At 44.0% G+C, this 60948-nt stretch overlaps 3 protein-coding genes and 1 long non-coding RNA gene across 12 annotated transcripts; 3 read left to right on the plus strand and 1 right to left on the minus strand.

The window, feature by feature from the left end:
- Positions 1–10245: 10245 nt before the first annotated feature.
- SRSF1 (serine and arginine rich splicing factor 1) lies at positions 10246–28713 on the plus strand. 6 transcript variants are annotated; one of them, XR_007720372.1, is made up of 5 exons: positions 10246–10798; positions 11207–11391; positions 11759–11931; positions 12132–12810; positions 13732–14241. XR_007720372.1 is itself a non-coding variant. In XM_050764763.1 (5 exons), exons 1-5 carry the CDS (start codon positions 10605–10607, stop codon positions 28503–28505), a joined length of 723 nt encoding a protein of 240 aa, XP_050620720.1. In that variant the 5' UTR covers positions 10246–10604; the 3' UTR covers positions 28506–28713. The 6 variants fall into 6 exon arrangements, 4 of the variants coding, with proteins under 4 accessions (XP_050620720.1, XP_050620721.1, XP_050620718.1 ...); XR_007720373.1 differs by having other exon boundaries at positions 12692–12810; XM_050764763.1 differs by lacking the exons at positions 12132–12810; positions 13732–14241 and adding exons at positions 27961–28102; positions 28477–28713.
- LOC126939447 (uncharacterized) lies at positions 23969–26878 on the plus strand. Its single transcript, XR_007720388.1, has 3 exons — positions 23969–24252; positions 25408–25479; positions 26814–26878. It is a non-coding gene; the product is annotated as an uncharacterized LOC126939447 (long non-coding RNA).
- An 82-nt stretch (positions 28714–28795) lies between the features above and the next one.
- LOC126938292 (uncharacterized) lies at positions 28796–29641 on the minus strand. The gene has a single exon (XM_050762354.1). It carries the CDS (start codon positions 29639–29641, stop codon positions 28967–28969), a length of 675 nt encoding a protein of 224 aa, XP_050618311.1. The 3' UTR covers positions 28796–28966.
- Positions 29482–46453, plus strand: VEZF1 (vascular endothelial zinc finger 1). 4 transcript variants are annotated; one of them, XM_050764706.1, is made up of 6 exons: positions 29482–29672; positions 34372–35066; positions 35831–35894; positions 36955–37156; positions 38407–38568; positions 43087–46453. In XM_050764706.1, the coding sequence occupies exons 1-6, from the start codon at positions 29640–29642 to the stop codon at positions 43512–43514; spliced, it is 1584 nt and encodes a 527-aa protein (XP_050620663.1). In that variant the 5' UTR covers positions 29482–29639; the 3' UTR covers positions 43515–46453. The 4 variants fall into 4 exon arrangements, with proteins under 4 accessions (XP_050620663.1, XP_050620664.1, XP_050620665.1 ...); XM_050764707.1 differs by having other exon boundaries at positions 36973–37156; XM_050764708.1 differs by lacking the exon at positions 29482–29672 and adding an exon at positions 31615–32505.
- Positions 46454–60948: the final 14495 nt, after the last annotated feature.

Raw genomic sequence — 60948 nt, forward strand, 5'->3', positions numbered from 1 at the left:
AGAGGAAGAAACTGTCACATACTCAAAACTTCAAACTAAAAAATTTATCAAAATTAATTTTCTAACATACTTGATAGTAGTAGTAGCATAGAATACCACCATCACTATTAATAAAGAAAGCTAACATTTATATAGGACTCACATATTTGTGATTTGTATAAGAATCACAAAAACGGCGAGGCATGGTGGCTTACGCCTGTAATCCCAGCACTTTGGGGGGCCGAGGTGGGTGGATCACCTGAGGTCAGGAGTTCAAGACCAGCCTGGCCAACATGGCGAAACCCCGTCTCTACTAAAAATACAAAATTAGCTGGGCGCAGTGGTGTGTGCCTGTAATCCCCGCTACTTGGGAGGCTGAGGCAGGGGAATTGCTTGAGTCCAGGAGGTGGAGGTTGCGGTTAGCCAAGACTGCACCATCGCACTCCAGCCTGGGTGACAGAGCGAGACTCCATCTCGGAAAAAAAAAAAAAAATTACAAAAACAAAGGTAGCATTTTTAGCAAATAAAGTATGCCTGCAATATGTTTTTATAGGATCTTAAACAGCCACTTACTCTAATTAGGAAATGTACAATTTGAACTGGAGTCTGATTTTAAAAAGAAAGAACTAGGTAGAAAGAGGAGACGTAAAGTTATAGTAGTAATAGGAAAAGAAAAACATCGTGAAAATACATCTTTTCATAATCTTTTTTTTTTTTTTTTTGAGACAGAGTCTTGCTCTGTCACCTAGGCTGGAGTGCAGTGGCACGACATTAGCTCACTGCAACCTCTACCCCTCAGGTTCAAGTGATTCTCCTGCCTCAGCCTCCTCAGTAGCTGGGATTACAGGCACTTGCCACCACTCCAGGCTAATTTTTTGTATTTTTCTAGAGATGGGGTTTTGCCATGTTGGCCAGGTTGCTCTTGAACTCCTGATCTCAAGTGATCCATCTGCCTCAGCATCCCAAAGTGCTAGGATTATAGACATGAGCCACTGCACCTGGCCCATAATAGATCATTTTAAGAGCTGTTTCCTGTCAAAATCATATTCTATTATTATCAATAATGGGACAATAAAGATGGAAAGAATTAGCCAAAGATGAAACAAAATGAATGAAAGAATGAGGTGGGCAAGTCATGAAATAAGATTACTAAGACTGTATTATTAGATGAGTTATTTGGGCTTAAAAGGTCGCCATCTTTTTTATACCATGAAATAAAGAAACAGGCTGGGTGCAGTGGCTCACGCCCGTAATCCCAGCACTTTGGGAGGCTGAGGCAGGTGGATCACGAGGTCAGGAGTTCGAGACCAGCCTGGTCAGCATGGTGAGACTCCCATCTCTACTACAAAAATAAAAAATTAGCCAGATGTGGTGGCGCACACCTGTAATCTCAGCTACTCAGGAGGCTGAGGCAGGAGAATTGCTTGAATTCGGGATGTGGAGGTTGCCGTGAGCTGAGATTGCACCATCGCACTCCAGCCTGGGCAACAGACTCCGTCCCAAAAAAAGAAATAAAAAACAATCCTTATACCCATTGTGTGTATTCACTGACAGCAACATGATGAAGTTTCCATGGAAACAACATTCTGCTCACCTAACTTCCCACCTTTTTCAAAGAGCAGTCAGTAAACAGTCAATAATATTCATTTTAACAGATAACATACTGGTAATAAAGGGAGTTACAGCAGAAATCTGTCCTCAATATAATTTACTAGGGAAGATGAGACAAATACAAATGAAAAATTAAAAGACATGGTTTCTTTCCTTTTCAGGGAATATTTATCCCTGAATCAAGTGGAGTAAGGGAACAGAGAATCTTGCAACTGAATTGTTTCTGGAAGTAAACTCCTGTACACAGTGGAATCGAGTGGTAAGCCTAGCCTTTCTAAGTGTCTTTTTACCTAGTAGTAAAAATAAGAATTATCTGCTCAGAAGACAGTAGGGATTGGCACAACAAATGTTGGAAACAGAGTTTCCAGATTAGGAAAGCCATATTTCAGTACAAATTACTCTTGGACTTCCCCCACTCCCAATAATGCCTTTCGAGGACTGGTACTGAAGAGAGATTTTTCTGACTGTGGAGATACAGAGGTATTTTTTCCCCCAGTCATTTGAAAAAAAAAAAAAAAGTTACTGAGTTATAATTTACATACCATACAATTCATCTGCTTTAAGTAGACAATGCCATGATTTTACATATATGCACAGTTCTGTAACTATCACCACAGGTGGAGTTTTGAGTAGTAAGCAAATCACTGAAAAATTGTGTCTCGTGATTTCAGCTCTTACAGCAGTTAACTCTTTGAATTTCTTTCTTCTCTCACCCCCCAAGTAATCATTTCCAGGATAAAGTATGATGCTGACACTAATATGAGGGAACTTCAAGAAGTTTATGGAAAAAAATGGTATTAAAAAATAAAAATAAAAACTTTATTTCTCCATATAAGCTCCATCAAGCTCAAGACATTTCCGTAAGTAGAGATACCAGCCATTTAGTCCACCCCTAAAGAACTCCAGGTCCTGGGAATTTAACCATGTCAGCGTACTCTTTCACTTAAAAAAAAATTTTTTTTTTTTTTAGATGGAGTCTCACTCCGTCGCCCAGGCTGGAGTGCAGCGGCGCGATCTCGGCTCACTGCAACCTCTACCTCCCGGGTTCAAGCGATTCTCCTGTATCAGCCCCCCGAGTAGCTGATTCCAGGCGTGCACCACCACGCCTGGCTAATTTTTTGTATTTTTTGTAGAGACGGGGTTTCACCATGTTGGCCAGGCTGGTCTTGAACTCCTGACCTCAAGTGATCCTCAAGTGATCTGCCTCAGCCTCCCAAAGTGCTAAGATTACAGGCATGAGCCACTGCGCCAGCCCCTTTTCACATTATTATTATTATTTTTAAAGGGTGCCATTTACACATTTTTAAAGATTAAGAAACAAAAAGATATCAGAAGGGGTCAAATAAAGACTGCAAGGTGAATGCCTAATCATTTCCCATCAAACCTCTTGCAAAATTGCCTTTGCTTGATGAGAGGAATAAGCAGGAGCATTGTCATGGTGGGGAACTCTCCAGTGACGCTTTCCTGGGCAGTTTGTTGTTATTGTTGTTTTGCTAAAGTTTTGGCTAACTTTCTCATAATAAGCCTATCTGCTTATTTTTGTAATAAGCACAAATTATCATTCTTTGGCCCTCCAGAAAGTCAACAAGCAAAATGCCTTGAGCAGCCAAAAAACTGCTGCCATGACCTTTGCTCTGGGACTGGTCCATTTTTGCTTTGACTGGACCACTTCCACCTCCTGGTATCCATTGTTTTGATTGTGCTTTGCCTTCAGGATTGTACTGGTAAAACCATGTTTCATGTCCTGTTACAATTCTTCAAAAAAAATGCTTCAGGGTCTTGATCGCACTTGTTTAAAACCTCCATGGAAAGCTCTGCTCTTGTGTGCAGCTGATCTGGGTGTGCAGTTTTAGTAACCTTTGAGTGGAAATTTTGCTAAGCTTAAATTTTTCAGTTAGAATTGTGTGAGCCAAACCAATTGCAATGTCTATGGTACTGGCTTTGGTTTCTGCTATTGTTGGTCATCTTCTATGAGAGTATGTGAGAAACAAACTTACCCATCCAAACCCAAAGAATGGACTCAGAGACCCAGAGAACTGTGAAAGTGAGACTTTTAATGACACTCTTGCAAGATTGGGTGTCTGATAGACAGGCACACCCAGCACAGTTTTTTAAATTTTATTTTATTTTTTTGAGATGGAGTTTTGCTCTTGTCGCCCAGGCTGGGGTACAGTGGCACGATCTTGGCTCACTGCAACCTCCACCTCCCAGGTTCAAGTGATTTTCCTGCCTCAGCCTCCCAAGTAGCTGGGATTATAGGTGCCTGCCACCATGCCCAGATAATGTTTATATTTTTAGTAGAGATGGAGTTTTGCCATGTTGGCTAGGCTGGTCTCAAACTCCTGACATATGCTGATCCACCCGCCTCAGCCTTCCATGGTGCTGGGATTACAGGTGTGAGCCACCACGGCTAGGCCCCAGCATAGCTGGTTTTTTTGAGACGGAGTCTCACTCTGTCAACCAGGCTGGAGTGCAATGGTGTGATCTCAGCTCACTGCAACCTCCACCTCCCAGGTTCAAATGATTCTCCTGCCTCAGCCTCCTGAGCAGCTGGGACTACAGGTGCCCGCCACCACGCCCAGCTAATTTTTGTATTTTTAGTAGAGATGGGGTTTCACCATATTGGCCAGGATGGTCTCTTGACCTCATGATCTACCTGCCTCAGCCTCCCAAAGTTCTGGGATTACAGGCGTGAGCCACCACACCAGCACAGTTTTAACAAGCAATTTATCCCCTAGTATGCAGGTCCCTCCCCCGGTTTCTCATAGGCTGAGTACTATGGGGTCACAATCTTCCCAGACATTGCCTATTAATTGTTGGGTAGGGGCTTTAGGTGTTTTTTGTTTTTTTTTTTGGCGGGGGGCGGGAGGTGTCTTGCTGCATTTTATTGCAGCCCACAATGCACTGCAATCCTAGTTAGCTCAGGGGCTTTTCAAGTATTTAACTTATGACCTAAGTAGCTAGGCAGGTTGATAAGAGAAGACAAAGTGAGCTATTTTGCAGACTAGTAAACTTTCATCTTAGACTAAACTTTTTCGGTTTGGATGAAGGCAACTAAAGGGGGAAGGAGAAGTGTTGGGGAAGAGGGAGGGCGACAAGCAGGCATCAGCTATCCAAGCAGCAGCCCAGTATGTCCTGTTTCTTCTGTAGTTTGCTGACCTACGCCCATGTAAGGCATTTTGTCTTGAAAACGGGCCACTGTATACGTTATTGCCTTCAAGCATGAAAAGATTATTTTTTTCCTTGCAAATTGATGTGGGTAGTCTACCACTGCAGGCTTCCTCTTCAACACTGTCTCATCCCTTCTTAAAATTAACTCTCTAATTATAAAATACTGATATCTTTGAGGCATTGTGCCCATAAACTTTTTGTAAAGAATTAGTGATTTCACCATTCTTTCACCCAAGTTTCATCATGAATTTGATGTTTATCCTTGCTTCAATTTTAACAGAATACATGTTGCTCTGATAGGGGCTCTTTTCAAACATATGTCTTATTCTTTTTAGTACATCAAACTAGAGGCTGTTCATACATGTTATAACAAGTTAGTACGAGTTTATTTTGGTGTAAAAAATTTTTCAAATCCATGCATGATTTGTTCATGACACATTTTCCATGAACTTTTAAAAGTCTCCTCCTGAGATTACTGGATTGAATCAAAAGTATTTAAAAAGTTTCTCTTGGTCGGGTGCGGTGGCTCATGCCTGTAATCCCAGCACTTTGGGAGGCCGAGGCAGGCGGATCACGAGGTCAAGAGATCGAGACCATCCTGGCTAACACAGTGAAACCCCATCTCTAGTAAAAATTTAAAAAATTAGCCAGGCATGTTGGCGGGTGCCTGTAGTCCCAGCTACTTAGGAGGCTGAGGCAGTAGAATGGCGTGAACCCGGGAGGCAGAGCTGGCAGTGAGCCGAGACCACACCACTGCACTCCAGCCTGGGTGACAGAGTGAGACTCCGTCTCAAAAAAAAAAAAAAAAAAAAAAAAAAACAGTTTCTCTTGGAGGAAGTAACTTTTACTAAACAGCAATAATGTTAAAAATTAGGTTGCGGCTGGGCGCGGTGGCTCAAGCCTGTAATCCCAGCACTTTGGGAGGCTGAGACGGGCGGATCACGAGGTCAGGAGATCGAGACCATCCTGGCTAACACAGTGAAACCCTGTCTCTACTAAAAAATACAAAAAACTAGCCGGGCGAGGTGGCGGGCGCCTGTAGTCCCAGCTACTCCAGAGGCTGAGGCAGGAGAATGGCGTAAACCCGGGAGGCGGAGCTTGCAGTGAGCTGAGATCTGGCCACTGCACTCCAGCCTGGGCGACTCTCAAAAAAAAAAAAAAAAAAAAAAAAAAAATTAGGTTGCTTCCGACAATGAAGTTGGTAAAGTTCATGCTTAATAAATCCGCTGGTTGTGGGAGCAATTCATAAAACTGACAGTGAATGTATAACTAAGGAGTTTAGAAAACCCTCAAACTCCAATTAAGATGAGGATGTAATCTCAGGAGGCAAAACTGGAAGTGGTTGTAATTTGCTCAGCACAAAAGGAATCAACCATCTAGTATATTGTTTAGAGAATTGTGTGAAGATTAGTCTGTAGAAAGATAATTGCCAGTCTTTACCCAGCACTGTCCAGGGTACAGAGACACAGAATTCAGGTGCTGTGAATTTATCTGTCTTGGAGAGAAATACTTTGTTATGGGGGCAGGGATCATTTATCAGGTCTCAGGATCTGAATGAAATATCCCTCAAAATGATTCACCTTGTTTTGTTCTTATTTCCAAATAAGTTGTTGATTTGCTTTTTTGATGTTTTACTCTTGTGGACTGAAATATGTTAACTCTGGTTAACTGGTAATATCCTTAATTGTAATCATCACCAAGCTAACGCCATCCTGGGAGACCTGATAAAACAGCCGTCAAGACTCTTCCTGCCATATACTGACTTCATCATCAACTCCAGAACAGTTGGTTACATTCAAATACAAAAAAAGATGCCAGTGGAGAAATAAGAACGTCCTATTCACTCTCAATTAAGTTCTACTTTGTATTGTGCTGAAATGAACAAAATCAGAAATTACTGCATTAAATTAGACAGACAAGAATAAATCAAAGCAAATTCAGGTTGGGTGTGGTGGCTCACGCCTGTAATCCCAGCACTTTGGGAAGCCAAGATGGGCAGATAATTTGAGGTCAGGAGTTCGAGACCAGCCTGGCTAACATGGTGAAACCCCATCTCTACTAAAAATACAAAAATTAGCCAGGCGTGGTGGCATATGCCTGTAGTCCCAGCTACTTGGGAGGCTGAGGCACGAGAATCGCTCGAACCTGGGTGGAGGAGGTTGCAGTGAGCCGAGATCCTGCCACTGTACTCCAGCCTGGGTGACAGAGTGAGACTCCATCTCAAACAAACAAACAAAGCAAATTCAGTTATATTTTTCTGGAATGAAAATACCTTGAAATTAAAAGTACCTATGTATTGTCTCATCCCTTCTTAAAATGAACTATTCAATTATAAACTATGGATTTCAGTTATTACTTCAGTTATCATTGACTTATCATTAATTAACAGAAACTTTGCCTGCATAAATTTAAATTGATGGATAAAAGAACATAAATGTGTTCAGCAAATAACTGTTGAAAGAATCAACAGGCTGCAAGTTTTTAAAAACTCTCCTCTTTTCTGCCACTCACTTAATGAAACAATGCTAGAAACAGTAGATTTGTTGAAATAGTATCTTTTTTGGTCACTTTCTCATTTAAAAACATATCAGGCTCTGGCCAGGCACAGTGACTCATGCCTGTAATCCCCCCGCTTTGGGAGGCCGAGATGGAAGGATCGCTTGACTTCAGGAATTCAAAAGCAGCCTGGGCAACATGGCGAGACCCCATTGCTACAAAAAATACAAACATCAGTCTGAAGTGGTGGTGCATACATGTAGTCTCAGCTACGTAGGAGACTGAGGTGGGAGGATGGCTTGGGTCCAGGAGGTCGAGGCTGCAGTGAGCTGTGATTGCACCACTGCACTCCAGCCTGAGTGACAGAGCAAGACCCTGTCTCAAAGAAAAAAATTGGCCGGGTGCGGGAGCTCATGCCTGTAATCCCACTACTTTGGGAGGCCAAGGCCAAAGGATCACTTGAGGCCAGGAGTTCGAGACCAGCATGGCCAACATGACGAAACCCCATCTCTACTAAAAATACAAAAATTAGCTAGGCATGGTGGCATATGTCTGTAATTCCAGCTACGCAGAAGGCCAAGGCACAAGAATGGCTTGAGTCAGGGAAGCAGAGGTTGCACTGAGCTGAGATCACGCCATTGCACTCCAGCCTGGGTGACAGAGGGCAACTCTGTCTCAAAAAAAAAAAAAAAAAAATAAAAAATATATATATATATACACACACACACACACACACACACACACACACCCCCTATATATATACTTGAAGGATGGTCTGAAGGATAGGCAATCTATCCCTTCCTTGACAATTTTCAGAAGTTCTTTTCCCTTTTGGGATCTATGGACTCCTTTAAGAAGTTGATTAAAATTTCAAATCCTCTTCCCAGAAAAAAGTACGCACATGCATATAATTTTGTACATGCATACATGCATATAATTTTGGAAAACATTACAGAAAGCTCAAGGATTACCAAAGGTCATCTGTGGATATACTGAGGATCTTCAGGCACAAGACCAAGCATCCCTGCTCATTTCAAATTGAATATGTATTTTGGGGTCACCGAGAGACATTTGTAAAATACATTTCATCAGCTTTTAGAATTAAGAAAACTTGTCCTTCTCCTGAATGACCTATTTATTTTTATCCCAAAGGCACTTTGGATTTTGAATACGCAATACTGGTGTACCCTTCTTTACCGCGACTTCTGCGAAGACTAAAGTAAAATTTGCAGTCTATCTCAACAAATTCAACAGGCTTTCACTGCAGGCATTTTGTATAGTAATTTATGCTTATTTCATTTAATCCACCCCTTATTTTCCCATTCCTCTAGTTTTTTTGTGTGTGTGTGTGAGATGGAGTCTTGTTCTGTCACCCAGGCTGGAGTACAGTGGCATGATCTCCGCTCACTACAGCCTCCACCACCTAAGGGTTCAAGAGATTGTCCTGTCTCACCCTCCCGAGTAGCTGGGATTACAGGCATGGGCCACCATGCCCGGCTAATGTTTTGTATTTTTAGAAGAGACGGGTTTCGACATGTTGGTCTCAAATTCCTTACCTCAGGTGATCCGCCCGCCTCGGCCTCCCAAAGTGCTGGGATTACAGGAGTGAGCCACCACGCCCAGCCTCATCTACTTTTAATAATGTTTTATGGTATCTCTGTAAGTTGCCTCACATCCTTGCGGAGAGGGACTGCTGTAAATAACATGAAGAACATTATCCCTGAAATTCAGGGTGTAGATCTGTTATCGCAAATTTATGACTGCAGGATTTGATTTTGTTGTTGTTTCCCCCTCCTTTTTTTTTTTTTTTTTTTTTTTTTAGGAGGAGTCTTACTCTGTAGCCCAGGCTGCAGAGCAATGGCGCGATCTCGGCTCACTGCAACCTCCACCTCCAGGGTTCTAGCGATTCTCCTGCCTCAGCCTCCCGAGTAGGCTGGATTACAGGCGCCCGCCACCAAGCCCGGCTAATTTTTTTTTTTCAGTAGAGACGGGATTTCACCATGTTGGCCAGGCTGGTCTCGAACTCCTGACCTCAAGTGATCTGCCGCCTCTACCTCCCAAAGTGCTGGCTTGAGCCACCGCGCCCAGCCTGATTTTAATTTGAATTCATTAGCGACGTTTAAAAATCCCAGGATTTCACATAAAAATCCAGATTGCAGACGTCGAAAAAAAATGTAAAATGTTATCTCCCAATGTCGCAGGCAAATAAGATCACAGTCCTGAATAGCAACCGCGGTCTCTAGTGGATACGGCTCTCATCCATTTCGGTCCATTTTATTACCTGGGAGGACCGGTATTTTCAATTTCAGTAACTTTTAGAGGAAACTTTTGAAAAAAGGACTGCACACACGCACCTTTTCTTCCTTCTCGTTCTTTAAAAGGAAACATCAGAAACAATTCATTCTGCAGGCAATCTGCGCTAGTCCCACGGATAGGCGATTAACAAGAGATAAAGAGGTGTGGGTACCAGAAGCAGTACTGTTACCCCTTCTGGTTGGCGGGTACCACGTTGAAAGGTCGGGGTACGGGCCCACTGCGACTAGCACAAGGAGTGCTGAACTGAGCTATGCAAAGTTCTGACGAGAAGGTGGAATGGTTCTTAATGAAAAGGATTAAGGAATCTAAACCGGTTTCGCTAAATTAGACACATCTGTCTAAGCAGCCACAGCTTGTTCGCAGCAGGGGCGGGAAGACAAACCAACGCCCCAGCTCTCCATTCAGTCACCGGCAACTCAGCTCTGGACTAGACGCACTCTACGAAGATACCCGGGTTTCCGGAGCAACGGCCCGAGCCCTCCCCCTTTAGCCCCGCCTCCGAGTCTCTTTCCCGCCAAAGGCCGTTATCGCCGCAGAGCATGGTGGGACAAAGCTTTAGGCTAGGTTTCACCAAGTCCTTTGAAGGCGCCGAGTTGCTTTCAAAGCTCCTCATTCCTGGGGAAATTGACTATCCTTCAAGACTCGACCTGGATGACTAGCTCCTTTAACGAGAGTTCTTTATTTAACTTTTACCAAACGGCTGCTCACTCTATTCGCAAACCACCCCAAGCGGGGAACGCGGGGGACTTTTTTTCCCCCTTCGTGCGGAGGGTGACGTCGCGCGTGCGTGCGCGTGCGTTGCGCGTATCCCTCGCAGCACCCGTTGCGCTCCCGCGCGTGCGTGTTGGGATCGAATCGCTGTTTCCTTCCGCTTCTCTTCCTCTGTCTCCCCCCCATATCCGTGCGCCGAGCTGATAAAGGCGCCATTTTGGAGGGGCCGCGGGAGACGTGGTGCCGCTGCGGGCTCGCTCTGCGGTGCGCTAGGCTTGGTGGGAAGGCCTGTTCTCGAGTCCGCGCTTTTCGTCACCGCCATGTCGGGAGGTGGTGTGATTCGTGGCCCCGCAGGGAACAACGATTGCCGCATCTACGTGGGTAACTTACCTCCAGACATCCGAACCAAGGACATTGAGGACGTGTTCTACAAATACGGCGCTATCCGCGACATCGACCTCAAGAATCGCCGCGGGGGACCGCCCTTCGCCTTCGTTGAGTTCGAGGACCCGCGGTGAGGCGGCATGGGGCTTGCAGCCTTGAGGAAATAGGTCCGAGTAGTCGGGGAAGGCTCCAAGGCCTTAACATAGAGAACGGGGAAGCGGGGGCTCTTAGAGAGGTTGGGGCGAGACTGTATCGCCCATGCAGGAGTCGAGTAAGGAGCTGAGTTGGTGTGGCTTCTCTGGCGCCTCGCCTTGGACGTCCCCGGAGCCCATTCGCAGGCTGGAGCGGGAAACTGAGGCGCTGAGGGCTGGTGTAGTGGTTGGGAGCCTGGCGTGTTTCTGGGTGGGGGAGGGGCCATTCCTATTATGCGGCGCATGTGGGCTCTTCCACGTTGGGTGCGCATGTGCGGGGGGTTCCCGACTGAGCGAGCTTCTCCTCCTGGTCTTTCTCATGCCTTTTACTTTCTGCGATCCCGCAGAGACGCGGAAGACGCGGTGTATGGTCGCGACGGCTATGATTACGATGGGTACCGTCTGCGGGTGGAGTTTCCTCGAAGCGGCCGTGGAACAGGCCGAGGCGGCGGCGGGGGTGGAGGTGGCGGAGCTCCCCGAGGTCGCTATGGCCCCCCATCCAGGCGGTCTGAAAACAGAGTGGTTGTCTCTGGTGAGTGTACTTGGTTGTGTGGATTGATGTGAAGGGACGGAAGCTACCTAAAATTTTTGTCTTGCATGATCGGTTTAACAATTGCAAATTTTTCATGCTAGGTCTTAAATTGCTTTAGTTTTTGGGTGAATTTAATAAACGAGGATTGCTGCTGTGGTGATTTACCAAATTAGGTTGCGGTACTAGATACGAAGATCCGTTACAAATAATTTTGGACTCTGGATCCCAGAATCTTACCAGCTCTTTACCTGGTATCACTTAAGTACACCTATTAAGTATTTTAAAGTACTCTTTGTTCTAATGTACCTTACCAGCTTAACGTGAAATTTAAGATAATTGATACTAAGAAAAAAAATCACTTTTTCAGGACTGCCTCCAAGTGGAAGTTGGCAGGATTTAAAGGATCACATGCGTGAAGCAGGTGATGTATGTTATGCTGATGTTTACCGAGATGGCACTGGTGTCGTGGAGTTTGTACGGAAAGAAGATATGACCTATGCAGTTCGAAAACTGGATAACACTAAGTTTAGATCTCATGAGGTAGGTTATACGCTTATTCTTTTCTTTGACCAGAATTGGATACAGTGGTCTTAACAGTGGAATTTGAAGGTAAGAATTCAGGCAAGGGTGTCCAAGTAAATTGCCAGATTTCTGGTTGTAGTTACATTGTATGCATTCAGCATGCCTGAAGATAGATGAAAGCTTAGATCTTTCAATGGAAAGTTCTGTCTATCCAATAGGGAGAAACTGCCTACATCCGGGTTAAAGTTGATGGGCCCAGAAGTCCAAGTTATGGAAGATCTCGATCTCGAAGCCGTAGTCGTAGCAGAAGCCGTAGCAGAAGCAACAGCAGGAGTCGCAGTTACTCCCCAAGGAGAAGCAGAGGATCACCACGCTATTCTCCCCGTCATAGCAGATCTCGCTCTCGTACATAAGATGATTGGTGACACTTTTTGTAGAACCCATGTTGTATACAGTTTTCCTTTATTCAGTACAATCTTTTCATTTTTTAATTCAAACTGTTTTGTTCAGAATGGGCTAAAGTGTTGAATTGCATTCTTGTAATATCCCCTTGCTCCTAACATCTACATTCCCCTCGTGTCTTCGATAAATTGTATTTTAAGTGATGTCATAGACAGGATTGTTTAAATTTAGTTAACTCCATACTCTTCAGACTGTGATATTGTGTAAATGTCTATTCTGCCCTGGTTTGTGTGAACTGGGATGTTGGGGGTGTTTGTGGTTATCTTACCTGGGGAAGTTCTTATGTTTATCTTGCTTTTCATGTGTCTTTCTGTAGACATATCTGAAGAGATGGATTAAGAATGCTTTGGATTAAGGATTGTGGAGCACATTTCAATCATTTTAGGATTGTCAAAAGGAGGATTGAGGAGGATCAGATCAATAATGGAGGCAATGGTATGACTCCAAGTGCTATTGTCACAGATGAAATTGGCAGTATTGACCTTATACTAAAAGGCAGGGGTTAAAAATGATTATATACGTTTTCCTTAAAACACTTGCAAACATTTTATTCAGTTATCTTTAGCTACAATTGCTTTGCTCTTTAAACCTTGGCAATTGTGGCAAAATTATATTGCCCATTTTGTAGCAACTTATTTTGCTCCCTTCCCCCCATTTTTGTTTTAATAGGGACTAATGTGGGAAGAACTGGCTAATTTGTCACAGTGCTTAGTTACAACTGTTAATGTGTGACCTGCTGTTGGTGTACATGTGGGTACAGGGTGTCTTTAAATCCAACAAGATAGAGTATAATATCAATACTGCTAAATCTGCATGTCCTCTGTGTGACTGATAGAGCGTTGCTATTTCATTTTTTTAAGACAAAATGAAAGCAAAATATAGAGTTCCAATGTATTGGTGTAGATAATCTAGTTGGGAATACTTTTAAGTCTCACCTTCCCCTTTAAACTAATATTCATAATTGATTCATATGTTTAAAAGACTTTAATTTACAAATTAAATTGCAAATGGGAGCATTAGATATAGTTTTAGACTTAGGTGGGTAGCAATGCCAGTAAACTTAAATTACGTAACTTCTTGCAACCACGAAACCTGTAATACGCTGTACAGTAACAAGTGTTGGCATTATCAGTTGAACTGTAAATACAAAATGCTTCTTCCAATTAGTCTCTATGATGATTAAGTTTCTAAAATTTATCTGAACACCATTCAGAAACTTGTTTTGGGGAATTTGATAGTTATTGATGTGCATCTGTTAAACTGATGACAGACATAACTCATCATTCCCCAGAAACCTTTTTTGATTACAGTATCTAACATTTTGCCTCCTCTTTTTTGGTTTTGCTGGTTATAAAGGTTTGGATTGGAGAGGGCTCACTGGATCCCAATCCTTGGAGCTGGATCATTGGATTCAAATCATAATGTGGATAGGATAGGGAGGATGAATTACCAGGATTCATGGAGCGGGATCAGATTACCAGGAACATAGGAGTGGATTCCTGCCCCAACCAAACCGCATTCGTGTGGATTTTTTTATTCAACTTAATTGGCTATTCCAAAGATTTTTTTTTTCCTATTTTTGACGATTGGAGCCCTTAAGATGCACGATGGAATTGTGTTTTGCGTTTTTTGGTAAAAGGAGCAAAGCGAGGACCTGGAGATAAACGCTGGAGCAATCTCCTTGGAAGGATTCAGCACGAGTAGATGGTAAACATTTAAAGGGGAAAGGGGGGGTTTGTTTAAAATAGTAAATCAGTAAGTCACTTCTAAATTTAAAGAAAACAAAATTGGAGTTGAAGAATAAGTAGGTTTCCAATTGGCTATTGCCGTTTTTCTTTGAAAAAATAAACATTTTTTAAAAAACTATGCATGGTTGTCCTTTTTCCTCTTCATGTAAGATTCTAACTGGGTCTATCAGTTAATCTTTAAATTGTTAAGTAAGATAAGATTTTGACTCTTGTATTAATGTGTTAGCAAATTAAAAGTTCTTAAAAGGCACTATAATGGTATTAGCCATCTTTTATTGTTAATTGTAAAAGTCTTCAGGGGAAGGCAAAAGGGGAGAATAAGGCATTTGTGTATGTAACTTGGTAAATGACGGTGGGGGGTTGGATCTAGCATCTGAAAGATAAGCTTCTCTACTTTGTTATAAATTGGTTAAAAAACTGTAGATGCTGCTTATTTTCTGGTGGTCATAGACAACATAGGCTTTTGTGCAAAGTTGGTTGATGGCTAGTAAATTAATGTTCACTTGGAGATAGCTTTTGATATTTTCAATGAAACCCATCTCAAAAAAAGGTAAGTATTAAATGTTAACATCAGCACAGAGGTATTAGAACTGTTTTTTGTTTTTGAGACAGAGTCTCGCTTTATTCCCCAGACTGGAGTGCAGTGGTGTAATCTGGGCTCACTGCAACCTCCACCTCCTGGATTCGAGTGATTCTCGTGCCTCAGTCTCCCGAGTAGCTGGGATTACAAGTGTGTGCCACACTTGCCTGGCTAATTTTGTATTTTTAGTAGAGGTGCAGTTTCTCTGTGTTACCCAGGCTGGTCCCAAAACTCCTGGCCTCAAGTGATCTGCCTGCCTTGGCCTCCCAAAGTGTTAGGATTACAGGTGTGAGCCACCATGCTCGGCCTGTAGAACTTTTAACACGAGTCACATTTCGTTTTTGAAAGGGAAAGTGTGTATAAGATTAACTGCTTCTTTGGATGAATCGTTGCTAATAAAAAGCTGGGCATTTAGAATTTTGCCTTATAAGCCCTTCTCAACCATAAGATTATTTTGTACCTAAAACTTTGGTGTTCTCTACCAAAGCAGTCGTTAAAAACTTGTAGTCTGCTACTTTTTGTATTTGTCTACTGACAGCCCCCGATACTATTTAGGTTGGGGGAGGGGACCTAAAATAAGTAACTAGACTTTAACGTTTCCCTCGGGTGCTAATCATAGTTGGAAGTTGAATTTAAGGTGATTATTCGGGTGACAATTAAAAACCTAGGGAAAACCAGAAATCTTAGTAGTGGAAGAAATGTGTAAGGTTACCCCAATCAGATTTTAATGAACGTTGTGGAATGTTGGGAAGAGGGGATGTTGAATGCAGAATTTCACTAAGTACAGTACTTAGTTTAAATTTATTAAGGATGTAGCTCTTTTTATGTAAGAACTTAATATAATGGCCAAAAGGCAGATTTACTGTTTAAAATTTGAATAATTTTACATGACATTCTTGAAGTTCTAAATTCTGTTTTATGTGTAGAACATTTTTAAAATTCAGATTATTAAGGGGAAAATAAATGATTAATGATCATTTTGTAAGGTTAATGTGAGCTAGACTTAAGCAAACTTTGGTTCATTTGTGTTCATTGAATGTTTTGGAAACCACCAAAAAATGTAAATGGCCTTCACTCAAGTTTGAGTGTTTAAAGTTGAAAGATGTGCTCTACTAAAAGTTACAGTAATTCTAACTTCACATTGAAATGAGACAGCATTCCTTGTTATACAGGCTGAATTTGAAGATTAGAGAGGACCTCATGTTTACTTATGAAAGGTAAAGGGGCATAGATTTTGTAGTTAAGATGACCAGACAGCTAAAAGCTGTGATGGGAAGTATGGACTGCTCCTATTTATAGTTTCAGAAAATGGACCTTTAGGTCTCTATCCATATTGGCAATTATTAAAGTCACACTCTTTTGAAACTACAAAAGCTGTCTTGGAATTTCCCCTTCTCCCCATTTATGTCCCCTTAGAATGTTTTAGGGAGCCTATAATTATTTTCTAACCAAGGAAAAACTTAAGTCTCTTTAAGAAGCAATTATTTTTCATAACATCAGATTGAATAACCCACCTTGCTGTTCAGCCCACATCCTACTGGAAACAAAAGGTAAGAAACCCATTTTCTGGTTCCTGATTGTTTGGGTCTGAATTTTGTTTTTAAAACGAAGCTAAGTTTAATATTTTCAAAAATGCTGTTTGGAATATGTGAATAGATTCCCCATAAAATGGTTTTTCCTGTTTTATGCTTTAGAAAATATTCAGTGCTCACGTCTGCTCATCATAGTGCTTGCATTTAATATGATTTATTGTAGAATCTCAACTTTTCTTGGTGTTGCCTTTGAAACATTGTCTTGGTCATTAGGGCTGGTGTTTTCACATTTCTGTGGTCAAGGTGAATTTCTTATGTGTGCCTTTTTGCTTACTTTGTATATGAATTTTGTAATTTAAATTGCAAGTAAGTTATATATATGTATTTACCATAAATAGTATTAAAAGATGAGAAACTGTTAGACTGAAGTTCTGTTGTAACATAACCACTCTTATTTCCATCACAGTATGAAGAGTGCAAACGCAGAAAACAGATTACAGTCTCTTATCCATTTTTTGAAATCCAAAAACTATATGAAAACGAAAGATTTTCTGTTGTTGAGCTAATTAAATGTGAAACCTGACCAGAATTGCTGCCTTCATTTTGCACTTAGTGTGACTAAACTTTCCTGTTGAACTTCATTATTCATTGCACAGTTGCCACAGACTTTGCTGAGGGTTTTATGTAATACAGGGTATATATGTACCTTATAAAGTGCATACAGCTCTGAATCCCAGATATGTCTGTCTCCAAAGAGTTCATATAAGGGAGTGTACTAGCCTACACAGGCCTAGTGCTTTTGTCTGTAACTGGGGTGTCTTGACTGAAAAACCTATTATTGTGAATCCTTTATTGATTGAATTTTAAGTTCCCCCATCTTTTTAGGCTGAAGCAGCCACAAGAAAAAAAGGTACGGCCCACATTTCTTTACATTCTGTTGTATTAGTGGACTCAACAATTATATCCCATTGAAGCAAATACTCAGGCATCCTAGAGTGTACAATACAACATTCTTTTGAGTTATTGTTTCTGTATCAGTACTTACAGGAACACTGACCAGTTAGATCCTATAGGAAAAGCTGGGATTGGCATGAAGTAAAGAGATTATAAGGAAACATCTGTTCATTGTGTGTATTGTGATTGTCTATTGAATAAATAGTAATGCTACCAAGGTAACTTTTGCTTTAAACATGGACCCCAAGAGATTATAGTATACTTAAACCAGTACTTATTCCTGTTATTGAGACCTTTGGAATGCTTCTTGGTAGCTTTGAAAGCTAATGCCTAACAATCCTGAGGGTGGTTGTGAGCTTGTAGTGATTAAAGGAAGGATTTTTTATTATTATAAAAATCACTCTGTGCTTCATTAATGCACAGAATAAAAATTGAATAAATGACTCTGTCACATATAAGTTAACTTAGGCAGATACAACATTTGTAGTTAACATTTTAATAGGTGCTAGGCTGGGATTTCAGGGGGTGAAAAGTCATATATGACTTTTCATAAGAAGTTTAATACTTAGGTAAGCAAAACAGAACACTTAGTTCAGCTTGACACTCAAGCATCGGGTTAAAAAGCATCAAACTTCTGTCACCAACTTCTAAGTGCCAACTATTGGTAGAACTGTGGACATGAAGATAGTGGAAACAGCTTTTCTAGGATACTATACTCATCTCCACCAAATGCACTTTGAACAAAACTTGTAGAAATATGTCTTTTTTTTTTTTTTTTTTTAACAACATGCTGTACTGCTCTCCATTGGAGTAAGTGCTAGGGAAAATCACTTAGCCACTAGAGGGAGCTATAACACAAAATTAAGCAGGAAATAATCCCCATTGTAGATAGGTACAACAAAGTGGAGACCAGCTTAACTACCTTGATCCTCTGTATCAGCTCTAAAGTTAGTTGGTTTGGGTAAATTTTCTTGTAACTTTACCTTTGTTTTCCCATCTTTTGTGCAAAATTCTTCCCCTTGTCAGCTTTTGCATCCATTTAGGTTTTCGGTAGAGTTTAACTTACAGTCACTCATTTTGTAACGGAAAAATCTAGGTTCTGGGACTAAGAAAATGCTGAAGACATAAGTCTACTTGTTTTTCTGCCTACCTTGTACATCAGGTATGGAGTAAGAAGGCCTTGAATGTGAGAATTGGCAACAGGAGTTAGGTGTGCTGGGGAAAAAAATCTAGACACAACAATTTGGTTATGAACTGGAAGAAATGAGTATGCTTTCAGAGACCTGTAGTTTGCTTTTATGGTGCGACAGTTTCAGGCGTGATGATCTTATTTCTCAGTATTACTAAGAGGTTCTTAAAATTTGCCTTAAAATCCTACTTACGTGTCAACTTAGCTGTTTGCTATTTTCTAGGCCTCACTTAAGTAGCAAGTTGTCTTGTGATCAGAAAGTCAGTACACACAGTAGTTAATGCCATATTAACAGATGAAAATTACTGAGAATTAAACACTTCAGTATTTTAGTATTTAGTATTGACTAAACACTTTAGTCATTCCCATCATCCCTTTCTCCCCAGGTTTCTTCTATAAAAATGGGAAGGACACAAACTTATCTCCTGTTTAAAGTATGAATTGTCATTGAGAATACTAAACCTTTTAGGCCCTCATGATGGGATTTAGTCATCCAGAAGACAGGTGTGGTACAACTGGCCTTAAAATTAATTTTAGAAAGTCGATCTGTTTCAAAGAATAAGGCACTAAAAGTGGACAAAGTGGACTTCTTGTGGGGGAAAAAGGAATCAAGTTTACACAGTAGGGATTTCCCTGCCTGCTAACACTAAGTAGCAAGGAAGGCTACAGAAAGTAGTTACTGTTAACTAGTAGTCTTGCTGAAAATTGGATTGACAGCTGAAAGGGCACTAGCTAGATTGAAACCTGTCTTTAATCCTGTAGATGTTAGCTCTGGTGTGCCTTTGATAATTTTTAAATAACTTTTGAAAATGCACTCTGAAGCCACAAATGAGGCAAATGAAAATTCAGAATTCTCTTTGTAGAAAGAAAAGTGCTAAACCTGGAGACTGTAAAGTGCTAAGAAAAACCGTGGTAGAATTATTCCCTCAGGTGCTGTGTATTAGAGGAGTCTTTATATGTCATTTTGGGATAAGCTTTCAACAGTTATTAAGGCTTAATACATAGGACTATAGGATCAGTCAAACAAAAGGGAAGGTATAGCCTTTAGATAGAACTGGGAAGTCCTGGGTGTATCTCTTCTGCCCTTAATGGTGACATGCCTAGAAATTTGAACTACAAAATAATAACCACCAAGAGTGACACTCACTTTTTTTTTGGGGGGGGGGGGGGGGGTCTGTTTTTGACACAGGGTCTCTGTCACCCAGGCTGGAGTGTAGTGGTGTAATCTCAGCTCACTGCAACCGCCGCCTCCCGGGTTCAAGCGATTCTCCTGCCTCAGCCTCCCAAGTAGTTGGGATTACAGGTGTCCACCACCACACCTGGCTAATTTTTGTAGTTTTAGTAGAGACAGGGTTTCACTATGTTGGCTTGGCTGGTGTCTGAACTCCAAACCTCAAGTGATCCGCCTGCCTCGGCTTCCCAAAGTGCTGGGATTACAGGCATGAGCCACTGCACCTGGCTGACATACACAACTTAAGGCTAGAAATGTAAAATGTTGGTTCGCAGTGCAATGAGCACATTCCAAAGAAAACTCAAATGGCTCCTTTGTACTCTAAAAACAGTAAATTTGTAGCAAGATGATAGTCAAGTTCTGTGTCTTCAGGGTGTCATTGCATCTATGATTTAGACTAACCTAGAGATTTGTTTACTTGCCAAATAGAGTTCTTCAAGATGCTGTTTGGATTTGTCTTCCCATCTCTAACTGCCATATCAGCATTTTTGTCTGTACCCAAATTCATATTTCTGAAGTGTTAGATCTGGTTTCAGTGACTCCAGTTTCTTCTTAAAACTTGTCACTCCCATAATATGAGTTAACAATGGGTTATATTCTACCTTTCCAATTTATCCTGTTCTCAATTACATCTTCCCCTACCCTGGTTGGTTTGGTAAATATATATATTTTTTTAACTCTACAGACCCAGGAACTTGAATATATTTATATTTCCCAATAAGCTAAATGCAATGCTGACAGTTTAATATTGATTGGCGAGATGGAAAGAACTTAATACTCCCTAAAAGCAAAGCACTGTAGAAGTCTGTTTCACAAGCTGTTCGTTAACTGGGTGGATTATTGGAGAAGGTATTTTGATACTAATAACTCCTCAGATGTGAAGCCAGAAATTTTGAATTAATTTAAATGCTAGCCTAAGTCCAAGTATAATGGATAAGTAAATGTTGCTCCCAGAATTGGTCTTGCAAAGTAAGACCAATTGTAAGACCAAAGTAAGTGGTTTTGTTGTAAGCTACGCACACTTTCAGTACAGATCACCAAGAACTGATGACATTGTCCCCTAGAAGACTAAGTAGTTGCCTCCTAGGTATCCTTTTTCAGTCATTCTCTTTTAAGCTTCTTACAGAAGAAGCTTTAAGTTGCCTCTGAATTTAGTGGTACTGCCTCAATGAGAATTTCTGCATATTTCTCTTTAGGATAGAATCATTTTGGTTCTTTGTTGTTGTTGTTGGTAACTATATGTAAAGAGATTAATACACAATGATGTATTGTGAAGAGACTAGTGTGTATGTATATTATTCCTTGGGTTGGGAGTCTTAAGCATTATTTCAGGACCCTAACCCTGGTCTTCAGGTTTATAGGATCAGCTAGCTTAAACAATGCTCTCAAAACCAAGAGACCCAGCATTCATACATTTTAACACCCCACACCCTAAATCCCATAAGCAGCCCTGTTCCTTTTGCCATTAAAAATCTCAGTCCTTCATGATCACACCTAATGACTGAAGCATTCTTGAACTAATTGCATTGTTTCTGCTTTGCTTTGCTTCAGCATGTTTTAAAAAGTGTGCTACACATGCATGCACATGTTGACTTTAAGCTGTTCTCTAGTTCAACATGTATGTTTTGTTTCCCTCAGCTACATAGTAAACCGGGAGCAAAGGCTGTGTTTTTTGTTTTGTTTTGTTTTTTGTTTGTTTTCTAGATGGCGTCTCGCACTGTCACCTGGGCTGGAGTGCAGTGGCGCAATCTCGGCTCACTGCAACCTCCACCTCCTGGGTTCAAGCGATTCTCCTGCCTCAGCCTCCCAAGTAGCTGGGATTACAGTTACCCGCTAATTTTTTGTATTTTTAGTAGAGACAGGGTTTCACTATGTTGGCCAGGCTGGTCTCAAACTCCTGACCTCGTGATCTGCCCGCCTCGGCCTTCAACGTGCTGGGATTAGAGGCATAAGCCACCGCGCCTGGCCCCCCAGAGGCTATGTTTTTAATTTTTTGACATTTCTTCTAAGATGTCCAGAATGCTAGTACCTATACCTTAATAAATGTTTGTGAATAAATATATTATTGAAATCTTAGGCTGGTGTGCCACGTAGCTTAAATCTGAGACACTGTTCTTCAGTCAGATCACGCATATTCCTAGAATAGTAACCTTAAATTTGGGTTTATGCCCTTGCTACCTTTTATATATTTTTTGTAGAGATAGGGTCTTGCTCTGTTTCTCAGACTGTTTTTGAACTCCTGGGCTCAAGCAGTCCTCCCACCTTGACTTCCTAAAAGTGCTGGGATTACAGGTGTGAGCCATTGTTCCCAGTCCTGATACTGTGGCTCATATTAATCCTCATGTAGTATTTAGTCTCATTTTGCAGTTTGAGGAAATAGGCTCAGAGATGTTAAAGTGGCAGGCCCAGAACTTGAATCCAGGTTTTGTGATGAGAAATTCTTGTTTGTTTTACTACCAGGTTGTTTTTTAAAGCCAGCCTGCTTTTTCCAGTTGGGAGGCCTTGGGGAGAAAAGTCTGACCCAAGTGAAAAACACCTGTAATATCTACCAGATGCCAGCAGGGTGTCCCATGGTGCTGTCTTTGATCCACGTTCTTAACCTGTGTACTGAGGGTTGTTCTAGAGTAGGACTACATCTAGTCACAGTGGCCATGGTCCAGAGCCTGGCAGCAAGAAAGTGGGATGCCTAGCTCCTTGGCTTTCCAGTGTGCAGTGCATAGCCAGCTCTCTCAGAGAAGCCCTTGCCCTCTTTTGACCTCTACCATTGAGGCTGGCCCACAGGAGTACAGCTGGTCACACAGTGGCCAGGGCCTGGTAGCCACTCAATAACTATACAGCAGCCCCACAAAAAAAATCATAGAAAAGAACCTGTGAAAGGGTAAATGTTTAAAACATCTGTATTTGTGTTGATAGCTGAGTATACACTTAAATTTTTATTAGTAACAGATCCACAAAAATGACCCACTCTAGGAAGATGAGTTTTAAAAGCCAGTGTGTGGTAACTTCCAGTTTCCAATAAAAATGTTTGCATTACACTTAGCATATGCATACAACCTCTTAGGTATCAGTTTTTGTATTCAGCAACCCTAGTTGGTAATCTACAGTGTCAAAACTATCACGTGAAAACAAATGAGCAAATAGTCCTTTAAAAATTTCCTTTCCCAGTGCTCCTTAAACACTTTGTACAAATGTCTGTAACTGTTTTATAATTATTTCTTTGCAAGTCTTGGTTTCTTCACTAGAGAATATTCTTAGAAGTATCCCCAGTGACAGTACAGCTCCTGGCATTTAGTAGGTGCTCAGTAATTATTTTACTGAAATACTAATGCTTCCATAATAGTTCTGGGATAATTCTACACACGAGCCATTTTTCTAAGGAGAGTTCACATTAGAGAGGTCTTTGTTTTGTATTCAAGATGATTAATTATGAACTGGGAAGTTAGTCCCTGGGGTGTCCTGGCTGGCCTTTGGAAATCGTCACTACATCTTTCTGGGTTGGAATTCTCACCACAGCTTTAATGTGGGGCTGTATCTGAGCTGTCTCTGAGTGCTGTCCGTTTGATATATCGAGGACTGGGTGTTTACCAGGGCTCTTCAAGCCATTGGGAGAAACAGCTAAAGAGTAACCTACTGATTTGAGATGTGTATTTGTGCCCCATCCCTTTCTCCTCCCTGTTTCCCACAGGAGTTTTCTCTCAAACTCCTAAGTCATTTTTAAGGAGATCACTGGAACAAACTCCAAACCTGCCCTCTAATAGTCAAGTTTATCTGAATTTTCTTAGTTCTCTGGGGAGAAGACTAATCACACGTAGTACCAACTTGGACTTTTCATGTGCTTTTCTTAACTGATTAGAGTAACGCCTCAGCTACAGTGTATAGAACATACATGGGGCTTCCTCAGGCTTCAGAATCAGCTTCACTAGATGTGCTATGTAGGAGGCCACGGAAAAATTACTGTAGGAGTAAAAGTTACCAGTTCTGATGCAAACAATCCTCTCGTCCCCAAGAAGTATCACTAAGGGATTTTTTTGTCCCATATTATAAATTGGCCTGAAAATATCCTTTCATATGTGAGGAATGAGTATATGATGACTTTCTCCTTTAAAGTATGAACTGCTAAAGGACAGAGATAATATGTATTCTGTATTCCAACACCCACTGTGTGTTTCTGGTCTTTGTACCAGGTGCTCAGGAAGTGTTTTCACTGGCTTGGGTTGACTACTTGCCATCTGCTCTCTGAGCATTCATTTCTGAATGAAAAGGGAGAAAGTGAAAGGAGTGGTGGGAAGAAAGAGGAAGCTGGAGAAATAAGAGGAAACAGCTGGAGGAGGGAGGTGGAACTTACGTAAGGTCAGTAAAACAAAAAGCTAGCAGAGGGCAGGGTCAGGCCCTGGGGGTAGTGGGCTAATTAACTTCTGTCAGCTAGTTGAATAGAGCCTTGTGTGCTTTGTTAGAGACCAAAGGTACTTCAAAGGAAAAAATCTAGATTCTTCCCTGTGTACCTTAATAATTGTTCATCAGGTCAAAATCTGTCCTGTCCTCTAGGAATTCTGGTCTTCCCTCAGGCCTAGCAGAGAGCTTTCTGCCACTACTCAGGCAACCAAGGGTGAAGTGCTTCAAGTAGTATTTGTGGACAGCAGCAGGTAAGCTTGGTGTGTTATTCACAGCTTAAAGAGTAAATGCTGAGTACAGCTGTTGTCCATGTGTAGAGCTTTTAACAACCAGCTCAGCAGGCCCCTTCACCTGCTTTTATGCTGGGACCAGATGACTGAATGTAGAACTTCAGGCACTTTTTTTTTTTTTTTTTTTTGAGATGGAGTCTCGCTTTGTCACCCAGGCTGCTGGAGTGCAGTGGCACGATCTTGGCTCACCATAAGCTCTGCCTCCTGGGTTCACGCCATTCTCCTGCCTCAGCCTCCCGAGTAGCTGGGACTACAGACGCCCACCACCATGCCTGGCTGATTTTTGTATTTTTAGTAGAGACAGGATTTCACCGTGTTAGCCAGGATGGTCTCGATCTCCTGACCTGGTGATCCACCCGCCTCGGACTCCCAAAGTGCTGGGATTACAGGTGTGAGCCACCGTGTCTGGCCCTTTAGGCACTTTCTACTTCTCAAAGTCAAGAAACATCCTTTAAAAAGTTAATTCCCTTTTCTGGAGTCTAAGGCAGATCTTATCTAAGCCTTGTGTTGCCATCTGTTGGCATTGTTTTCTAGAATGGAGCGGCTTTCTCAAAGTTTGGTCTTGCTAGACATGAGGTCATGTAAGTGTCTTAGGTCACTGCTGCTCACCTTCCTTACCCAGGGAGCATACTGCCTAGGTTTCTGAACACCTGTTTTCATTATTCACTGTTCTTCTCACTACCAAGAATGGAGGGACCCTCAGATGAAGATCAAATTGACTCTGAAGAAAAACTGGAGATGTTTCTCTTGGAGTTTGGATAGACTATTGATAACATGTTTTTGCCCTGCCTTGCTCTTCACAAGAACATTGGGCCAGACATTAACAATTAGTAATTTTTTTTTGCATATGAACAGTATTTTTTTTCTGGCGATGTAGATAGGTGCACATGACACTAAACAATGCTGTTAGTGTCATTATATCCCTCTTAACTGGTGGGATGTATTTGGGGTGGAGGCTAGAGCCAATGAGAAGAGGTTCACCTCTGTACCCAATAAACTTTGTATAGGAATTTATTTTTTGACTATTAGCACAATGCTATAATTGAGCTAATCTTTGTAGTTTGGTGCAGGACCACCAAGTTTGTGTGACCTATTACCTACTTTTTCCATGCTCAGCCATTACCCTGTCCTGGGGCATCTGAGGGCAGTAAGGAACAGGTGTCCAAAGGAGGAATGTTGGTGCCTATGGTATGTTTTCCAGTTGTATTGAATTTCTTACTTGGTGTATTTTTGACTTGTCTTAGTTTCTTTCCTTGTGATCTATGCTATTTTACTTGCTATTTGTTGGATATTCTCCCCTGTCATTAAAAGGGAGTTATAAAATGGAAGTTAGTATTTCTATGCAAATGCCTAGGTTTAGCGTTGATTTTTGCAGGTGTCCTTCAACAAGTGTGAAGGTGATAAATGTGTTTCCATGGCTTTAGACTCATTTTTGAAGTACTGGATTGTGTGAACATTCTTAGAAACAATAGAATGTTTTAATTAAAAGCCCTCGACTACCAGTTGAACTCAGTGTCTACTAGGAAAATGGGTAGATTTGTTACATTGTCCCTTTGCTCTCTATGACTTTGTTCCAGTTGTCAAGGAATTTAAATGGGTATTCAGGGAAAAAGAATTCTTGTTTCCCTTTCTTCACCTTGCCAGTTAAAACAAATAACTCCTGGTGATACTTCAGGTGGTAGAATTGAAACAAAACCTGACTTCTGACCACATGGGTCAAAGGCAAATGGCTTCATTTGCCTTTAGTGTGGTTATCCAGTTTGGGTAGTGAGGAGATAACTTCTGCTTTCCTCCCTGAGGAGTTTGGAGTATTTAAGCGGGGAAGGTGGGGAGGTGTCACTTTGAAAATATGTTGCTTTTTCTCCTGATTATATTGAGGCTGATATGGAAGGGTTATTTCTTTCTGGCCAGTACTTTTTGGTATTTGTAAATATTGCAATTTTGATTTTTACTATTTGTTAATTGTCAGTTCTGGCTTTTTTTGCATAAGGAGTTGGTCCATTAACTTGTCAATTTGAAGCTTCTAACTAGATATTCCCTACTGAAAGTTTTGGATTTGTTTTTAGTTTGTGGAGCAGTCTTAGCTGGGGACAGGTAATTAACAACAGCAGAGATTCTTCCTTTTCCTAGGATTCTAAGTCTGTAATCCACATCCTCAGTGTATTCACAGGACTTTAAAATTTCTCTCCAAATGAGGAAGGAAATATCCTGTTGCTTTCTAATGTTTACTAAAAGTTGTGTTTAGAACAACAGATTTTAATAGGCATCTTCCTTTGTTATGTGTCATTAGCCCTTTGCCCGTTTACCTTAGGGTTCTTTGAAGGAGAAATGGATGGGAGAAAACCTGTCACTTGGAAAAAGTAAAAGGAATAATTAACTGACTCAGAGCTTATGTGCAGAGTTCCCAGCCTCAAAGTTAATCTGGAACTGCTCGATAGCACCAATAAAAATATTTATTTCACATCTGTTATTTCTGGAAAATGTTCTAAGCATCTTATATATATTTCTCATTAAATTCACAGGTGGCCATTGTGAGGTAGATATTTTGTTCTCATTTTCCAGATGAGGAAGCTGAGACCCTAAAAGGTTAGGTGACAGGTTATACAACTTGGAGTGTGGGAGGAGGAGAGAGGAACCTGAACAGGGCAAGTTGGGGATCTGACTTTTGTTTGGGTGGGTGTAGGCACATTGTATTTTTGGTTTAGACGCTTTATTCATCATGGCTGAAGGTAATACCATTTACTCACCGAAAACTGTTTACAATAATCAAGATGAATTTACTGTCTTTGAACATCTGTCTTTTGACTGGACCCCAGTAGATAGTCTGTGGAAATTCACTTAAGGAGAGGGCTCCTTTTTGTTTGGTTAGAGAAATTGTCTGTCCTAAAGGTAGAAATAGCCCCTTCTAGGTACGGATGGAGCATTTGATCATACTGATTTCATTATATTCCTCTAACAGTTGGAACTGATTGTTTTTGAGTACTTGTTTCAAACTTCTGAATATTTTCCTTCTGGAAAGTAGCTCAGTGTTTAAAATTTATATGAACTTAAAAAGTTAATTTTCTTTTTAAAGATGTTTGAGGAGCAATCAACAATTCTGGTTTTGTCTTATGGATAGAAATAGAATTAGTCATTTTCCTCAAGAAAAGTGATTCTTCTGAATCTTATTTCTTCAGTAATGAGAACTGGACTGTTTTCACTTGACCTCTGTTTCCTGTTAGTGGGAAACCCCTCCCCAGAGGTGCTGTGTGAAAGATTGCTGGGGAAAGGGTTTCTAGATCCCAGCATAACAAGTTCAAAAGAGCCCAGTGATATTGTCATTAGAATAATGGTCTTCATTAAGTACTGGTTTTCATAATCTTGAAGCTTCATTTTCACCAATTTGAAAGGCAGTAGCTAGGGAGGAGAGACTATGCAGGGAAGAAGGAAAACTCAGGAGTGCATCACAGACCTTGAGTTAAGGCAGGGAAGAAGCAGATTTGCTGTCCACTGAATGAAAATAAAAAGAATTCCATTGTCCAAGGTCAGAGCAAGAACATAAAGGTTTTAGTTTACTTAGTTAATTCCTTAGGTTTGGACATTACAGGAGACATGGGGGTCACCCATAGCAATTTAGCTGATAAATGTATCAGAAACTCTTTCATCATTTTCTGTCCCCTCCTGTCTTAGGCTGACCGGTTCCCTGATGTGTTACCTGCTTCTGCTACTGATCCAAACTGCAGAACTTCTCCCCCAAGGCCTCCAGGCAGTATCCAATGGGGAATCAGCTCTAAAAGGAACCAGACCAACGTTTTCCAGCCCCTTCATTCTGGTGACTGAGGGGAGGAAAGAATGGGAGGGGGTATTCTTGTCTAGTGGATGGAAAGGAAACACACTGTCAAATTATTGTATCTCCTTGGTTTTCTATTACAGTAGAATTCTCCAGCCATATTTTTATTGTCTATGGGGGAAGTTGGAGATGGTGACCTTGATTAGAAGTGTCTGGAGGGGGAAAAATGGAGGGGATAAGATTCAGTTGGTTTTGGAAAATGTTGAAGTCTTAATGCGTCCATCTGAAGAATGTTTCCTAAAAGCAGAGTTTATAAAAATATCACTGATACAGCCTGCCCCCTCATTTCCCTGCCACAGGAGATGTCTTGGACTAGAGACACTTGTTTAATAATAGCTTGTCTCTGATATTCCCAGTAGCTACCCTCTGTGTGAGGAAAGGATAGAAATGTTCAGGACATCATCATACAGGCTCCTCATCTACAAAGTTCCAGTAGCAGTGACGCCTACACGGAAGACTTGGAACTGCAAACAGAGGCTGGGGTCACCTCAGTGACATCTCCTGACGCTGTCCAACCAGAAGTTCGATTTTTGTTCTGGGGGTGAAGGAGGAAACAGACTGTACTAAAGGACTAAAATAATTTGTCTATACTATCTCACTTGTTTTTATTTTTGGCGGGAGAGGAGGGGTGTTGGGATAGAATTTCACATCCTATCTTGGAGTGAAGGGGAGGATGGGGAGGCTCAGCCCTTCACCCAAGAATAACCCAGTAATGACATCTCTACGCGTGGGAAGTGTTTCCCTCCACACTGGGAGGATCTGAGGCTGCACCCCAGTGGGATTCCCTGCTCGAGTTGGAAGGCCATCTAGCCATGAGATGCATATCGTAGCGAGAGCGCGGAGGGCTTAGCCGACCAGGGAGGAAATGCCAGAGGGAAGAGACACTCGAAGTCGAAAGGGCTTCCCCCAATTTGGAGGTGGGGACCATGCTGTGCATGAGCGATTGAAGAGCCGGGTGTCCGCTGTGGCCTGTGCCCTCCGCTGAGGATCTGACAGGGACGCTACGGTGCTGGACACCGTGTCTGAGTCACGGGAGACGGCCCAGCTGTGCCCAGCGGGCCAGCGCCAGACCCTGGCGTCCTCCATCTTCTCTCCTGAGCTCCCCCTGCTACAGCTGCCTGAGCCACGGACCGCAGCACCACACACCCCCGCGGGGGGGGACGCCGCGCCCCATCCCCGCCCCGGGCCCCACCCCAGCCCCCCCGCGGGGGCCCTGACCCCACCGCCAGCGGGCACTGGCTGAGCTCCGAGGCGGCGAGCCGGCAGTGGGGACGCCCAGAGGGGGTCCGGGCGACTGGGGGCGGCGGCGGCCGGGCCGGGGCTCCCCCCCCGCCCGCGCTCGCCGCCGCGGTGGTGCGTCCCGGAGGTTACCGGAAGTGGCCGCGCTCGGCGCTGCCATGTTGAGGAGCCGCCGCTGCCGTTGCCGCCGCCGCCGCCGCCGCTTTGTTGTCGCCTCCTCCGGCTGAGGAGGCTCCCCGAGCGGGGGGAGTGGGGAGGAGGGGGGTCGGCCGCCGCAGCCATGGAGGCCAACTGGACCGCGTTCCTGTTCCAGGTACTGGGGGCCCCCCCGGGGGGGCACGGGGGGGACAGGGGGGCCGGGCCCCGGGCTGGCGGGCGGGCGGGCGCTCCTCCTCCCCTCCCTCCCGGCTCCGCTCTCCGGCCCGGCCTTAATCCCCCTTTGTTTTTCCGCCCGCCCGCCCGCCCCGGCGGAGCGGGGCTGCTGAGGTGAAAGGAGGCGGCCTCACGGGGTGCGGGGGAGAGAGCAGGCCTCGGGGTGAACCCGGGGGCCCCCCAGCACACACACGCACACACACACTCACACACACCCTTCCCTCCCGCCCTGAAGGGGAAGGGAGGAGGCCGGTCGCTGTCACCACCCCGCGGCCCAGAGAAAGGAGGGCGCCGGGCCGCTGGATAGCGCGGGCTGCTGGGCCACTGCGTGCCGGCCCGGTCCGGCACGGTGGGGTGAGGAGGTCGCCAGGTCCTGCTCTGAGTCCCCTCCCGCCACTTCATCCATCTTTCGCTTGTTCTCTTTTCATCTCCCTCTTCTTTTTGTGTGTGTGCGTGCCTGTGTTGACTTTCTGACCCCCTCTCGTGTCCCCGCGAATAGCGGGTATCCCTATGTTCCCCGCCACTCCCCCTCACCGCCACCACCCCTCTCGTGTTTACCCAGTTCGGGGGGGGGGGAGGATGTTGTGAGTGTGTATCCCCTCCCCAAACTTTTTCACTGGATTTACATTTTTTCTTTCCCAAGCCTCAGCCGAGCCTTGGCAGCTGACACCTTCTCCCTCTGTCCAGCTCTCCCGCCGTCCCATTGAGCCCGGGGAATCCCCTAGCCGGGCCGGCCCGGGGCGGGGGGAGCGGTGGGGGCCGGGACTCTTGGAGGCCCGACCTTCTCCCGAATCGCTTTTCTTTCTCGGCCCACCTCGAACGTTTCCTCCAAGTGGAGAGAGCAAACAAAGTCCGCTTACAAAGCCCCCAGATGAGTCACTCTCTGGGATGTTGGTCTTCGCTTTTTTGCAAGAAACTTGAAAGTGACTGTAGCCGATCTGTTTTGGCAATTCTCTTGCCCGCCCACTTTAGATGGGGGACCCCTCTTTGGCAGATCTAGGCTGGAACTTATTTTTTTCCTACTCCTTTCTATTTGCAAACGAAGCATTTAGTGGGCAGTAGCGATGAGCTCACGAGGAAACTTCGGAACTGGAGGAGGTTAGGAAGCTCGTCACTTTTAAGTGCGTTCTTCCCGCCTCTCTGAGTTATTTTCCTTTGAATACTTGGTGAAATCCCAAACGCGTAGCTGGGGCGCTTGATACCTTTTGGAACTAACAGGAACGGATGCAGAATTTTCAAAAAATTATTCTCCCAGCCACTGGATTCATCCTAGTGGAGTTAATGTAGGGATTTGGATAACTCAGAAATTACCTATTGTGTAGACTGGCCTTTTGTTTTAAGACGTATTTTTTCACATGTGGGCAATTTGATCTTTAAGTAGTTACGAAAATATATTTGGGCTTCTTAAAATTGAAAATACCCAACATTATGGAATTCATGAACTTCCCCCTTTTCTCATTCTGGTCAGTGTTGTTTTATTGTACTTTGATGAGCTTGCTAATAATGTGATAAACCAACTTGAAAATGCATTGGAAAAGAAATGATATATAACTAGCATGCATCCAGGTTGGTGTAAAGGTGGCACATACTTTTCCCCAGAAAAAAGCTCAAATAGTCATTTTAAAATATGGGATTGATGGGCCACTGAAGTGTTTTTCTTATGTGATTAAAAACCATATTAAGCATGGTGTCTATACAGATTGAAAAAAAAAAAAAAAAAGAGTTCTTCATGTAAAGGAAAAACCCGTAACGCATCTTTGGAAAGCTGGTTGAAAAATCTTTTGAAATACTTTTTAAAAATTATTTTTTCCCCTGGATAAAACATGCCAAGCGTTTATTGATCAACTTTTTAATTGGATTTTATATTATTTAATTTTTTTCAGCTATTAAAATCTTTTTTTCCACCTGATGGAGAAGTGTGAAAACAAATATTTGATCCTGGGCTTGGCAATGTGTGCAGTGAAATTTGTTGGAAAACTTAAAATTTAGAGCCGAGAGCAGTTGAATGGGTAAAGAGAATATTTCAGTCTTTTCTATGGAAAGGTATGAATAGACTTAATCAGTTCTGGTTTTAAGTAATTTTCACTGGGGATATGGAGTTAAGTTATCTTGTTTGTTTCCTGGAGCATCCTGTTGAATTTATATTTTAAAAGAATTTAATACCTGCTTGCTTTCCAGATAACTTGGTGGAAAGTGAAAGCTATAGCTATTAAAATGTTTGATGGATGATTCTTCTAACAGGACATTCAAGATATGACTCACCGATGTTAATTTGTTCAGTACAAAATCTTTTACCCTCTGGCACTGGAGATTTCATGGTGCCATATCCTACTACCCTGGGTGATGAAATAACATTTCTGTTTTGTTTCTTGCCAGCCCCAGGAAAAGGAAAGCTTGGGCAAGGTTAAAAAGCCTTGCAGTTGAAAGAGATGGGATATAAAATTAAAACTTTGGTTTGATAATGCTAGTCAAATAAAAGCCTACCCAGAAGTTATATTTTTAAAATAAATCACTTCACTGAAGGCTGGCTGTGGTTGTTATTTTACTCTGTCTCTCCCCCAGAGAACAAGTTGGGAAAACCCAGTTCCCCCTTAGAAGGCTTCATGTAGAAGTGTGGGGATCCTAGGAATCCTCAGAGAGTGATTCCTGTAGTGGTTCTACAGCATTTCACCCAAGAAGCAGGGACCTGGTGTGACCCTCGTGTGAGAGTGAGCTTCAGCAATGCTGTAAAAATACTTTATGTTGCCACAGACATCTGAATTGGTAAAATGGCAGTAAGTGCTTTTAGTACTCCATCGTACTAATGGTTGTTTAGAGTTGAAAAATGCCTCTAAATGCTATAAGTCTGAACTTTGTCCAGAAGATCTGCATTCCCTATTATCTGATCTGTTAGCCTTTGAAATTGTATATCTTCAGCTATCTTCAGCTATTAACTATTTGTATACTGTATGGAAACTTGAGTATCCTACAGCCAGGTTGGAAAAGGGATTACGACTGGAGTCCAAATTCTGTAAGTTCTTACTGATGTCACCTGGGTTGATAGACCCTTGCATTTACAGGAGCTTCACAAATTAGATTAAAAGCGGACTGTAATTTGCTAGGAGCAGTAAGTCCAGAAAGAGACTCATAAGTAACCACATAATTTCTGAGAATGCTTCCAGGACTCAAAGGGTGATTACATCAAAATTATTAAATTGAAACTGAGCACTCTGGATACTACACCTCCTAATCATTTGGGGGAGACGAGTTCCAGGCTTAACTGTTATGCTGCCACCAAGTAAACATAGAGCAACGTGTGGTAGATGTTCTTACCCATCAGAGGAGGAGCTGTGAGTGAGTGTGTGCGTTTCTCCTTGTTTTTTCGTCCTTAATCAAGTTAGCTGTGGGACTTGTGGTTATAGAGTAAGAAGGGTAAATAACTGTCTAAAGTGTCTAAGATGATGGGATGGGCCCCTAGTAGGACATTGTATGCTTAAAATATTTGAAACTCCTCTTGAGTGCATGCATCCTATTAGGATTACAAAACTCAAAGCATAGGGGCTTGGGCTCACTGTCAAGAGTTTCAAAAATAATGTTGGTAAAGAACAACATATTAGGAAGAACTATTTCAGGAATTTTTTCCATCATTTCCTAAATGTTTATCAGTATGGAGAATTTTGAAAGTATCAGAACCAAGAGAGGAACTACCATAAATGCCAAGAACCTGATCCATGGTGAAATTTTGGTTTCAGTGCAGCCAAAAGAATTTACAGTGTGCAGCCTCCAGTTTTGGGAGTGGAGAAGCACATCATAACAGCAAATGTCTAATACTTTATTGAAACCTACAACTGCTGGAAGAAGATAAATATGAAAGGAATATAAGTGTTTATAGTTTGTTTTTCTCATTAGTCTGTCTTTGAGAGTTTGGGATTTGAACAGCTAGTGTTGCTGAAAGATGCAGACTTCAGTATACAATTAAATAATCTGAGAAACAACTGACAGGTGTTTTGCTATGGGCTACCTTCACAGATGCCTTCCAGGTTGCTTAATAGCAGATTTTGTTTCAACTAAACCTTTTAGTAGTCAAGTGAAAACTTAAAGTTAACAACTAGCAAATGTGTTTAGAGAACTAGATTTTTTTCATCACTTAGCAACAGCCCCTTCCTCAATCTGAGTTTTCTGATAGACATGATGCTTTTCTTCTGGGTGATAGACAAATAGATGATTATGTTATTGTGTGTACGTGAGTGTGTATGTGTGTGTTGCTGCAGTAAGGTACTATTAAATACTTAAATCTGGAGTGTTTTTTTTTTTTTCTAATATGTTATTTAAACTTGGTTTTAGCACTGACAGACTAATGCAAACTGATTTCATCAGCTGGTCTGTCCCTTATGAACCAGGATAGTGTGTAGTTTAGTCAGCTGTTTAAAAGCAAGATCACTGTCAGCAACTTAGTTGCAAAAGTTTTGTCTCTGCACAGTGATTTTTCAATGCTTTGTATTGTGAGCTCTTAGAGTAACTAGGTGGTTGCTGGATTACCACTGCAGAGTAGCTGATAGGTTCTTTGACTGTTTCTTCTAGTCTCTATTGTCTGGAGCATGTTGAATTTCGAAGGCCTTTGTGAGAGGCTGAGTTTCTGAAGTGTAAATGTTTGGTTTTAGGCCCATGAAGCTTCCCATCACCAACAGCAGGCAGCACAGAACAGTTTGCTGCCCCTCCTGAGCTCTGCTGTGGAGCCCCCTGATCAGAAACCCTTGCTTCCAATACCAATAACTCAGAAACCTCAGGGTGCACCAGAAACATTAAAGGATGCCATTGGGATTAAAAAAGAAAAACCCAAAACTTCATTTGTGTGCACTTACTGCAGTAAAGCTTTCAGGGACAGCTATCACCTGAGGCGCCACGAATCCTGCCACACAGGGATCAAGTTGGTGTCCCGGCCAAAGAAAACCCCCACCACGGTGGTTCCCCTTATTTCTACCATCGCTGGGGACAGCAGCCGAACTTCGTTGGTCTCGACCATTGCAGGCATCTTGTCAACAGTCACTACATCTTCCTCGGGCACCAACCCCAGTAGCAGTGCCAGCACCACAGCTATGCCGGTGACCCAATCTGTCAAGAAACCCAGTAAGCCTGTCAAGAAGAACCATGCTTGTGAGATGTGTGGGAAGGCCTTCCGAGATGTGTACCATCTCAATCGGCACAAGCTCTCCCATTCAGATGAGAAGCCCTTCGAGTGTCCTATTTGTAATCAGCGCTTCAAGAGGAAGGACCGGATGACTTACCATGTGAGGTCTCATGAAGGAGGCATCACCAAACCCTATACTTGCAGTGTTTGTGGGAAAGGCTTCTCAAGGTACTGCATTTTGCTTTGCTTTGCTTTGTTTCATTATGGTATCAGTGTACTTCAGTTTTGTCTCCATGTGATCTAGAATTTTTATGTGAGAACAGATGTGGACAGACCTGTGTTATTAGAGGAGATTGGTGATAGATAAAGAAGTATTAACACCTTCAGGTCTAACCCCAGTTTGGTGTGATTGACAAGTGGTGACATAGTGATTAACCTGTTTTTTTCACTTAACAAGTGCCTCGCTGGACTCAGGCTTTCATTTGGAACATGAATACTTATCACTGCAAAACCACCAGTTTTCAGTTCAGTTGGGGCACTAGACATGAGGGTCACTGTGCAAATTAAAGTAACATTTCTTGGAAGTTGGTATGACCTTGGATGCTCTTAATTAAACTTTTAGACTGTTTTTTCATTTTTCTGAAAGCACCAACATTTCACTAATTTTCATTTTTTAAAGTTTTTAGAGTTAGTATAGTGGTAGCTGTTTCTGGCAGGTGTTAAGAGTAAAACTTCAGGTATTTTGTGATTGTAAAGAATCAAGACAATATGATCTGATGTTGACTAGGAGAGAAAATTAACAAGTAGAGGCCTGAGACTTTGTTTATGGTAAGAGAGGGAAGGAGACTTGCACTGGGGGAGGGAGGTTGGTAATTCTGCTAGCTTTCTGTAAAATGCACCCCCTCCCAATCTGCCAAGCATGTAAGCATCACATAAATAGCATTTCTCTGTGTGTTCGATTATATCTTCTGTTGAAACTCTCTTTTTCACAGGCCTGACCACTTAAGCTGTCACGTAAAACATGTCCATTCAACAGAAAGACCCTTCAAATGCCAAGTAAGAGTTAAAATGACTTATCCTTAGTGTAGCACTTATCCAGAAGGTCTGAAGCAGTTGAATCTCACCAGTCTTGAATAGTCTTAAAATCACTGACCTGAGTAAATGTGGCCCATTTGACTTCTAGTTTTATAAAATATAACTGACAGCCTCTGTTTCTGTAAAGCAAGATCATTTAAAAATTTAAGTGTGTTGTTTTTGTTAAGCTATATTTCCCTTTCTTTGGGCAATAGTATTTTTTGTTAGGAAAAAAAGGTTACGGTCTTGCAAAGGTGGTTGTGTATTTGAAATGAATAAAGGAATAAAGGGCTTTAATTTCTGGGTTGATTATTGAAGATGTTTTAACTGTAATAGGAGAAAATAATGAATTTTTCTCCCAAATGTTATCACTTACCGGATTTTTGTCTGTTATTACCAAATTGGAGCACTTTCTAGTTGTTTAAAAATCCATTCCAGTTAATGATTTTATTTGACATCAGTTATAATAATGAAAAGATTAAGAATTTTGCTAAATCAAATGACCGTTTTAGGCATTGGTAATTCTAGTTTGTTGCTGGAAGTCTTTTAGTGCACCTTTCAGTTAAGTTTGTTAATGACTGATTTTATTAAGTAAATGATTTGAATTCTAAGAAAGATCTAATTGGAGGAAGGAAGCTAGTGTCATTGAGTGAGTGCCTGCTATGTATACCAGGCTCTTCTTAATCCACTAGTAATTTTGTGAGAGATGTTATTATCCCCATTTTACAGATGAAGAAACCTTCAGATAGGTTAACCAACTTGTTCAACATTATGCTGTTTAGTAAATTGTGGAGCTCAACTTAAACCCAGGTTTAACTTACCCTAAAGCTTAATTTTTTGTGCTACTCTGTGTTGATGTATTTTCTTCCTTTAAAATGGAAGAGTCTAAAATTTATCAAGTGTTTTATTATGATTATGATTCTAGGTAACATATGCAATTAAAATTAAACTAGTTGTCAGCTTGCATATGTGGATAGGGTAATGCATAGAATATAACGTGCTTTAAAATGAGTAGAACAGGATAGTCTATATTTAAAAAAAGTTTTCCTCCCTCATGCAGACATGCACTGCTGCCTTTGCCACCAAAGACAGACTGCGGACACACATGGTGCGCCACGAAGGCAAGGTATCATGTAACATCTGTGGGAAGCTCCTGAGTGCAGCATACATCACCAGCCACTTAAAGACTCATGGGCAGAGCCAAAGTATCAACTGTAATACATGTAAACAAGGCATCAGTAAAAGTAGGTGGTGCTTCAGATTTTATTTCTTTTATATTTCAGATTGGTGAAATATGCATGTTTTCATAATGTATCAAAGGTATTAATATGTTTATATATTTCCTCCTATTGCCAACATGTGCAAACAGGCAACAATGGACAGAATATATTTGTGTCAGAACTATGCTTTACTTTCATGTATGCAAACAGAATTGATAAGCTCCTAATAACCTTTAAGGTGAAAGCAGTGTTAATAAGCATGCTTTTCAAACCCAAATCTGTAGAGAAATGAGATATCATATCCACTTGCAGGTTTAAATGTTTTGCTTGCCTTAAATTCAGAGTTGAAGATAGAATACTTGCATTCACCCAGGATTTTTCTTTTAAGATTGCCCTAACCACTAGAAGAAGGCATTTTCCTAATCCTTTATTCTATTATATATGTATTTTATGCAGTAGAAACATCAAATTCTCAAAAAAATAGGTGGCCACAGGAGAATGGGGAAGAAAACTTAATGTGTGTTATATCTATCCATTTTTGCTTCTTTGTAAGTATGTTGGGTTTGTTATCTAGTGTGTTGTACTTTATAAGCATTCACTTTTTTTTTTTTTTTTTTTGAGATGGAATCTTTGCACTGTTGCCCAGGCTGGAGTGCAATGGCACGATCCCGACTCACTGCAACCTCTGCCTTCCAGGTTCAAGCGAGTCTCCTGCCTCAGCCTCCCAAGCAACTGGGATTACAGGCGCACACCGCCATGCCCAGCTACTTTTTTTGTATTTTCATAGAGACATCATTTCACCGTGCTGCTCAGGCTAGTCTCGAACTCCTGAGCTCAGACAGTCCACCTGCCTTGGCCTCCCAAAGTGCTAGGATTACAGACGTGAGCCACTGCACCCGACCTATAAACATGCACTTTTAGTGTACATTGTTGTGGTCAAGTAAAAAATATTTTGTTGAATGTTGATTAGTCCTATATTAATATTATCAAACTTCCATTTTTAAAGACACTTGGTTTGTTTTTTTTTTGACACTTGGTTTTTTTTTATAGCAAAGATTCCTTTTCTCTTTTATATTGTTTTTCGCTAATTCTCTAGACTTTTTAGTGCTTGTTTATTTCGACCAATGTAGACACAGCAATAGGAAAGATGCACTTACTAAGAGCTATCAGGTTAAATGGTTAAGATCACAGAAGCATGAGAAGTCAATTTTGAAAAAAAAAACGGCAACAGTTTTACAGGTAAATACAGTGTTTTTGGTTTGTCTTTGTAATAGCATGCATGAGTGAAGAGACCAGTAACCAAAAGCAGCAGCAGCAGCAGCAGCAGCAGCAACAACAACAACAACAACAACAACAACAACATGTGACAAGCTGGCCAGGAAAGCAGGTAGAAACACTGAGACTGTGGGAAGAAGCTGTTAAAGCAAGGAAGAAAGGTAAGGCACAGCTTCCAGTGTTGAAAATATGGCTAGAGAAGTGTTTTCATTTAGTATGCCAAGTGATCAAAGTAGAGAAGCCACAGTTTTAGGAAATGTAGCTTAATGGAAACATGGAAATAGTGCATGCTGGGAAATATCTGGTAAAGTATAGTTATTGGCAGATAAGTTATTACTAGGAATTAAAAGTTCTCAGTACTTCTATCATGTTCTTTCTTTTGATTTACTTTTTGTTACAAACTTGGAGCCAAAATTGGTCCTTTGCTATGCCCAGAGTTGCATTTTTATTTTCAAGTTGATGTCAATCTCCATGCATTGTGGGTTTTTTTTTAACCTTTCTAAAATATTCCCACTTTTAGAGGTGGATATCCTTGTGTGTACATAAGTTCATTTTCTTACAACTGTGCTATTTTTGCTCTTTAGTGTTCTTTTTCATTGTATTATTTATTACATGTTTCAGATTCTATAGTGTTGATGTCTTTTCTCTTGGTCACACCCTTAAATCTCCTTCAGTCCATCACTATGGCTGGCCTTAACATACCTAGTCTTCTGCTGCTGAGGACTTTACTGTAATTGCTTAAAAAATTTTAAATGATTTGCTTTTCTCTCGTGTATATCTTCTAACAAATCAGTTGGAATATCAGTTTTCAATATACTTTTCAACTTACTAGTACAGCTTTGGCTTCTGGACTATTGTGCAGCCATTTCAAATGAATCATTTTGTCAATGTACCATGAGCCAAAGGGCAGATTTGTAAATTCCTTCTTCCTCCTCCACCTCTGCAGTGTCTTACTATGTTAAATGTTAAGGAATGCTCTATCTGTGGGCTCCTCTGTATGTAATTCCTTTTCTGTGTAGTTTCTTCTATCTTTTGCTTCTTTGCTTTGTGTAGCGTGGCCCTCAGAGTGATCCCTTCTGTTTTTTTTTTTTTTTAGACAGTCTCTCGCTCTGTTGCCCAGGTTTGAGTGCAGTGGCGTGATCTCGGCTCACTGCAGCCTCCACCTCCTTTGTGCCTCAGCCTCCCGAGTAGCCAGGACGACAGGTGTGTGCCACCACACCTGGCTAATTTTTGTATTTTCACTAGAGACAGGGTTTTGCCATGTTGGCCAGGCTGCTCTTGAACTCCTGATCTCAAGTGATCCACCCATCTCAGACTCCCAAAGTTCTGGGATTACAGGCATGAGCCACCGCACCTGGCCAGAGTGATCTCTAAACCTCCTATACCTGGATAAAAATAAAAGGAATAGCATTCTTCTTTTTTTTTTTTTTGAGATGGAGTTTCGCTCTTGTTGCCCAGGCTGGAGTGCAATGGCGTGATCTTGGCTCACTGCAACTTCTACCTCCAGGGTTCAAGCGATTCTCCTGCCTCAGCCTCCCGAGTAGCTGGGATTACAGGCATATGCCACCATGCCCAGCTAATTTTGTATTTTTAGTAGAGACAGGGTTTCTCCATGTTGGTCAGTCTGGTCTCAAATTCCCAACCACAGGTGATCCGCCCGCCTCGCCCTCCCGAAGTGCTGGGATTACAGGCATGAGCCACCAGGCTCAGTCAGCTTTCTTTTTCATACATTTACTGGCATTGGAAGAAAAGAGTATAGCAGTCCATATAGGCTTTCCACCATTCCTCAGGTGCTGCTTGTTCCTAGCTTCCATTTGAAGATTTGTCATTATTTTAATAAAATGTTTTGGCCAGGTGTGATGGCTCACACCTATAATTCCAGCACTTCAGGAAGCCAAGGTGGGAGGATCACTTGAGGCCAGGAGTTTGAGACCAGCCTGGGCAACATGGCAAGACCCCGTCTCTACAAAAACTCGAAAAAAAAAAAAAAAAAAAAAATTTAGCCGGACGTGACAGTGTGTGTCTATAGTCCCCGCTACTCAGGAAGCTAAGGTGAGAAGGTCGCTTGAACCCAGGAGTTTGAGGCTGCAGTGAGCTACAATTGCATCACTGCACTCCAGCCTGGACAACAGATTGAGACCCCCATCTCAAAAAAAAAAAAACAACTTTTGTGTTAGAATGGGGAGAGGGGACTGGCAATGGGGAGGAAAAAGTGTAGTGCTATGGTAATTGTATAGTGCGTTGAAAGTATATTATGAAGGGTATTTTACTTAGATAAGGAGTAAAAATGTTTAAGTCATAGTAAAAGGTCACTTAGATTAAAAAGAAAACACGGAGGAGGAGGTAAGGGGGTCAGCAAATAAGAAAGTAAAAATTCTTTGGTGAAAGCAGGCGGAGAATATCCTCAGCAATACTCCCAGCACCTTAAAGTGAATTGGTTTTCTCTCATTCTCTCTCTTGGTGTACTCCTCTATTTGGTATTGCATTTCAGTTTGCTTGCACAATAAGACTTGATTGTTTAGCTCATCTTCTGACTTCCATGAAACAAAATGTTATTGTATTCCCATTCATAGCGTGAATCTCTCTGGAAAAGACCACTGATGTTAGAAACCTCTGGATTCATATTAGTAAATGTCACATTTTAGGGGAGAGGAGACTCCTGACCTGAAAACCTAAACTTGAATTTACAGCATCCCTTTAAATATTAGGCCTAAATAAGCTAACGTAAGTTTTCAAACCTGATTGATGATCATATCATCTGGGAAGCTTTTTAAAAATACACATTTCCCAGGTTGCATCTAAATTATCTAAATTTCACTATTGATTCTCCTGGAGTCCTTTTTTATTTTTTGAAGTCCTCTAGATAGTTGATTTTGATAATCACCCAGGTTTGGGAATCCCTGATAGGGAGAATGGTGTATGCCAAAGTTACATTGTATTGCTCAAGTAAGGGCTGCTTAACTCAAGGGTCCCCCTGCGGTGATAAGACCTTTGTGGATCACATACAGATCTCTATCGTTAGTTCAAGTATGTTTCTCCATTTTGACAGCCAAGTCACAGCTAGCCTACCCATCATTTTACTGCTGTTTTCTGGTGCTGAATTTTTGTTGAGGGGTGGGTTGGGGATGTTACCTTGAAGGGAAGTATTATTATTATTATTATTTTTTTTTTTTTTTTTTGAGACGGAGTCTCGCTCTGTCGCCGGGGCTGGAGCGCAGTGGCCGGATCTCAGCTCACTGCAAGCTCCGCCTCCCGGGTTTACGCCATTCTCCTGCCTCAGCCTCCTGTGTAGCCGGGACTACAGGCGCCCGCCACCTCGCCCGGCTAGTTTTTTGTATTTTTTTAGTAGAGACGGGGTTTCACTGTGTTCGCCAGGATGGTCTCGATCTCCTGACCTCGTGATCCGCCCGTCTCGGCCTCCCAAAGTGCTGGGATTACAGGCTTGAGCCACCGCGCCCGGCCAGGGAAGTATTTTTTAAGAAGTGTGTAGACTTGGCTCACACCTTAATCCCAGCACTTTGGGAGGCTGAGGTGGACAAATCGCTTGAGCCTAGGAGGAGACCAGCCTGGGCAACATGGTGAAACCCGATCTCTACAAAAAACACAAAAATTAGCTGGGCATGGTGGTACGCACCTGTAGTCTCAGCTACTTGGTAGACTAAAGTGGGAGGATTACTTGAGCCTTGAAGGTTTGTGGCTGCAGTAAGCCATGATCATGCTACTGCACTCCAGCGTGAGCAACAGAAGGAGACCCTGTCCCAGAAAAAAAAGTGTTCAGGTTTTGTTGGGTTAGAAGGACCAGGGACCCCTAACTCACTGCAGGGTCTCCTTGCCTAGCTAGTTCTCTTTAGTATGTTTGGTGGTATGTGTAATATGTAGAGTTAAAGATACTAGGCATAAAATAGGTGATTGTATCAACATCAGAAACAGAAGAAGAAATGGGAGTGAGGAGAACATGAACTTATTGAAGAGTGTTTTTTTTCTTTCCTAATGTAGTTAAGAGACATAACCAGAAAGAATAAGATTATTTAACTGAAACATATTTCTAAAACTGAAACAAACAGATGATACTAAAATAGCTTGTTTATCGTTCCCCAGTTATGCATTTTTAAAACCTTAACAGAATGTGACTTCATGTCTCAGGCTTTAACATACTTATTGAGTATGCACACCTCTCTGTGCTAGTTACAGTGTGCCTTATGAGAAGATTTTTCTGATTATCTGTTATTGTGTAACCATTGGCCCAGCTCTGTGTAAACAAGCTCTTTAGCCTGGCCTGCTGGAGGTTGGCTCTTCCCAGGAAAGTTTTTAGAACTCAGAGGAACTGCATGAAGTAGTAGTGAGAACACTTAGCCCTGCACTGCAGAAGTTAACTGATCCTCTCAGCATCATTGTGAGGTAGGTAAGTAAATCTGAACTTGAAACCTAAAGTGCAAGGCTAAACAAGTTGCTTAAGTCCTTACAGGAGGTATAGCATCAGAAGGTGATTCATACACTGGGATCCCTGGCCCCCAGGCTTGTGCTCAGAAAGACCCTCTGTTCTGTTGACCACTTGATAGAAAACTGGAATTTGATTAAATGTTTGACATTTTTAATGAAAAGAAATTGATTCAGAAACTGTTTGTGAATTTTGCTCACTGTTTTGAGAATCTAAAGACCCTTTTGTCTTCTTATTTTAGAAGCTGCTAACCTGTGCCAAACCTCGACGGCTGCTACGACACCTGTGACTCTCACTACTCCATTCAATATAACATCCTCTGTGTCGTCTGGAACTATGTCAAACCCAGTCACAGTGGCAGCTGCAATGAGCATGAGAAGTCCAGTAAATGTTTCAAGTGCAGTTAACATAACCAGCCCAATGAACATAGGGCATCCTGTAACTATAACCAGTCCATTATCCATGACCTCTCCTTTAACACTCACTACCCCAGTCAACCTCCCCACTCCCGTCACTGCCCCAGTGAATATAGCACACCCTGTCACCATCACATCTCCAATGAATCTGCCCACGCCTATGACATTAGCTGCCCCTCTCAATATAGCAATGAGACCTGTAGAGAGCATGCCTTTCTTGCCCCAAGCTTTGCCTACATCACCGCCTTGGTAAACAGTATTATAAAATCAAAATATGGGTTAAAGTAAATATTTACCAGCAACTTAACTTTTAGTTGATTAAAGCAAAAAGTAAACCATGAAATTGGGAGATTTTGTTATATTAGTTAATAAGAGTGTGGTAGCATTTTCCTCCAATTTGGCTGGGATTATTCAAAGTAGGGTGTGTATGTAACTTATCACTGGACCACTTTAGTTTAATCAGAAATTCCTTTTAGCTGACAACATTGCTTAAACAGGATAGTAGTTGGCAAGATGAAATGCCAGAATTAAAACCAATCATAAATAAGTAGAACCCACTTCAAAATAAAAAAAAAAAAAAACAGCATTACTAGTTCTAATCCCAAGGAATCACTTTATTGTAAACACTAGCAGAACTCTTCTCCCTATACAAGGTGGATGGCTGATTTTAACCTGAAATTCTAAATCCACAGATTGAGAGCTAGTGTAGAATTGTCTGTGTTTATTGTTTTTATGAGTAAATACATGCATTGTCATAATAAAATGCATTTCAGAGAATATGCATTTTACCTTTGGGAATATGTTAATTTCAGGCAGCATTCCCTATGGGAAAGGTGATACCAGCTCTGATATGCAAAGCATATGATAATTTATCATTCTAACTTCAACATATAATAGGGATTGTGACCTGATATTTGGAGATGTAAATATTGCTCAGCATATTAATCCCGATGGAAAATAGCATTGTAGTTGACTTTTTAAAAAAAAATTTAAAAAAATCTACAAATTGTGTTTTGCTAAGAAAAGCCTCAACTGACAGAGGAGAAGTCAAGTGTGTGGACAGGCAGCCTCCTAACAAACAGAGGCCAATGGGACTCCTGTTTAGGAGCCAAGGAGTACTTTGGAACAGTTCAAATATATTGCTTTAAATTGGAAGACGCTGGAGGCACTGGGATGTGATATGCCCCTCTCTCTCCCAATCAGAGCCTGTTGATGTTACAACAGGGACAGATGTGTTAGTTGCTCACTAGAGTTTATGTCTTATATTAAATTGTATACAGTTTTTATTCTAACCACTAACTAGGTAGTATATGCCCCTTCAGAACATGCAGAGTGTATCTTTTTTAAAATTTCTCCTTCCGTTTCTTAAGTATTGCTCAGATTTGTTCAACTTTGTAAATATGGACATCACCTTTTTTTTTTTCTTTGAGAAAACACTTGTATCAGCTTTGTGGTGGTTTCAGGGAGACAGCTGTCTGCACTCCCTGTAGAAACCCAGCAATGATTGTGCACGTTGAGACATGTGCTTTTTATTTCTTAGCAGGATATTTTATCTCTGTACATAAAGTAGAAACCAAAAGCTAGGGAAACAGATACTCTTTACACCATCATGCCACACATTGTTTTTAAAGCATTGTGTTAAAAAAAAAAAGTGAAACCAAGACGCTGTGATTTTTTTTTTTAAGTTGCAATATGTTTTTGGTTTTTTTCATTTTTTAATCATTGCAGTTAAGAGAAATGGAAATTAGTTGTGTTAATCTTGCAGAATGTTTGCAGGACTGACTATCAAACTGGATGATTTCCGTTTATACCCTACTGTGTCAGTTCAAGCATCAAAATACCTTGCATCTGAGGCAGACTTCCTACATCAGGGACAGGTATCTGTGTGTCATTATACAAAACAGTTCTAGGGGGTTGAACTACATAGTAAAAAAAATAAAATAAATAGTACTTAGTGTAAAATAATTTTATAAATGATCTTTTGTACTTTAGGACATTAAATTGTACAACTTTTGTATATATAAAAGCTTAGGAACTTTCTGTTTAGCAGGAAGGCAACACATTCCTACACTTTTAATGTATATGTTTGTTATAATGTCCATGTAAACATGCCCTATGTTTGTGCCTTTTAATTAGTTTGTCTCAATAAACAAAATGTAGAGAAAAATATGTAGCTATGACTTTGTTACAACTGTTCTTATCCACAGTACAAAAATGGTTTGTTTTTAATATGTAGAGCATTATGTGTGGACTACTGGAAGGACTCGTGTAGGGAAAGCCCAAGAATGACCCTGCTGAGGCCTGAATTGGGAGGCACAGTGGCTACATTTGGAGGAAGTCCACATTTCCTGGCATGCAGACCCAAAATTGGGTTCTGGCTCTGCCTGCTGGGATCTGTTATCTCTGATGGGCTGGCAATCATAATCCACAATTCAGACAGCCCAGACTTCCTCCACAGTGGTCCAGGGAGCAGTCCTCAGTGGGGGCAGGTGTGGGCCCTACCCCTAAGCTAGAATGTGGTTGTCAGAACCCTGAAAGTATTAGTTCTAAAAAAAAAAAAAGATATATACTAGAAATAATTGTTTTATCAATTCATTGTATAATAAACAGGAGTGAGACTTCATTGTATGACTTCAGTTAAAATGCTATTTTGTATGCATTCTTTATTCACTTAAGAAGCTTGTCTGCAATAATAAAGCCACGTCATGTCTTCTTTTGGGAGGGAGAGAGTCGATGGCAGGAGGGGGTTGTGGGTGGGCCACTGAAAAGGGGGACCGAATAGGTTGTGTGGTGAAATTCTCCTGTGTCTTGGAACTGGAATTGAGTTTCGATGTTGATGAACTGATTCAACCAGGTGTTGAAGGCACGACGGCCACTGCTCTACGAAAAGGGAGAGTATGTTTTTCCCTTCTGGTTGTAACCTGGTTAAGAGCTTCCCCTTTATCAGATTGGCAGCTAAACAGTTGTATTAGATAATCCTTAAATTTGACATCCAGCCTGTTATGCTCTAGGTTTCGCTGCTTGGCCTGCATTTGCTTTTTATTGTGTATCCATTCCCCTCCTACGGTGTGCTCCTAAATGAAGGTTTCTATGTAAGCAGATGATGATTTTACCTGTCAATACCAGCACTGTATTACTAACATGCAAAATACTGCAGATTTATTTTGAAAATTAAAGTTAACCGGTCACAAATGTTATGATGGATTGCTTAATACCTCAGAAGCTTCATCAGTTTGCTCTGATAATAGAAAAATTTTTCAAGTACTATCTTTTCAGGTGTGCACATCTCAGTATTGGGTTGGAGAGAGGAAAGGTCCAGTATCAGGCTGGTTGAAGGGTGGAAGGGCACCAGACTGCCCTTGGTAGGTGCACCCTCCCAAGCAACTTGGGTAAGGCCCAGGAAGCCAGGACTGGAGGCAGTGGCCACAGGTTGAGGTCCCTGTCCTACCCAAAAGAGAAGATGGGTTTAAAACATTTTTTCTCATGCTCTAGGACCCAATTTCCTTAGTTGAAAGGGGTGTTAAGCTGAGTCCCTTGCCCATTTGTGTTCAACTAGATTTATTAGATGTCCACTGAGGACCAACAATGTGCCACACACTGTTAGGCACTAAGGGGCATGAAAAGTTGATTAAGACATGGTTGCTGCCTTCAACGAGGCTGTTAAGGGAGATATGACGAGTGATGGTATCACCAGAGAGCAAATCAGGATGAATGTGACACTTCATTCAATGAAAAAGTTTTGGATACCTACATCTGTTTTATATAGAATTGAGGCTTTCCAAACTTCCTGTGATAATTGCTTTAGTCCTTTAGTGACTCAGTGAACACAGCTGGAGGAAAGTGTTCTTCGTGCTGTTTTTGTCCTGGGAACAAGGGAAGTGTTAGTTCACCGAGTTGCTAGTTAATCATTCCAGTCCTGGCTGTTTAGGTGTCCCCACTCATCTCAAGGGGCCCTGTAGTTTGGTCCTCTCTGAACAGACCTGGGTTTAGGATGTAGAGGGGATAGTGGAGGTTTTCACTTCAGTGTACTCAAGGATCGTTGGACAAAAAGTCCAATCTGTTCATGGGACAGTAATCAATTTTTCCTCCCTGCCCTAATAGTCTTGGCCATCAGTCTTGCACTTTTTCCACTTCCTCCTTAAAGAGTCTTGTATCCTGAAAGAAGGCCATTTGTCCCTGGTTTGGGTCTATAAATCTCCCCCACAGCTGGCCTGACATTGGCAGATTACTGGAAAATCTCCCCTTGTAAAAATAGGGGGCTAGGCAGGGTGCGGTGTCTCACTCTAATCCCAGCACTTTGGGAGGCCAAGGCAAGCAGATCACAAGGTCAGGAGATGGAGACTCTTCTGGCTAACACGGTGAAATGCTGTCTCTACTAAAAATACAAAAAATTAGCCGGGCATGGTGGTGGGTGCCTGTAGTCCCAGCTACTCGGGAGGCTGAGGCAGGAGAATGGCATGAACCCAGGAGGCGGAGGTTGCAGTGAGCCGAGACTGCGCCACTGCACTCCAGCCTGGGTGACAGAGCAAGACTCTGTCTCAAAAAAAAAAAAAAAAAAAAAAAAAAAAAGGTGGGGACTGGCCGGTTAGTGTGTAAATGCCAGGGCAGAATACTGACTAAGTTTGTGCATTAGTCCAGATTCCAGCTTCTCTTGGTTGCCCACCTCTGAGCAATCTAAGGCCCATGTAGTTCCCAAAAAAGGAATGAAGGATCACGAGCTTTCCTTTGAATCTTTGCATGAGGTAGCCCTCTCCTTAGACCTACCCATTAGGGGTTGGCTAGTTAGCCTTCCTCTTCGCAAGATAGGCACTTGACCCAGATCTTGGCCCTGGACCATGAAGGTCAAGTACACATCACTTTACAAACCCACCCTGGATCACTTGAGGCAAGGATTTGAAGACCAGCCTGGCCAACATGGCAAAACCCTGTGTCTACTAAAAATACAAAAATTAGCTAGGTGTGGTGGTACACGCCTGTAGTCCCAGCTACTCAGGAGGCTGAGACATAAGGATTGCTTGAACCTGGGAGGCAGAGGTTGCAGTGAGCTGAGATTGTGCCACTGCACTGCAGCCTAGGCAACAGAGCAAGATGCTGTCTTAAAACAAACAAATGAACAAAAAAACCACCCTGATAGTTTTTGTTGTTGTTGTTGTTTGTTTGTTTGTTTTTGAGATGGCGTTTTGCTCTGGTTGCCCAGACTCGAGTGCAATGGTATGATCTCGGCTCACCGGAACCTCCGCCTCCCGGGTTCAAGTGATTCTCCTGTCTCAGGCTCCCAAGTAGTTGGGATTACAGGCATGCACCACCACGCCCAGCTAATGTTGTATTTTTAGTAGAGACGGGGTTTCTCCATATTGGTCAGGCTGGTCTTGAACTCCCGACCTCAGGTGATCCACCTGCCTTGGCCTCCCGAAGTGGTGGGATTACAGGCGTGAGCCACTGTGCCAGCCCTTCCCTGATAGTTTTTACCATGACATGATAAAAGAAGGAAGTTTTATACTTCAGATTCTCTATCACTACTGACTTGCATCATAATTTCAGAAGTCTTCTTCATCTCTAATTATCTTAAATTGACATCCCACCTCCCTCCCAACCCCTAAATATCTCTTTCAAAATTACATAAAATGAGAACTTAAAATCATGACTCCTTTGTAATGTATGTAACTGCTAACCATGTAGGAAGAACTCTGATTAATGGAGTTTCCTCAAAGTGAGGTCCACCTGCATCTGGCTGTGTCAGAAACTAAAGAAGCACATTTGAGGAAAATATTCTGTTCTGCCAATGAGCTATTCCTTTGGCATGACAGCTGAGAGAATGAGGAGATCAAGCGGAATGAAAGGGAGCGATATGCCCTTCCAATGACTGGTCCAGCAGCTCTCTCTTGCTCAGGCAAGGCTGGGACAGATGCACCAATTCTAGAGGCTGCCCATGGAGAAGAGAGCCATCCTCAAAAACTGGGATGAGAAGCCAGGTCTTTGCCAATCTTAGGGACAACTGGGGACTGCCAGAGGCTTATTATCCCTACAGAGTCAGCCAGACAGATCTGTTTTGAAGGAGCTTGGGTCCCCAAGGCCCTTGCCTGTGAACCAAGGAATTCTTATATTTGTTAGTGACAGGAAAAGAGCTAGAGAGAGATCAGTCTTGCATGTGTATGGAGGAAGAAAAAGGGGAGTCTTGGAGGTTAGGAAGAAGCTAAGCAAGGGAAAAGAGATACTTTGGAGGAAATGTCCTTGTGCTACCTGTGGTATCACTCCTACCCTGACCACCCTCTCCACGCACCTGCCCTGGACTAGACATGATTACTCAGGGAACTTGGAGACAGGCTGCTATTCCGAGCCAGCTGTGATGATTTTTGTTTCAGCCAATAGGCAGGAAAGAAGACATGCTTTTCTTCACCAGATAAAGGAGAAAAGGCCAGGTGTGGTGGTTCACACCTGTAATCCCAGCACTTTGGGAGCCCAGTGCAAGCGGATCACGAGGTCAGGAGTTTGAGACCAGCCTGGCCAACATAGTGAAACCCCATCTCTACTAAAAATACAAAAATTAGCCAGGCATGGTGGCGCGTGCCTGTAATCCCAGCTACTCGGGAGACTGAGGCAGGAGAATCACTTGAACCCGGGAGGCAGAGGCTGCAGTGAGCCTAAATCACGCCATTGCACTTTAGCCTGGGCAACAGAGTGAGACTCCGTCTCAAAAAAAAAAAAAAAAAAAAAAAAAAAAAAAGGAGAAAAATCAGAAGCTGAAGAAACAGGCAAGATTCAAGTAATTAGGAGTGGGGACCTGTGAACCGCTTCTTGCTGGAAGAAGTGGGGTCCCACCCTTTCCTGAAATCCCAGAGCTCTGTCCCAAAAGAGTAGGTCCTGATTCCAGGGTGGCCCTGTCAACGTAAGGGAAGTTCTGTCACCTTGTCAACACCAGAGATTCTGTGGCTATCAGGCACCTCTGAGGTAGAATAATGGGGAGGAGGGAGTCTTTGGGAAGAGAGAGAGAGAAAGGAGACAGTCATTGCTTCTGCTGTTTTCTAGGCCTAGAATGCTCTCCCCATAACCAGCCCTCCAACATTCTTTCTCCACCGTGAACCCCTAGACATGCAGAAAGTGTAATTTAAATGTTGCTTCCTCTGAAACCTTTCCCTGCCTGAACTAACGTCAGGCAGTTAGTTTGTTCCTCCTTGGTATAACAGGAATAGGTGGGAGATATCAAAATAAAGGTGGAGGCAGTTTAGCATCCCCAGAAGGGAGGCTAGTTTCCAAATTGGATCGTAGCTTCCAAAAGTTTTCCTACATTCCTAAATCTCTGATTCCAAATTAGTGGGTTCATGGCAGCCTGTGATTGTTGCTGATTTTGCCCTGTATTGATGAATCCCAATGTCCAGGAGACCTGAAACGCAACAAGGAACCGAGTACCAAGGACAGAAACAGGAGTAAGCACCAAGGTAAGTGAGGAGGGGCCGCAGGGGATCCAGAGCAGAGGGAGATTTGGCATAAGGAACAACTGGGAGGTGCTGTAATTTAGGGTTATGATCAAGAGCAGAGACTTGGCATCTGAGAGCCCTGGGTACAAATCCAAGTTGTGCCACTTGAAGCTATGTAACCTTCAGCAAGCTATGGAGCCTCTCTGCCCTCTGTTTCCTAAGCTGTAAAACAAGCATGACAATAAATCCAACCTAGTAAAGTTTCATTTTGTTTTGTTTTGAGATGGAGCTTCACTCTTGTTGCCCAGGCTGGAGTGTGATGGTGCAATCTTGGCTCACTGCAACCTCCGCCTCCTGGATTCAAGTGATTCTCCTGCCTCAGCCTCCAGAGTAGCTGGGATTACAGGCACATATCACCACATCTGGCTAATTTTTGTATTTTTGGTAGAGACAGGGTTTCACCATGTTGGTCAGCCTGGTCTTGAACTCCTGACCTCAGGTGATCCACCCACCTCGGCCTCCCAAAGTGCTAGGATTACAAACATGAGTCACTGCACCTGCTCCTAGTAAAGTTTTAATCTGAAGCATGTAAAGTTCTTAGCCCAGGGCCTGGTACAGAGGATGGAGCCTCGAATTCAATGTAGCCCATCTCTATCTGGTCCTCCTATTTCCAGTTTGGGTCATGGCAGCATCATTTTGCTCAAAGGCACCAATTGCATCCTCTGACAGACCTGCAAAGGAGCTGAATTGCCTTCCTGCATTGCTTTCTCACCTCAGATTTTGGGGGTTGGCATCCAGCATGGGGAACGAGCTTCATCCGAGGAATGAGAAAATGAGACGGATGTCACATCTTCTGAAAAGCAGGTAACTGGAGGCTAGAGAGGTGTGGCAGGCCAGAGGTGTTCAGATTAGACCAGGGAAGAGTCACCAGGCTGGGAGACCCTATATGTGCCTATCTGGGGATGGTGCATCCTGCTTCAGAGAGGTTATTCCACCTCCTTCATTCTCCACATTCACTATATCCAGAGAAGGCACCTGTACAGCTTCCCCTGGCAATCTCACCGTCCTGACAATCAAAGAGTTCGTTCGTCCTTCTCTAGCTGCAAGCTCAGCACAGGCCAGACCTCTTTCCTTCCTAAGAAGAAAAGGAACACCACCACCTAGCCAGGTGGGATGAAGGAGAGAAGCCCAAATCCTTCTAGCCCGCTCAGTCCAGAGTCAGCCCTCGTAGCTCCAACTCCGCTCCCTAAGGCGTCGGGGACTCACTTATCCGAGAGAGGAACCAGCCCCACAGGGTACAAGGCTTTCTCTCTCCTCCTTCCCTGACCATTTGCTGGCCCAGCAGAGGTTCCCTCCCTCCAAGAAGGGAGGATTCTTCCCCAGGACACCAGGGCCATGCGGCTCCTCCACCTGCAGCACCTGCTCCCAAGTCCCACACAGGAATATTCATCCTGCTCCACCCTGCGACCTCCTCTAGGGAGCTTCATTTCTGGGAAGAACCAGATCTGAGCATCTAGACCAAATTGATCTCAGGTATCCTTTCTTGGAATTGGAAGAATGACAGTAAGAAAAACAGGCAACATTCATTGAGTATTAGAGTGATGAGGAGCAAGCCAAGGTGATGCTGGTGCGCACCTGTAGCCCCAGCCATTTGGGAGACTGAGGCGGGGGGATCACTTGAGCCCAGGAATTTGAGGCCAGCCTGGGCAACAGGAGGCAGAGGTTGCAGTGAGCCAAGATCGTGCCACTGCACTCCAGCCTGGGTGACAGGGTGAGACTCTGTCTAAAAAAAAAAAAAAAAAAAAAAAGAGCTTAAGTTAAGAATAATTATGGAGGAAAGTCATTTATGTTTAACTATCCTCCTTCCAATTATAATGATTTTGAAGGCTAAATATAGACATATATACATAATCGATTATAAAGCAATGTATGTACAATGTAGGAAATTCAGAAAATCCAGAAAAATACTAATAACAAAATAAAAGTTATCTTTAAACATTCATCTAATGATGTTAATATTTTGGCATATTTTCTTCAAGTCTTTTATGTTTAACTTTTATTTTTACCAACTAAAAATAAATAGGATCACTGCATTTTGTTTTGTAACATTCTTTTCCCCAACACTGTATCATTTTTTACATTCACTAACTGTTCCTTTTTTTTTTTTTTTTTTTTGAGACGGAGTCTCACTCTATCACCCAGGCTGGAGTGCAGTGGTGCAATCTCGGCTCACTGAAACCTCTGCCTACCAGATTCAAGCAATTCTCCTGCCTCAGCCTCTCGAGTAGCTGGGATTACAGGCACGCGTCACCATGTCCAGCTAATTTTTGTATTTTTAGTAGAGACAGGGTTTCACCATGTTGGCCAGACTGGTCTTGAACTCCTGACGTCGTGATCTATCTGCCTTGGCCTTCCAAAGTGCTGGGATTACAGGTGTGAGCCAACGCACCTGGCCTCACTAACTATTCTTTAAGAACAATTTTAATTATTACATGGGATTCCATTTATCTAGGTCTAATCTCCACCCCACTGCCTTGTAGAGGACGAGCTGGCAGCCTCTGTACAAAGGCGCAAGATCCCTGGAACCTCACAAACTGTTACCAACCAAGGGGAAGACAGTGGTTTTTACAAAGGCAAACAGGGCATGTCTCACTCGCCTGTTAGAATTCAGGCCTTTGGCAAATATTTACTCAATCTCGTGGGGTGCAGACACTGAGATAGATGGAAAACACCCCTTACCTCCCAGGAGTTCATGAAGAGACCAACTGTAATGGCACATACTCCGTCTCTCTATAGGCTGGCGGGATGGACACAGGGACTTCAAGGGAACAATTCCTTACACAAGGGAAGAAGGGTTCACAGGAACTACCGCAGGCACGATGTTGGTGCTGGCACCCTGGGGAAGGGGTGAAAGTCCCCAGAAATCCTTTCAGATAGTCATCAAATTGGCAAGCCCACAGGCATCCATCTAGCTATTATCTCACAAAGGAGTTGCTTATTTATTTATTTATTTTTTACGACTGCTTCCGTGGTTCACCTGTGTGTTCTTTCAAATCCCCAAGTGATGTTACCAGTTCCTTAAAAGTTTCCTGGGCTGGGCCGGGCGCGGTGGCTCACACCTGTAATCCCAGCAGTTTGGGAGGCCGAGGCGAAAGGATGGCTTGAGCCCAGGAGCTCGAGACCAGCCTGGGCGAGATGGCAAAACCTCACCTTTACAAAAAAGTTTTTTTCTTTAAATAGCCGGGTGTGGTGGTACAGGCTTGTAGCCCCAGCTACTAATGAAACTGAGACATGAGAATCTCTTGAGCCCAGGAGTTCGAGGTGGGAAGTTTCCTCTGAGTTCCTTGGTTAAATTGGTCAGAAGGAGAAAGGGAGAGGATTATCCAAATTACTTGGATGTTTACACTACTTGCTTTTCTACCTCTGGCCTTCTTAAGCTGTCTTTGGTGGTCCTAGGAGGAGGGGTGGGTCTCAGGGTGACAGGGGCAATGTGGTTGGTTGCAAAGCTGCTCTTCTTATCAACCATTCATGCCCTGGCATTCGCCCTGGGCTGGGGGAACTTCAGAAGGGAAATGTCCTGTTTTCCCCACAGTCCGATCAGAGCTCACCATTTCCAAGCCTGAGCCCAATGGCTCTCCATCAACCTCATTCTCATAGTAGATAATGCCATATGCTCCAGTGATCTGAGCTTCATACAGCCACAGACTTAGCAAAAGGCTTCTATCACCTTCATATTCAGTCTGTGGAAACAGCGAGTGTTCTTGGCTGGTTCTGTTTGTTTGTTTCTTTGTTTGAGTCTTGCTCTGTCACCCAGGCTGGAGTCAAGCATGATCTCGGCTCACTGCAACCTCCACCTCCCAGGTTCAAGCAATTCTCCTACCTCAACCTCCCAAGTAGCTGGGACCACAGGCGCCTGCCACCACCCCTGGCTAATTTTTGTATTTTTAGTAGAGATAGGGTTTTACCATGTTGGCCGGGCTGGTCTTGAACTCCTGGCCTCAAGTGATACACACGCCTCAGCCTCCCAAAGTGCTGGGACTACAGATGTGAGCCACGGTGCCTGCCTTGTTCTTGGCTGGTTCTAGCCTGGGAGTGGGTGGGTGGCATGAGGACAGAAATGGGAGGAGCTGGAATGGAAGTTAGGGGCACCCTGGGAAGGGCCTCTCTTAGGAGTTTAAATTTTGTTCTCGAAGCAGTGGGAAGTCATCCACCCTGTTCAGCAGGGCAGAGACATCACCAGTTTGTACTTTAGAAAAGTAACTGCTGGCCGGGCGCGGTGGCTCACGCCTGTAATCCCAGCACTTTGGGAGGCCGAGGCGGGTGGATCACGAGATCAGGAGATTGAGACCATCCTGGCTAACACGGTGAAACCCCGTCTCTACTAAAAAAAATACAAAAAGTTAGCCGGGCGTGGCGGTGGCGCCTGTAGTCCCAGCTACTCGGGAGGCTGAGGCCGGAGAATGGCAGGAACCCGGGAGGCGCAGCTTGCAGTGAGCCGAGATTGTGCCACTGCACTCCAGCCTGGGCGACTGAGCGAGACTCCGTCTCAAAAAAATAAAAATAAAATAAAATAAAAAAAAGAAAAGTAACTGCTGGCACTGAAGAGGATGGATTGAAAGGCAGGGCCCTGGCGCAGGGCCTGAGCCAGGGCAGAGGAGAAGGGGCAGATTCCAGAGAAACTCAGAAGCAGAAAGCCCTGAGTTTACTGAGGGGGTTGAATGTGGGAGGGGAGGAAGGCAGCATGTAACATCTGCAGCTTGAGTGAATGGGAGGCGCTCCTTATCCAGGACAGAGAATTCTGGCAAAGGATGTGGAGATGATGGGCTCCAGGCTATCCACGCTGAAGGTGCAGTGGCTGTGGGACAGCTTGTCCAATGGCAGTAACACATGCCAGTCAGGGCTTGAGAGAGGGAGTGGGGTGCTCAGATAGGTCATCAGCACACTCCACTAGGAGCAGAGGGGGTAATATTAATAACATCTGGCTGGCCACAGTGGCTCACGCCTGTAATCCCAGCACTTTGGGAGGCCAACGCAGGCGGATCAACTGAGGTCGGGAGTTTGAGACCAGCCTGACCAACATGGAGAAACCCCATCACTACGAAAAATACAAAATTAGCTGGGTGTGGTGGCCCATGCCTTTAATCCCAGCTACTCGGGAGGCTGAGGCAGGAGAATCGCTTGAACCTGGGAGGTGGAAGTTGCGGTGAGCTGAGATCGTGCCATTGCATTCCAGCCTGGGCAACAAGAGCGAAACTATGTCTCAAAAAAAGAAAAAAAAAAAAGTAAATAAAATAAAATTAAATAAAATTAAATTAAATTAAAAAAAAAACCGGCTGGGTGCGGTGGCTCATGCCTGTAATTCCAGCACTTTGGTAGGCCAAGGTGGGTGGAGGTCGGGAGTTTGAGACCAGCCTGGCCAACACGGTGAAACCCCGTTTCTACTAAAAATAAAAGAATTAGCTGGGCATGGGGGCGTGCACCTGTAGTTTCAGCTTCTCAGGAGGCTGAGTTGGAAGAATCACTTGAACCTGGGAGGCAGAGGTTGCCATGAGCCAAGATCGCGCCACTGCACTCCAAGCTGGGCAACAGAGCGAGACTCCGTCTCAACAACAACAACAACAAAAAATGTTAGCAGTCTGCAAGTGGAGCCATGAGGGGTTGGCACCTGCCCCACTCTATTCCCTCTGTGAGAACATCTGGAAAGAAGGGTTGGTTAGAAAATTAGAGGACTCAGCCTTGGAGAAGCCCCTGGGGCAGGCAGAGCTGAAGAAACGAGGGAGTGGGTAGAAAGATGCAGAGACTAGGAAGCCATGAGGGTGGGAGGCATTAACAATATTCAGGGCTCCAATGGAGTGAAGGAGTAGGACAGGGAGGAGGCCCATGGGTTGAAGCAAAGAGGAGCCTAAGGGTGCCTCCCTTGAAATGGTATCTTCCCCTAGGATGAAGGGGAAGAAAGCCAGATTGCAGGAAGCTGAGGATTGAATGGGGCTTGAAGAAGTGGAGAGTGGGTCTGGTTGCTTCTTAGGAGCGGCCTACTGATGAATGCAGAAGAGAGAAACAGGACAATGACTTGAGGGCAGGGTAGGGTTGGGGCCAGGTTCCCTTAGAAGGGGGTATCCTGAAATGTTTGTGGTTTTGAGGCAGACGGGAGGAGAAAGAAGAACTAACAGAGTCTCCTGAAGCACACAGAAGGTTGGGCTGGAAAGCAAAAGGGACATCTCATCTTTGGAAGAGCAGAGACAATAGGGCCTGAACCAGGCAGAAGTGGAGGAGTGAGGTGGGGAGAGAAGGAGAAATGAACAGGATCTGATAACCAGTAGAGTGCCAGGGAAGATGCACAGAAGACTGAGGGTTCCAGCCTCTGAGCCAGAGGCGGATTCAGGAGAGTAGGAGGAGGTGGCTTCGGGAGGGAAGAGGTCTCAGTTGCCTTTAGCCTCCTTGAGTTTTAGGTGTCTGGGAGACCCACAGGTGGCCCTCTGTAGGTGGCTGGTGTGAGGGGCTGGAGCCCTGGGGGCTCAGAGGCAGTGGTGGGAATGGGTGGAGGTGTCTGGGGGTGGGGAGGTTGTGAGAGGCAGGGAAAGGGTCTGAGAAAAAGCTTCCAGAAGGATAGACCCAAAAGGAGGAGTATGTTGGCAAAGCCCAAGAAAAGTGTGCTTCAAGGAAGAGTGCCCATTAGAGCAACTGGTTTTATTAATGCCTATAATAACAATGTATTTAAAAATTTTATTAGCCGGGCATGGTGGCACCCACCTGTAACCCCAGCTACTCAGGAGGCTGAGGCAGGAGAATCGCTTGAACCTGGGAGGTGGAGGTTGCAGTGAGCCGAGATCGCGCCACTGCACTCCAGCCTGCGCGACAAACTCCATCTCAAAAAAATAATAATAATAAAAAAATAAAATAAAATAATAAAAAAATGTATGAGCAATCCACAGGTAAGTGCAAATGGAAATCTCCAAGTTTGCAGATGCATTTTCCTGCTCCTGAAGTGCCAAGGTGACAGGGATGAACTGCAGAGGGATCTTGCAAGTAAGCAGAAAAGTGACAAATGAACTGCACTATGAGTAAGTATAAGGTAACACACTTGATAACATAATCTAGACTATATTGGCCAGGAGGACAAATCCTGAGCTCTCAGTTACAACCTCGGAAAGGAGCCAGGAGTCAGTGTAGACGTATGGGTCAGTCCCTCCGTATTAAGAATCTTTAACCTGGGGCCTGAAGACCATCTTCTGGGATTTCAAGCACCCTGCCTCCCCCGGAAATTGAGAAGTGTGGGGAGAGAGGAGCAGGAGAGAGGAGATCCTCAGAGGGGTTTGGAAACCCAGTCCTGGAGTTCCGTTCAACATGCTAACCTAATGTTGGGCCTCCCGAGGAGGGTGTGGTTCTGAGGTTTCTCCCCCTCCCAGTTTCCCAACTCGCTGAAGAAACTTACCCTTGACATGCAAATGATGGAAACACATTGGTGTCTGGGGCACTTTGGTTTGTGGTTTTTACCATCAGCTGTCTCTGAGGTTGAGCGTGTGGATCTGTCTCAGCAAGGCTAGCAAATTGCAAGCGCTCAGAAGGGAGAGAGGGGGCTATTCCTGGGGTCTGGGCCCAGATGGGCAAATGGGTCTGTAAGGCAGACTTTTCCAGGAGGAGGGTGCAGACCCTTTGCAAGTTGTTTGGGGACATAGCTTAGATTGCATCTGGCCTTCACCCTCCTCAGATCCCCTAGGTGGCAGGGTGCTTGGTGGTCACCACCTGATCCAGGCTACCCACTCCCAAATTGGAGTATGAAACGAAAGCACGTGGGAAAAGAATAGCAAAGGTCAATTTCCTATTTATTAAACAAGTTCTTCCATGGAAAATCTTCCCAGGGCTCAGCAGCCCTTGAAGTGATCAGGGATGCAGGGGAGGTTGGGGGAGAAGAAAATGGGAGATGGCAGGTGTAGACGAGTGATAGCTTTGATTTGTTTCCCCTTCCCACCATCTCCTGTGGCCTCAGCATTTGATTTGGTTTCCTTTCCAGGGCCCTAATTCCAGGGAGCTGCCCCTCCTCCACACCTGTGTCCCAAGCCCCAGCTGTGCGTCCTCACCCTGGGTTCCTGGCACTGACCTGGAACCTGTCGGGCAGCCCTACTCTTAGCTCCCCGCGGAATCTCGGAGGTCTCAGGTCTCCTCCGCCCACCTTCTCCGCAGCTGGGAGGGGCAGGATGCCCCGCACCCCGCTCTGCGCGGGAGGTCGAGGCGCCCCGCTCACGCCCTCCTGCCCGCAAGCTGGGGAGTCACTGCGGCCCGGGAGGGAGGGACAGGGAGGGCATTTTTCCAGTCTTCACCAGGTGCTCCCCTCTCCACCCCCCGCAACCGTGTAGGTTTCTGGACCCCCAGGTCCGCTTCCCTCCTCGCTGGAAAGGGGTCGGCCATCGGGAAAGGGCCCGGGGGCGCCGCAGCCTGGCCCCCACCTCGCCCGCAGCCCCGCTCCTCCCCGCGCGGCCCCACTTGTGGCCCTGCCGGCAGCCGCGCAGGGACAGCTGCATTTCTCGCCGCCCGCCGCTAGGAAGCCGGCCTCGCCTCGCTTTCTCCGCCTCCCCGCGCCCCAGCCGCGCCGCCGCCGCCGAGCCCGGCCCCGCCGCCGCCGCTGCGGATTGCAGCCCCTCCCCCGCCCGGCCCGCGGCCCGGCCCCTGCGGCCCGCGCGGAGCGGACGCGCGTGGCGCTGCCCGGTAAGATCCCCGCGCTCCCGCAGCTCCCGCCCGGCCCTGGGCGCGGTCCTCGCCGGCGCCCCGCGCGCAATCCCGGCCCCAGCCCGGCGGCCCCACCTTCTCCGGACCCGTTGCACAGGCGCCGCCGGGAGGGCCGGGCCGTCGCGAGTTTGATTCCCGGGACTGTCGGCGCGGCTCCCCGGGAGCTCCGCGTGCGGCAGGTCCCCGCCCGCCCTTCCTTCCCGAGCCCCCACCTCATCCCGGGCCCCGGGCGCGGGGGGCGTGCGGGCATCTGGGGGGCCGGGAGCGGGGCGCGCGATTAGACTGGGGGGCGCGGGCCGGCGGCGCAGGGAAGGGAGACGAGGCCTCCCGGAGCCGGCGCCGCCCGAGTCCCCTCTCCCGCGGCTCCCTCTTTTGTGTGGGCGCCCCTCCCCGCAGTGCCCGGGCCTGGGGGCGCAGGCTGGGCGGCGACGGCAGGCGGGGGCGCCTGATGGGAGCTGAGCGCCTTTCAAGGGGAGGGGAGCTTCGCTTCCTGCCCCCGCCGATGTCACAGGTCGGCTCAGCCTTTTTTGGTCCCTCCGGGTCCCCTGGGAGCTGTATCTCCCGTCAGCTCGGCCAGAGAAAGTTGGGAATGCGCTGTCCCCGCCCCTGCTCCCCCGCCCCGCCGGCTCCTGTGCCCCGGGCTCTGAGCTCCAAGGGGCTGGTGTCGGCGTTTATTCATTCCGCCCTCTTCCTTTTGTCGGTCGCATGGTCGCCTTACACCCAGCACTGCCCTGCCCATTTCTTTTCCCCCTAAAAAAAGTTTTAGCTCCGAGAAACGTGCACTGAAATGAAATTCCTGAGAAGGAATGTGTTTTAAGGGGAGACAGGGTTTAGATTTTCCTTTTTTTGGTGGGGCAGAAGGTGAGGGGACTCCCTGGGAGTTTAGAAACAGGATGTCCTAGAGGCGATAGATGCAAGAAGACCATCCACCGTGCTCCCCACCTGATCGGCAGGCAGCGTCTTGTAGCCAGAGGAATGAACCTCCCCTGGGTGATCCCGGAGCACCTGAGCCACCTGACCCAGGAGAAAGGACTCAGGGAGATGTTCTGGGCCTCTCACCCCTTTTCTTTATAGCCAGCTGTGCCTAAAGGAGGTGAGGGGCCCCAGGAATTCTCTCATGGAGGAAGTCATGTCACCATGCGGTTGGGCCCCTGCTGGATCAAGTGTGAAGCTGGGTCCTCTCTGTTGTTGGGGGTCAGTCCCACTGGTACCTCAATTTGAATGGAGGGTGCCATCTCTGGGATGGAGACGTGCTGCTGGGAGAAACCTGGCTCAGGCCTCCAGGAAGCTGGAGCCTGTGCAGGAGGGCTGGATGTGAAACTTCCCTGTCCACTTTCTGCAGCTGGAAGGGTCAGGACAAAGGAAACAGGATACTGCTACCGACCTGGGCACATCCTTGAATAGAAGAGAGACCCTGGACAGCAAGGATGGCCCAGGGATGTTGATATGACTAGAGCTGTATCCCCAGCTGCTGGGTCAGGCCAACTAGGCTCAGAGGTTGGAGTCATGGGCCCCTTTGAGAATCTGGTGAAAGCTCTAACTCCTCTC

This window comes from Macaca thibetana, chromosome 16 (assembly GCF_024542745.1).
Source record: "Macaca thibetana thibetana isolate TM-01 chromosome 16, ASM2454274v1, whole genome shotgun sequence".
NCBI classification, from domain to species: domain Eukaryota; kingdom Metazoa; phylum Chordata; class Mammalia; order Primates; family Cercopithecidae; genus Macaca; species Macaca thibetana.

Coding starts and splice junctions, on each gene's coding strand:
- LOC126938292 (XM_050762354.1), bottom strand. CDS start 29,641: ATGGCTGCGGCGGCCGACCCCCCTCCTCCCCACTCCCCCCGCTCGGGG.
- SRSF1 (XM_050764761.1), top strand. CDS start 10,605: ATGTCGGGAGGTGGTGTGATTCGTGGCCCCGCAGGGAACAACGATTGC. Junction 10,799..11,206: donor GTTGAGTTCGAGGACCCGCG/GTGAGGCGGCAT, acceptor GCGATCCCGCAG/AGACGCGGAAGACGCGGTGT. Junction 11,392..11,758: donor AAACAGAGTGGTTGTCTCTG/GTGAGTGTACTT, acceptor TCACTTTTTCAG/GACTGCCTCCAAGTGGAAGT.
- VEZF1 (XM_050764706.1), top strand. CDS start 29,640: ATGGAGGCCAACTGGACCGCGTTCCTGTTCCAG. Junction 35,067..35,830: donor TGTGGGAAAGGCTTCTCAAG/GTACTGCATTTT, acceptor TCTTTTTCACAG/GCCTGACCACTTAAGCTGTC. Junction 35,895..36,954: donor AAAGACCCTTCAAATGCCAA/GTAAGAGTTAAA, acceptor ATTTAAAAAAAG/TTTTCCTCCCTCATGCAGAC.